The 72,089-nt window shown below is 40.9% G+C and overlaps 1 protein-coding gene across 1 annotated transcript; it reads right to left on the bottom strand.

Moving 5' to 3' along the window:
* Positions 1 to 12,033: 12,033 nt before the first annotated feature.
* On the bottom strand, positions 12,034 to 28,920 carry LOC126483774 (ejaculatory bulb-specific protein 3-like). Its single transcript, XM_050106929.1, has 2 exons — positions 28,681 to 28,920; positions 12,034 to 12,470 (listed from the first exon to the last, which is right to left on the bottom strand). The coding sequence occupies exons 1-2, from the start codon at positions 28,874 to 28,876 to the stop codon at positions 12,274 to 12,276; spliced, it is 393 nt and encodes a 130-aa protein (XP_049962886.1). The 5' UTR covers positions 28,877 to 28,920; the 3' UTR covers positions 12,034 to 12,273.
* Between the last annotated feature and the right edge of the window lie 43,169 nt (positions 28,921 to 72,089).

Here is a 72,089-nt window from a genome sequence, read left to right as displayed (position 1 = left end):
CCCACAAGTAGTAGAGCAATAGCTAGACAAGTCACTTGGAGCTTAAATTTATTCTTGAGAAGATTATCGACTGATGAGTAATGAATTTAATACCAACACACTGATAAGACTCATTAATTTCTGGTGTGCAGTATTTACTCATACACTCAGGATATTGTTTAAAAACCAGAAGAGATTCTGGAAAGAAGGTGTCATCAGAATCGTGAATCTTAATGATGTTATGATTCCTATGTATATCTCCTGGAAGATGCTGTATGAAATGGACCATGGCTCGTGTGAATGCAGAAATAGAGAATATGAGAACTGATTATGAGGAATTTTCTGTTTTATGATATCTCAAGGAGTATAACCATGACCACAGTGAACATGTTTAAGATTTTTGCTGGTATAGGTAAACACTGCTGAGAAAATGTTGCTTGATATGAGAAATGAGAACAGCGATTATAGTTGTCTAATGATGAAGAAGTCCTCGGTTTTATTTAAGCCATATTAGGAGTAAGAGGTTGTATGGTACTGTAAGTTTGGAAAGAATTAAATAGATGTCTATTTTAAAGAGCATGAGAAGCGACAATGTATTTGTCATGTACATACAGGGTGGACCATTGATCGTTACCGGGCCAAATATCTCACGAAATAAGCGTCAAACGACAAAACTACAAAAAACGAAACTTGTCTAGCTTGAAGGGGGAAAGCAGATGGCGCTATGGTTGGCCCGCTAGATGTCGCTGCCGTAGGTCAAACGGATATCAACTGTTGTCTTTTTTAATTGGAACCCCCAATTTTTATTACATATTCGTGTAGTACATAAAGAAATATGAATGTTTTAGTTGGACCACATTTTCGCTTTTGATAGATGGCACTGTAAAAGTCACACACATATGGCTCACAATTGTAGAAGAACAATTGGTAACAGGTAGGTTTTTTAAATTAAAATACAGAACGTAGGTATGTTTGGACATTTTATTTCGGGTTTTCCAATGTGATACATGTACCTTTGTGAACTTATCGTTTCTGAGGAAGCATCCTGTTACAGCGTATTTACCTGTAAACACCACATTAATGCAATAAATGCTCAAAATGATGTCCGTCAACCTCAATGCATTTGGCAATACGTGTAACGACATTCCTCTCAACAGCGAGTAGTTCGCCTTCCGTAATATTCGCACATGCACTGACAATGCACTGACGCATGTTGTGAGGCGTTGTCGGTGGATCACGATAGCAAATATTATTCAACTTTCCTCACAGAAAGAAATCCGGGGACGTCAGATCCGGTGAACTTGCGGGCCATGGTATGGTGCTTCGACGACCAATCCACCTGTCGTGAAACATACCGCTTCAACCGCACGCGAGCTGTGTGCCGGACATCATCATGTTGGAAGTACATCGCCATTCCGTCATGCAGTGAAACATCTTGTAATAACATCGGTAGAGCATTGTGTAGGAAATCAGCATACATTGCACCATTTAGATTGCCATCGATAAAATGGGAGCCAATTGTCCATCCTCCCATACTGCCGCACCACAGATTAACCCGCCAAGGTCGCTGATGTTCCACTTGTCGCAGCCATCTTGGATTTTCCGTTGCCCAATAATGCATATTATGCCGGATTACGTTACCGCTGTTGGTGAATGAAGCTTCGTCGCTAAATAGAACGCGTGCAACAAATCTGTTATCGTCCCGTAATTTCTCTTGTACCCAATGGCAGAACTGTACACGACGTTCTAAGTCGTCGCCATGCAATTACTGGTGCATAGAAATATGGTACGGGTGCAATCGATGTTGATGTAGCATTTCGATGTTGATGTAGCATTCTCAACACCGACATTTTTGAGATTCCCGATTCTCGCGCAATTTGTCTGCTACTGATGCGCGGATTAGCCGCGACAGCAGCTAAAACACCTACTTGGACATCATCATTTGTTGCAGGTCGTGGTTGAAGTTTCACATGTGGCTGAACACTTCTTGTTTCCTTAAATAACGTAACTATCCGGCGAACGGTCCGGACACTTGGATGATGTCGTCCAGGATACCGAGCAGCATACAAAGCACACGCCCGTTGGGCATTTTGATCACAATAGCCGTACATCAACACGATATCGACCTTTTCGGAATTGGTAAGCGGTATATTTTAACACGGCTAATGTATCACGAATCAAATACCGCCCGCACTGGCGGATAGTTAAGTGATACGATGTACTTATACGTTTGTGACAATTACAGCGCCATCTATCAAAAAGCGAAAAAAGTGGTCCAACTAAAACATTCATATTTCTTTACCTACTACACGAATATGTAATACAAATTGGGGGCTCCTATTTTTAAAAAAACGCAGTTGATATCCGTTTGACCTATGGTAGCTCCATCTAGCGGGCCAACCATAGCGCCATCTGTTTTCGCTCTTCAAGCTAGACGAGTTTTTTCGTTTGACGCATATTTCGTGACATATTTGGCCCGGTCATTACCAATGGACCACCCTGTACATGCAGAGAAACTTACGAAGAAATAAATTGTTACCACCAGAATATTTGCGAAACAAGAACTTGTTCTGAAAATAAATAGTAGTAGAAAAGTGGAAGCTGGAAATGAATATAATAATAAATAACAATATTTTTTGTTTGTTGCTTTCTTCCCAAATTGATGCTAGCCATCTCAAAGACAAAGACATGTGTAAGATTTGTTGGAGTTAAGATGGAAAACGCATCCATTAACATATTCTAAATTTACGTGTGTGGTCTGAGACAGTTGATGACGGAGGTCTTGAATGTTTTGAGTATTATTCAATTTCTCCTCCAAGTTACATATTTTTGTTTTGATGTAAACTATCTAGTTTATCGTCATCGGTGACAAATACTGGAACATCCACGTCAATGCGGCAACTTGCCGTCCATTGAATGGCGAGAAGTGGCCTTTCAAAAAAAAAAAAAAATGGTTCAAGTGGCTCTGAGCACTATGGGACTTAAAATCTGAGGTCATCTGTCTCCTAGAACTTAGAACTACTTAAATTTAACTAACCTAAGGACATCACACACATCCATGCCCGAGGCACGATTCGAGTGGTTTCGGACTGAAGCGACTAGAATCGCTCGTCCACCGCGGCCGGCTGGCCTTTTCAGATGAAACATATTATATGCTCCATTGGATAGAGAGATGTTTTCACGTCGTTCCCATGATGATTTCGTTGTTCTGGAAGGCACAATGGATTAACAAGAATATGAATCTACCCTTAGGGATCATTTTCACTACTACATACAGTTGGAGGCACTGCGACCATGCTGTCTCATCAACGACCGTCCAGTAAACGTTGCTGCGCCTGGTTCATCGGCGACGAAGCTAGGCGCCAGTACCGCAACTGGACGTCCACTGATCTGTTGATCAAGTTTCTTTCTTTCTGCTGCTCAATGAAAGTATTTACATGTTAGTGCTAGAAATAGTGATGCTTTGATGGTAATCTTTCTTCACTGGAGCTGTCCTGTGAGAATAGTAATGCAACCGTTGGAAATTTGTATATGCTTATGGTTTATTCATTTTGTTCCCAGGAGCATATTGTCTTAGACCCTGCAAGCTTTAAGAATGATCTAGACCAATTAGAGGCTCACGTATTGCGCGGACTTTTTGTGTAGTTTGTGTTCTCAATTAGCGTTAGTAACTAGGTTAGAGATGCACATGACGTTTCCAAACATGTCTGAAATGGCCATAAAAAAAATGCTGTCATGAATTCATAGAGAAATATTGCACTGTGATGATACCACATCAACCGTTCTATGAATCCAAGTATTTTTCTAAAGATATTGTCGTAGGTAATTGTCATAATCTCCCTCACCCTATGTACACTAAATTATTGTTTTATGTGAACAAATTATTTGTATTATTTTCTGCTATATGGTGTTGTAAACTCAGAATGTCTTGTCCGTAGGTTATACATGATCCAGTCACCTTATTGTGTCCTCCGCCTACGTTCGACGTCATCGTGCAATAATCGCTCATAGATAGGAGGCAACAGCATTAGAAGTGGAGGATATATCCAGTACATCTTATCGAGTAGAGCGGAAAACAGTGCAGTCGTTGTCGCAATGACGGAGCGACGATACTCGTTGTCGTAATGAAGGACCGATTTGTGTGATGACCAAAACGGCATGATCACTGAATTGCGGGTCGAGGATGGAAGCATTTGAGAAACAGATAAATTTGTAAACAGCTCGCGTGGTTTAAGTATACCATGGGTGGCAAAATGCTGCTATCCAAAACCGGCGCCGATGCAGCTGTGATGCCCCATAGGCCATCGATGAGAGGTGGTGGACGATGGCTGCCGAGATGTGTACGGCCGAATAGACGTGCAACTGTTGTGCAGCTGACGGCCACGATCAACGATGTGTTTCCGCAACGACCTCTCTCTGAACATTTCTGTTTGTGGGTCTCTGCAGCAGGCACCTGGTTCATTGACTCATGTTCATAGACTAGTTTAGTTATGTCATATTCTGTAGATCATTTTCACAACTATTTTATCGAGCTGATGTGGAAAAAGTCAGATTACAAGTATATACACAAATGAATAGTGCTAATCTTAAATTTTCTGAAATTTTTAGTTCCACACATGCAACTACATTTAGAGGTAAAATTTTTTTTTACCAGTTCTGAAACAGAAACTCGTCCATGGAATAGAAGGAGTTCTCCAAAAGCAATGATTTTAAGCTAGATTTAAAACTTGATCTGCTACCTGTCAGACACTTTATGTTGTTGCGCAAATGATCAAAGATTTATCTTGCTGAATAATGTACTCCTCTTTGAGCAACTGACAGCTCAATAACGGATAGAAAAGGTCATTTTTTCCTCTAGTGGTGTACGTATGAACATCACTGTTCTTCGCGAATTGACATATATTTTTTGTAACGAATTTCATTAGCGAATATATGTACACTTGTGGTGCAGTTAAAATACGTAACTCTTTGATTAATTGCCTGCATGACTTCCTTGGGTGAACACCACTAATTATTCTGACTGCTCTCTTTTGTGCAATCAACACTTTATGTCTAACTGGTGACTTACCCCAAAAAACTATTCCATAACAAATTATTGAGTGGATGTATGCAAAGTACGTTAGGAGACTCATCTCTTTATTACGAAGACTAGCGATTATACACTACTGGCCATTAATATTCCTACACCAAGAAGAAATGCAGATGATAAACGTGTATTCATTAAACAAATATATTATACTAGAACTGACCCCCGCCACGCTCCCCCACCCCCACCCCCCACCCCCCGCAGCGTCTCTCCAACTCCACGTTAACGTAATGAAGCTAAAACGTTCTATAGTAATTAGAATGACTAGAAATAGTAATACACTACTGGATATTAAAATTGCTACACCAAGACAAAATGCAGATGATAAACGGGTATTCATTCGACAAATCTGTTATACTAGAACTGACATGTGATTACATTTTCACGCAATTTGGGTGCATAGATCCTGAGAAATCAGTACCCAGAACAACCATCTCTGGCCGTAGTAACGGCCTTGATACGCCTGTGCATTGAGTCAAACAGAGCTTGGATGGCGTGTACAGGTACAGCTACCCATGCAGCTTCAACACAATACCACAATTTATCAAGAGTAGTGACTGGCGTATTGGGACGAGCCAGTTGATCGGCCACCATTGACCAGACGTTCCCAACTGGTGAGAGATCTGGAAAATGTGCTGGCCAGGGCAGCAGTCGAATATTTTCTGTATCCAGAAAGGCCCGTACAGGACCTGCAACGTGCGGTCGTGCATTATCCTGCTGAAATGTAGGGTTTTGCAGGGATCGAATGAAGGGTAGAGCCACGGGTGGTAAGTAGAGCCAAGGGTCGTAACACATCTGAAATATAACGTTCACTGTTCAAAGTGCTGTCAATGCAAACAAGTGGTGACCGAGACGTGTAACCAATTGCTTCCCATACCATCACGCCAGGTGAAACGCCAGTATGGCGATGACGAATAGACGCATCCAAAGTGCGTTCACTGCGATGTCGCCATACACGGATGCGACCATCATGATGCTGTAAACAGAACCTGGTTTCATCGAAAAAAAAGGACGTTTTGCCATTCGTGCACCCAGGTTCATCGTTGAGTACACCATCGCAGGCACTCCTGTCTGTGATGCAGCGTCAAGGGTAACCGCAGCCCTGGTCTCTGAGTGGTTAGTCCATGCTGCTGCAAACGTCGTCGAACTGTTCGTGCAGATGGTTGTTGTCTTGCAAACGTCCACATCTGTTGACTCAGGGATCGAGGCGTGGCTCCACGATCCGTTACAGCCATGCGGATAAGATGCCTGTCATCTTAACTGCTAGTGATACGAGGCCTTTGGGATCCGTCACAGCGTTCCGTATTACCCTCCTGAACCGACCGATTCCATATTCTGCTAACAGTCATTGGATCTCGACCAACGCGAGCAGCAATGTTGCGATACGATAAACCGCAATCGCGGTAGGCTACAATCCGACGTTTATCATAGTCGGAAACGTGATGGTACGCATTTCTCATCCTTACACGGGGCATCACAACAACGTTTCACCAGGCAACGCCGGTCAACTGCTGTTTGTGTATGAGAAATCGGTTGGAAACTTTCCTCATGTCGGCAGGTAGTAGATGTCGCCACCGGCGCCAACTTTGTGTGAATGTTCTGAAAAGCTAATCATTTGCATACCACAGCGTCTTTTTCCTGTCGGTTAAATTTCACGTCTGTAGCGCGTCATCTTCGTAGTGTAGCAATTTTAATCGCCTGTAATGTATCTTTTACTTCTGACTTTTTTGTTAACAGACATTGAGTTTGATAGACATACAGTCTTCCCGCGCTCTCGGTTGCCCTATTTCCATTTAACTACATTCGAAATTATTTTAATTTTAATATCAGAAGTGCTAATCTAAGACATAATGCACGTACTCTGGACTTTTTAATAACTTTTCTGAATACAGTGCAGTAGTTTTTACAATGTTTGACTGTTCCTGGACCATTACACCTTCCGTCTATAAGATATATTTCCCTTTTGTTTTTACAAGTTATTTTTATCTCTTTAGTAAGCTATAATTTTTTAGCTGATTTCTTACAATTATGTTCCATTGTCTTCTTATGGAAAATGTTTTCCAATACACTCAAAAAGGTATCATGAAATAGGTTAAATATTAGATCACAATCAGATTTCCTGTACACCTCATCTCAGTTTAAATGTTGCAAACTTTCCCTAAAATTTGCAATTGTTAAATTGTTAATTGAATGCACTATTTCGGAGCACAGTTTTGCATTGCTGTATGGAACTATGTCATATATTGTAATTGGCTATACATCATGACCAGACAAACCATTCTCAGTAGGAAAGGTTTTAATTTCATTAAATTTATCTTGATCTATAGAAACGTTATCTATCAGTGTGCTGCTTTCGTGTACTACCCAAGCAGGAAAACCAATAACTGATGACGAACTGAAGGAACAAAGTAATACTTCAAGGTCAAGCTTTCAGTCAGAATCTTTCAGAAAATCTACATTGGAATCCTCACAAACAATAATTTTCTTCCCTCTGTCTGACAGATGGCACGACAAAGAATCCAAGATTTTCAAAAATAGTAGAAAATATCCTAGTAAGGACCTATACACAACTACAGCTAAAAAAGTATCATTTATTCGAAGCTCATGTGCACATGATTCTGTATGTAGATCAACACAAAATTTTTTAGTTTCTGAATTTTTCACACTATGATCAATTTTAAAAGGTCTGGCAACTCCTCCTCTCTCCACAGTGTCGCTACTCACATGTTCTGAAAGCTTATATCCACCTATATTTACCTTTTCAATACCTGTGACTATATGATGTTCCACGTGGCATAGTAAATCTATTTCATCCTCAGTTTCTAAATATTCGAAAAAAAAGAAGCTTATTTACTTTTTTTGTAATCCCCTGATATTTTGATGCTGTATACTAACATTACTTTTCACTGTGCTTTTATGAGAACCTTGTGACATACTAATGATATTTTTCAATGTACTTTATGGTGATTTTGTGATACACCCTGTCTGTGTCTCTCTTTAAGCTTAATTTCATTCCATTTTGAATCATTGGACACTAACCTTAGCCTAAAGAAAAAGATATTCCCATGAGTTTCAGTGCCTCCCCTTATAGATTTTGCTGTCATTCTGGCCAATTTAACCTTCCATTTCCTACTGAGAGGCAGGCGATGCCTTGTGAAGTTCCACCTACCAATAACATCAAAAGCAACCACACCTATTCTTGACAAAAAGTATCTGTCTGAAGAAGCTGATCTGCTTCCTTACTGACCCTCCCGAGCTATTCAATTGGGTCCAGTCACACTTCCATAGCATCCACAAAGCCTACATTTATATGGTTCATTGCAGGTGCTATTTTGACTAGGCAGCATTCAGTATTGCAACCCAGATCCTTATCAATTTGACCTGCTCCCCCCATTACCCCAATATGAACCTGCTTTGTAAAATCTTTCATAATGATCTTACATCCTCTATCACTTGGCTAAGATATGCACTGGACTTTCTATACGTGATGTGTCAGAGTGTTGTCCAGACCCCTATACATCAACCCATCTAGGACCAGAGAACGAACTCAGTCACTTCTTCCAAAGTGAAGTTAATTTTGGGATGAATCTCATTTAAATACTGTGAAATCTATGAAGCGCTTCTAAACCGTGTGCCGATAGAACAAATATATACTATCCATACAGTGGAACCTAAATGAGGGCCTTCGTGGCATTTTACTTAGTGCCTGTTCTTTAAAATGTTCTATAGAAACGGCAGCTGCTTCTGACAGCAAAGGTCAATTCATAGCAACACCTTTGAATTCTTCATAAAATTCTCCATTGTGATTAAAATCGTTAGATCGTAAGCATAATTCGATCAGATCACACACATGTGGAACAGCTTTGTTCCCTATGAGCTCTACAGTATGTGCTATTGGGTTGTCCAGAAATGAAAATTTCACATCAAAGTTTACAACAACGTCAATCACGTGTGTAAAATTAAAAAAGTTTCTAATCTTTCACAAAACTAGATATCTCAGTTTCCCTGATAACTAACTTGCTAAAAAAGAAGTTCGAGTGCTAATGCTTTTCGCTATAAGACTCAGCAGGTACTAGTCCTTGTGTATCTCCAGTAGACTATATATTCTGCCTGAGACAGTTCTTCAGGGCAGTAGATTATTGGTAACAGAGCTATCGATTCTAGAGTCTGATAACAAATTTTTTACCTTTTGGTTTCCGTTAGTTAGTGTACGTTAAATATTTCTCTATTTAGTTACTTGTAGATAAAATATAGATACAAAATAGCTTTTGTTAGAAAATCTGTAAATAGTAAAGTATAGAAACGTTTTATGTATACCCTATTAACATATAATAGGTTTCTATATATGGTTGTTTAATACGCTTTTTCTTTTAAATCTATAAATAGCAGAATGTTGAATTATATTAGGTATCAAATATTTACAGAACAACCACTAATGATGATTTGTAAATACAAACGGAATGCCCCTGGCGCAGTACGATTAAGACATAATAAAAATAATGGTACCTAGCAGGTACTGTGGAAGACAATCATGAATACAATCATAGAATAAATAGTGTGACAAATCTTATAAAATTAGTAACTGTTTAAACAAATGAGATAGAAGGGTGCTTGACATGTCCTTGAGTAGGATCACAATATGCATATGCTAGGCTACATATTGTTGTTAGTAACGTCAAATGTCGCTAGTAGACGAAACTCATTTTCTCGTCTAGTCAAAAATTTTATTGAATAGTCAGATGAGGCAGCTACACTTATTAAGGTTACAGCATATACCAGCAAAGCTTCACTTTTTATGTATTTGATTTGTTGCCTTGATATTTCCATCTAAAGCATCTAAATCATCATTAATTAAAATTCTGTTTACGTTTTGAAAAATCTGCTTCGGAGAAAGTGACGGGGTATAGTTACATTATTCCTCTTAAGAAACGCGTGACAGTTTGTTATCAACACGTTTCTGTCACAATAATGTTAATTTGTAGTTATGATTTTGTTTAAAGTGGATAAACTATGTGACTTAACGTTGGTTGCGACATCAAATTAATCAGCACAAAAGCTTCAAAAGCTTGAAGCTTCTTGTTTAATGAAATTTTTGCTTCCATTAAGGACAGAAACTTTAAATTTGTAGCAGTGGAACTGTAAGCGTAACAACGCGTGTTTACGTAAAGTCTGTCCTGGGACTTGAATGGCTTTTAACGCCTGACCGGTGTCACTGGGCGTTACACTTGGCGCTAATTTCGTTTTGAATTTAAAGTCTCAAGTCTGTACTCGCGTCGACTTACGAAATTTTAAAAATTGGGGCACAGTTTACACAATCTTTCATTTCGCGAGTTCCCGCAGATTCACCAGTTTTTAAACTGATTCACCAAGAACTTGTAACATTCTCGGTGGTTGTGTACTAATCGAGATTTTAAATTTTTCCCGAGGCAGCCGTAATGATTACTTGGCAGTTTTCCCTTCACTATACGCCAGCTGATGTATCTGTCAACGGACCTGTAAATTCCTGTGAGTCACATTTGATCCAGAACTTCACAATTACGAGATGAGCAGGTGCAGAGTCAGAATAAAGCCCAGATCCACATTTAGCGACAAGTCACTGGATCGCGTGATGTTTCCTTGACTACAAATTAAGGTTTCTGTCAAATTGTGTACCTCGGCCACAGTGGTTTACAGTAAGAGGCCCATAGCCAATTTAGAACTTACTTATTTTGGCAAATATGAGGAATTGGGTGCAAATAATTGTATTCGCATTTCCAGTTTAAGCGATTTGTGTGGTAGAGTCTCGTCCACATAATTTTGAATTATAGAATCTTAGTTTCACTATATACGCTTTCGGTCTTATTAGCTTGTGATTTGTTTGTCGGGTCTGCAACCGGATCATAGATTAACTAAGATACAGTGAATCAGTTTCGGCGGGATTAGCAAACAGAGTCCTCGTCTGAAAATGGTGGCCATGTGGACCTTTTAAATACTGAGTTTAGGCGATTGTGTGATCCGGTTACGGACACGAAAAGAGATCATAGAACTTTATTTACATTACATTCGTTGCAGCTAAGCAAACTGCACCGCTCTTGTAAGTCGTTCAGGTGATTTGTTTCCCATCTTCACCTACTTTTACTACCAGAGTTACTTATTTCGAGATCTGCGCACAGCATTTATAGTTTTTTTAAATTTTCTTTTAATAAGATCTAACTGTTTCTCTTCGATAGTAGATACCACTTATTCTACATCTCATGAACACAGACAAGCCGGTCTTCTTCCACCATAATTTAAAACATTGGTAAGGCATGTCTTCCTCTACATTTTCTTACTGTCATAAGGTTTTCTACTTAAAATAGATATTAAACGGTACTGCAGCGTTTGGATAAGGATATGAAGCATTTCAGACCTCTAGGGATGAAGAACGGTAGTGCAGCAGTTGAGTAATGTTGTTGCTCTACAGTGAGAGTCCAAGAAGCATTGAATAAAGTCCCAATGGCTTTGTTTCCAATTCTGATCTGATGTTCACAGTCCTGAGAATACAAAAAAAAAAAAAAAAGGTGACGAATCTTTAACAGTCTGTACAAAAGCCATACGACAATTACTGCAAATAGTAATCAGTTAGCTGGAACATAAATTCTGAGAACATTTCACAATATAATTTTTATTTGTCACTGACGTTAGCAAAAAGATGCACAGTATATATCAACCTTGACATTAGCCAGCTTTAAATATAGAAAGCTATCACAGATCATTAAATTCTTTTTCTATAAATGAGAGTCGTAGATGCTGGATTAACATATGCAGCTATATCAGTCGTTTCTAAGGAAGGAAATACGCATGAAATAGTTGTGTGCAGAGGAAACGAAACGTAGAAAGTGTTAATATTTGTCAGTTTCTTCATTGGAAAAACCAAACATGTTACAGAATCAGTCGATGGGAGAAAATCGAGACTACCACGCACAGAAAATGTAATGTACAACAAAGTATTGGCACTTTACATGAATCCGTCATGGAGTATTTATTTTTGTACTCTGAGGATGTACAGTATGAACAGTATTAAGCTGATTTGTTAGATAGTATCTTCATCGGTCACTATCTTTTAGTCTACACGGCCTGTCTCGCGGCAGAGTGTGAGGTGCTGGAGATGTAGACGTGGGCTGAGTGTGGATGATGTACGTAATTTATCACAGACAGCGGCGGGAGCCCCTGGCAGGGCCCAGAGGCGCTCAGAAGTTGACGCCTCGCTGCTTCCAGGTGGCGCTGTGCTTCTTGGCGTACTCGCCCGCGGGGTCGAACTTGGCCTTCAGCTTGGCCCAGTCCTGCGGCCGCCTCTCCGTGACGTGCTTGAGCACCTTAACCGTCCTCTCCAGGTGGCGCGGCGAGCAGTCGTTACACCCGGACGCCACCAGGTTCGGGAGCAGTTCTGCACAAATGTGAAACAACAAAGTCACGAATGAAGTGGCTGAAAGAGGTTAGTGAGGGGATAATTCATCGCTAAGATAACGGCGAAAGCTAGATGGCGCGTTGGTGTCTGCTATTGGTGGAAATGTTCAAATCCTCCTACACCTAAGTTTTACGGAAACTGGCAATTCGTACTTCTTTTTAACTTTTACGATCGAGGACTCCTTCACATTAGCCAGAGGTGCAGGAATACTTTGAGGGGTATGATTCGTACTGGTTCCACTTGTAATTGACACCATTGTTGTATCGGTTGTAAATAATTCTCTGTTTTCTGTACGACTATGTCGGTGGTAACGGGCGGCATGTCACTTAAATAAGCAATACGAGAGATGATTTGAAAACGCGATAGCAGTTTTTTATCTACAGATAAGGTCGGCACGTAGTCTTGATGAAACAGTCGCTGTTTATCGTATCCATGGGTAGAGGAACAGTGCTTCCTTTCTATGACGAAACTAGTGCGTACGTGGTCGACACGCGACAGAGCTGATTTTCCAAAGAAGCCACAGACTTATGAGTCGGTTCACGAAACTATGAAGTTTCAATGACATGATCAGTCACGTGTATAGCAAGTTTTGGAATTGGTAGAAATACATAGTGACTAGGAATTTGATAATGACAGAATTATTATCCTCACGAACGCAGCATTCGTAAACTGGAACACGTACAAAACATGTAGATAGCATGTAAACGTTATAGTTACATGATTCTGCAACGTACTGTGAGTAGAGGAGAACAGGTGCAGTTACCGTTCTCGTTGTTGATGGGGAGTCTTGGATAGAAGAAATAACGATAGGGTTCATTTACTTTTGATACACGCACACTACAGGAAGGAAGTCGACAATGGAGTATGTCGAACCACTTATTGCTTTTGACAGTCGCTTCGTCTAAGCTTAACCAGATGCAATTACCGATACTGAGAATCTGCTGGCAAATATAAGATATAACTTAAACGTATTATATAAATGGGTAGCAGTGCTGCTCTAAGATGAGTAGATTGTTACAAGAGAAGAAATTGTAGTGAAATGCATTGCATCAGTGAGCAGGGAAAAAGGGGAAGAAACAGACACATATATCACACTTAGGTCCTGAAATTGCAGATTTCAAAAACTCTTATGGCGTACTCGAACTTTGCAGTTGAAGTTAAGCACATCTGAGGTGCAGATATGGAACTGATGCTTTGAAACTGAAGTATTTGAGGCCCTCCGTTCTAATTAAACAGCTTGTAACCTGAGAGATATTTGTTGAACACTTGCTGGTTACATAAATTACAGATGAGAAAACCTAATGCGCTACAGAACATTATTTTGAAAATGAATACTACGTTCCTATCTCAGCTTAATACAACTACGAGTGCCAAAATATTTCATTAATGAAACGTAGTGGAGTTACATGTTGTTAATTAATATCGTTTCTACACTAGAGAACAGATTTCTATAATCTCAAGCCAAAGTTATTGAGGCTAACGGACGAGACATAGTTGCCTCTAGCGAATAGATAAGGGTGTGTCCAACCAATACAGAACAATAAAAATATGAAATCTAATGTCGAATACAACTGAAACAGCAAAATGCTCGAAGTTTATGTAACACTGTGATGAAAACATTGTATATAACTGATAAATTATGGCCTCTTATGGTCAAAATCAATCACGATCCACAACACCACGGTAAAGAACATTATGTTTGTACTGCTTTTAATCTTATTGTTAGTTTCTGTGCTTCTCATGTGTTGCTTTTCAAGTCGTGTAAGTCAATCATTGTTTCAAAAAATACTTTCCCAGAATGAAATTTCACTCTGTAACAGAGTGTGCGCTGCCAGATCTCTTTATACGCTACATTACATCTGCTTCTCGCTTTATCTGATAATTAGGGAAGTATTGTAACTTCTCGACAAGTTAATGCTGTGGACCCGACCGGCACTCGAATCCAGAACCATTGCCTTTCGCGAGGTACTAATTCAGGTACCGAGCACGACTCAGGTCCCCTGCTCAAAGCTTTACCTCCGCCAGCATCATAGCAGAGATCCCGAGTTTGAGTCCCGCTCCGACGCACAGTTTCCGTGTGCCAGGAAATTTCAACATTTCCCCAATTTTCTAATGAACCTAACAGCAGATACAAAGTAGCATACAAAGAGATAAAATAATGAAGTTCCGGATGTGAAATTAGGGTGAACTGAAAATTCTTAAGCTTCAGAATGGATTGACTAAATAATAGAAAATTGCATTAAATCCATCCAAAATACGAACAGAGGGACCGTACTTAAATATTGATTATCATCTGTTATATCAGAAGACTGTTTATTAAATAAGAGAGTAATCTGGTGATCCGTTGGGAACATAAAACATTAGCGTTAAAAGTATGGGAGAAACCTATAAAACTAGGACATGTTACTGTAGTTTTCCTGATCTTTTGAGCTCTGCACTAACTTTTGGCTTGGCGTCACTTTGGTAAGAGTTGCGTCTCCCGACGTGGTAAAGCAGAGATCTACAAACAAGGATCATTGAGTCGTCCAATAAGTGGGGCAGTGTTGCTTGTGCTAGCATGGTTTCTGTGTCCAACTTGCTTCGTCCGTTATAATGTTTTTTTTTTTTTTCAGGGTAAAAGAATTCCTCACTTTCATCTACTTCTTGGTGACCTAGTTTTTATGTCAGATTTGTAGCTAATCGGATTCGTGTACTTCGTGGTCACCCATTCTAATGTTGAGTTTATCTTTATTCTAATATCTGCTTCTTCCCCTTAATTTCGTCAATGTTTGGTTTTATTGATTATTCATTGATCGATTATCTTCGTTGAATCAGTTCAACAAGCCTTGTAATAATTCTTCATGATTTTCACTGGAGTAATAAACGTCGTCAGCGAATCTTATCACTGATATTCTTACTCACTACATTTTAATCCTATACTTCAAACTTACTTTCATTTATGTCATTGATTCTCCGATTTATAGTCTGCCTTACAACCTTCTTAACCTGATTCCTTCGTTCGAGATCCTATATTCTCATAGTTGCGTGTGGATTCTGGTACGTACTCTATGTTACCCGTCTTTGCGTATAGCTTACTTTCATTTTTGTCGGAGCTGCGAACACTTTCCCCCATTCTATATTGTCGTACGCTTTTCTTAGGTTGACAAATCGTACTAAAAGTCTTGAAATCTGCTAGGTCTTGCTTTCATTATCAATCGCGAGTGCACAGCAGTATCTGCCGCCATGTTGTTGTTGTTGTCTTCAGTCCTGAGACTGGTTTGATGCAGCTCTCCATGCTACTCTATCCTGTGCAAGCCTCTTTATCCCCCAGTACCTACTGCAACCTACATCCTTCTGAATCTGCTTAGTGTATTCATCTCTTGGTCTCCCTCTACGATTTTTACCCTCCACACTGCCCTCCAATACTAAATTGGTGATCCCTCGATATCTCAGAACATGTCCTACCAACCGATCCCTTCTTCTAGTCAAGTTGTGCCACAAGCTCCTCTTCTCCCCAATTCTATTCATACCTCCTCATTAGTTACGTGATCTACCCATCTAATCTTCAGCAGTCTTCTTTAGCACCACATTCCGAAAGCTTCTATTCTCTTTTTGTCCAAACTATTTATCGTCCATGTTTCACTTCCATACATGGCTACACTCCATACAAACACTTTCAGAAACGACTTCCTGACACTTAAATCAATACTGGATGTTAACAAATATTTATTCTACAGAACGCTTTCCTTGCCATTGCCAGTCTACATTTTATATCCTCTCTACTTCGACCATCATCACTTATTTTGCTCCCCAAATAGCAAAACTCCTTTACTACTTTAAGTGTCTCATTTCGTAATCTAATTCCCTCAGCATCACCCGACTTAATTCGACTACGATCCATTATCCTCGTTTTGCTTTTGTTGATATTCATCTTATACCATCCTTTCAAGACACTGTCCATTCCGTTGAACAGCTCTTCCAAGTCCTTTGCTGCCTCTGACAGATTTACAATGTCATCGGCGAACCTCAAAGTTTTTATTTCTTCTCCATGGATTTTAATACCTACTCCAAACATTTCTTTTGTTTCCTTTAAAGCTTGCTCAATATACAGACTGAATAACATCGGAGATAGGCTACAACCCTGTCTCACTCCCTTCCCAACCACTGCTTCCCTTTCATACTCCTCGACTCTTATAACTGCCATCTGGTTTCTGTACAAATTGTAAACAGCCTTTCGCTCCCTGTATTTTACCCCTGCCCGCTTCAGAATTTGAAAGAGAGTATTCCAACCAACATTGTCAAAAGCTTTCTCTAAGTCTACAAATGCTAGAAACGTAGGTTTGCCTTTCCTTAATCTTTCTTCTAAGTCGTAGGTTCAGTATTGCCACACGTGTTCCAACATTTCTACGGAATCCAAATTGATCTTCCCCGAGGTCGGCTCTTATCAGTTTTTCCATTCGCCTGTAAATAATTCGCGTTAGTATTTTACAGCTGTGACTTATTAAACTGTTAGTTCGGTAATTTTCACATCTGTTAACACCTTTGGGATTGGAATTATTATATTCTTCTTGAAGTCTGAGGGTGTTTCGCCTTGCTCACCAGATGGTAGAATTTTGTCAGGACTAGCTCTCCCAAGGCTGTCAGTAGTTCCAATGGAATGTTGTCTACTCCCGGGGCCTTGTTTCGACTCAGGTCTTTCAGTGCTCTGTCAAATTCTTCACGCAGTATGGTGTCTCCCATTTCATCTTCATCTACATCCTCTTCCATTTCCATAATATTGTCCTCAAGTACATCGCCCTTGTATAGACCCTCTATATACTCCTTCCATCTTTCTGCTTTCCCTTCTTTGCTTAGAACTGGGTTTCCATCGAGTTCTTGATATTCATACAAGTGGCTCTCTTCTCTCCAAAGGTCTCTTTAACTTTACTGTGGGCGGTATCTATCTTACCCCTGGTGAGATAAGTCTCTACATTCTTCCATTTGTCCTCTAGCGATCCCTGCTTAGCAGTTTTGGACTTCCTGTCGATCTGAATTTTGAGACGTTTGTATTCCTTTTTGCCTGCTTCATTTACTGCATTTTTATATTTTCTCCTTTCATCAATTAAATTCAATATTTCTTCTGTTACCCAAGGATTTCTATTAGCCCTCGTCTTTTTACGTACTTGATCCTCTGCTGCCTTCACTACTTCATCCCTCAAAGCTACCCATTCTTCTTCTACTGTATTTCTTTCCCCCATTTCTGTCAATTGTTCCCTTATGCTCTCCCAAAAACTCTGTACAACCTCTGGTTCTTTCAGTTTATCCGTGTCTCATCTCCTTCATAACCAATAGATTGTGGTCAGAGTCCACATCTGCCCCTGGAAATGTCTTACAATTTAAAACCTGGTTCCTAAATCTCTGTCTTACCATTATATAATCTATCTGATACCTTTTAGTATCTCCAGGGTTCTTCCATGTATACAACCTTCTTTGATGATTCTTGAACCAAGTGTTAGCTATGATTAAGTTATGCTCTGCGCAAAATTCTACCAGGCAGCTTCCTCTTTCATTTCAATCCATATTCACCTACTATGTTTCCTTCTCTCCCTTTACCTACTCTCGAATTCCAGTCACCCATGACTATTAAATTTTCGTCTCCCTTCACTACCTGCATAATTTCTTTTATCTCGTCATATATTTCATCAATTTCTTCATCATCTGCAGAGCTAGTTGGCATATAAACTTGTACTATTGTAGTAGGCGTGGGCTTCGTGTCTATTTTGGCCACAATAATGCGTTCATTATGCTGTTTGTAGTAGCTTACCCGTAATCCTATTTTTTTAATTCATTATTAAACCTACTCCTGCATTACCCCTATTTTATTTTGTATTTATAACCCTGTATTCACCTGACCAAAAGTCTTGTTCCTCCTGCCACCGAACTTTACTAATTCCACTATATCTAACTTTAACCTATCCATTTCCGTTTTTAAATTTTCTAACCTACCTGCACGATTAAGGGATCTGACATTCTACTCTCCGATCCGTAGAACGCCAGTTTTCTTTCTCCTGATAACGACGTCCTCTTGAGTAGTCCCCGCCCGGAGATCCGAATGGGGGACTGTTTTACCTCCGGAATATTTTACCCAAGAGGACACCATCATCATTTAATCATACAGTAAAGCTGCATGCCCTCGGGAAAAGATACGGCTGTAGTTTCCCCTTGCTTTCAGCCGTTCGCAGTGCCAAAACAGCAAGGCCGTTTTGGTTAGTGTTAGAGGGCCAGATCAGTCAATCATCCAGACTGTTGCCCCGGCAACTACCGAAAAGGCTGCTGCCCCTCTTCAGGAACCACACGTTTGTCTGGCCTCTCAACTGATACCCCTCCGTTGTGGTTGCACCTACGGTACGGCTATCTGTATCGTTGAGGCACGCAAGCCTCCCCACCAACGGCAAGGTCCATGGTTCATGTGTGTGTGTGTGTGGGGGGGGGGGGGGGGGGGGTCTGTCGTCATACCTTTCCCAAAATCAAACTGATCGATATCGGTGAGATTCTAGATTTTCTTATCTATACCTAATATAATACCTTTGCTAGTAATTTGAGTACACGTGCGGCTAAGATGAGTGTGCTACAGTTCTCGCACTTATCCGATAATTTTCCGGGCTCTGTGGCTGATATTTATCCGGAAGCCTGATACATTCGAAGTCTCACAGATCCTACACTCTGACGCGAGTAGTCGTATGTTCACCATATCGTTCAAAGGTTTTGAATTACCGAAGGAAAGTTTACAATATCTTCTACCTTAGTTAATAGCAAGTATTCCAAAACTCTGTTAAATCCTAATGCCGGATCAACTTTGTCTTCCATATCGACTCCCATTGTTTCTTATACGACGTCATCAGATGGTTCCCTCTCTCCTAGAGGACTCAAATGTACTCATTCTACCTATCCCCTCTCTCGTCTATTTTTGACAGTGGATTGTCCATTATACTCTAAATGTTAGTATCCTTCATTTTAAGATCCTTTTTTGACTTTTTTATACGATGAATTAGTCCATCCGATGACGATTTCGTTTTGGCTACCCTACTCTTCCTGTTTGTTCCATTTCTAAGCGACTAAATGACCATATTCCAGTCATTCACATTTTTTTTTTACTTCCTTCTTTGCTCGATCAGCTGAAAAATTTCTAATGTTACCCAAGATTTCTTCGTGGTTACCTTCCTTGTACCTATATACTTCCTTCCAAATATTCTGCCATTTCTAGATACGTCCGTTCCTCTTCAGATTAACTGTTATTCATTATCGCATTATCTACGTGCTCAGAGAACTTCAGACGCACCTCATCATTCCACAGCACCCAAGTATCCCACTTCCTCCCATACCGATTAAACTTCGGTCTACTCTACTCCTAATTATTTAATTTCCATCCGAGTGCGTATTTGCTTCTGGTTGCGCCTTGCAAACCAGTATCTCGTATGGGAATGTCTCTCTGACCATGACGTAATCGAGCTGAAACCTTTCAGTGTCCTGGGTCTTTTTCCAATACGTGTCCTTTCCTTGTGATTTCCGATTAGTGTAGCGGTTGTTATTAGCTGAACTGGACTGTAAAAGTCATTTTAGTCTCTTTCTCCTCATTACTACTACCATAACATTTTCTCTTCTTTCATCTATTATTTCGTTCCGATCCCACATGGTCATTAGTTTATCGTCTACCTTTACACACTGAAATATCAATTCGCAAACTTCGTATACACCCTCAATCTCTTCACATTCTGCTTGTGACGCGTCTATATATGTATCGTAAATGTTATTTTTGTCGTTGTGTTGCTGTCGACTACGATGAGAATAAGCCTATCACAGACAGATAATTGAAATTGTCTGACGTGTACCTTCCTATTCATAAAGAGTTCTACTCCCGTTAAACAGTTTTCTGTTGCTGTTCATATTATCCTACGCTCTTTGGGTCATAAATTCTTATTTACTTTCCATTGTACTTCCCTAACACCCGCTACATCTAGACTGAGGCTTTGCATTTTTGTTTCCTGTTTTTCTAGCTTCCCTACCACGTGCGAACCTCTCAATTTCCACTCTCTCAGATGGAGAATCTTATCTTTTCGTTGGTAATTCGGTATTTTCCTCGAGGTTACCTCTCTCTGGGCAACCTCTTTCCAAAGATCCGAAAGCAGTTTAATTCCGGAAAATTATGCCAATTGAGAGATCATTACGACTCTTGCTTCAATCACAGGCCACTTGTCCTGCGGATGCACCATATGTCTTTAAGACAATGACTTTACTTACCTTCCGCATCCTCGTACTATTGGTCATTGCAGACTCTTCCGTCTTTGAGGAGCAACCTCCCATCCCGAGAGAGGGAGGGTACAGTGAACTTCTTTCTGCTCCCCGCATTCACTGACGAGAAGGCGGGTCACTCCTTATACCGGAAGTCTTCGGCGGCCATTGCTGACATTTTTTATCCAGAATTAATGCAATGACTGGAATCGAAGCTAGGACTCAATTTTGCTTACTAACGAAAGCCTAGACCATGGTTTCACCTCTAACAATGCTGCTTTCATTTTATACGCCTGTAAAAAGTCATTGGTTTATTTTCATTACCAATACATGAACAACGATCTCGTCTGAATTTGGCTCTGAAGGCAAGCACATTCGCTCCTGTGACACATTTGCTAATATTTACTACGGCCCAAATTGCTTGCTTCTATGTTTCTCATCCCGTGTTTTAAGACTTTATCACTCCTCGCAGCGCGTAACATGGTGTCTAACCTTGAGGCACGGAGGTACGCTAGATTCTCAGTGAATCTGCGCAGTGGCTTAACAACTGAGTGTGCTTTTTAAGTGGCTTTCCAAGCTCTCTGAGGCAAATATTGGGCTTTTCCACAATGTCCACCTCAGAAAATATGACGCACAGCATGTAAAATGTGACAAAGTACTGAATAAATTTTACACGATTCATTAACAGATGGCGCACGCGATTGATTGATGCGAAAAGAAAGGGATCTGGTTACAAAGTTAAAATAAATTTGCCAAATGATGAAAAACAGTGACCCCATGACGTGGGTTAAGATCTAGGAAAGGGATTCACGTTACAAATACTGATATCTTCAAATAGCTGCCAGAAGTAACCAAAAGTGAATAATGAAAACGCGTTATTGCCTTCGATTATTGTTCTCGAGAGGTTAGTACATCATTTCTGTGGCAGTTGGTTACGGAACCAATCCACAGTTTAGTAACAACATCGCAGAATATTGTCTAGAGCTAACATTCTTTTGCCCGCAACATCAGACCACAACTTCTGTTCCTGACAGGACTCACAGAGATAACATTGATCACGTCTCCTATATCGATACACAGTGTTGCAAGTACCCATCGGTACCTGTTCCTCTGCATTTTTGTTGATAAATATAGCTATCGTGACAATGACCCACTGGCTGCTGCACGCCCTTGGAACTGCGACCACTGCTTATTTGGAACGCGACCTTCTGTCTTCGACTTTATACACCCAGTAGTTTGCCTTCGCCTCGACGGCGCTCGCGGGAACTGGTCTACCTCGCTGTGGGTTAGATGGAGAACCGGGTGTCTGAAACGATTTTATTACCCTGACATTTCTCTTGGACTGGAACGAAAACGTAAGTCGTTGTCTTTCGGCAGTATGTTACTGTAATTGAGCAACCAAGGCACACATTTTGGTGCTCAACATGAATCTCTCTCAACTTTTAGTAATAACGTACCCTCTGCTACAATGAAAAAGCATCGTTACGGCGGCCAACCTTGATCAAATCCTCCTAGCTCTGCAAATCTAAGTTCCTGAAAAATCTGTTTTCCGATTCATCATTAACCAGTTCTGCAATTTTCTGCTCCGCTGCGCTTTCAAAACACATTCAAATGTGTGTGGAATTGGTTGGTTGGTTGTGTGAGGGAGGACACCAGACAGCGAGGTCATCGGTCTCATCGTATTAGGGAAGGACGGGGAAGGAAGTCGGCCGTGCCCTTTCAAAGGTACCATGCCGGTATTTGCCTGGAGTGATTTAGGGAAATCACGGAAAACCTAAATCAGGATGGCCGGACGCGGGATTGAACCGTCGTCCTCCCGAATGTGAGTCCAGTGTGCTAGCCACTGCGCCACCTCGCTGGGTCTGTGTGACATCTTATGGGACTTAACTGCTAAGGTCATCAGTCCCTAAGCTTACACACTACTGAACCTAAATTATCCTCTCTGCCTCGTGATGACTGGGTGTTGTGTGATGTTCTCAGGTTACTTAGGTTCAAGTAGTTCTAAGTTCTAGGGGACTGATGACCATAGATGTTAAATCCCATAGTGCTCAGAGCCATTTTTTGAAGCCCTAAATTATCCTAAGGACAAACACACACACCCATGACCGAGGGAGGACTCGAAACTCCTCCGGGATCAGCCGCACAGTCCATGACTGCAGCGCCCTAGACCGCTCGGCTAATCCCGCGCGGCGCTGCGCTTTCAGCTGGCTAGATAACCCTTACTGATGGTTTACCTCTTGTCCCATTCATTCGCCTAAAAATCCAGTAAGGATCCTCACGCCACCTATTTTTCCCACCGCTTTACACTTCTCAAATAATTTGACCTCTTAATTCTAATGTCCTGGAGCATCGTCACACTTCAGATTTTTTTCACAATCTTCTTTTCTAGTTTCCCCACGACGCGGCACATTACCATACAATAGTATGTTTCGGTACTGTCATACGAAACATCTCTGTTCCACATAAATATTTAACAGCGAACAGAGCTTTCATCCCTAAAGTATTGTTGGCGTGACTGTTTAACGGTGTCTTTCTGGCTGAAGTATTAGCCAAAAAAAAAGCTTTCTACACCTCCACCAGTACGCTTCACATTCCTAATTTGAGCGTCCGTAAGCGTAACCTTGTTCGAGCGCAGTAGAACGTCTTCACTTTTTTTGTGACACGTTTTCGCAAGCGACATTTTAAGCCAAAGATATTAAATTGCAGGATAGGGAAAACTTCCCCACAGAACAGTTTAGGACTATCAGATTTTTCTTTGAAAAACTGAACAACGGGTTCGTAAATGTGCATCCAGTAAGTATTTCCGTCCGTCAGTACGAGACAAACGGAACCTAGCAGCAGGTGAGCAAGTTCCACTCTACGTACAAACAAGCTCCTCGTCCAGACCGTGAAGGCCCAAGGGCTACTGTCCGCCTGCCGTCGCAGCCTGTGCCTCGCTGAGTCACGTGGATGCGGTATGGAGGGGTGTGTGCTCAGCACACTGCGCTGCCAGCTGTTTTGCCGACTTCTCAGACCTTGGAGCTGCTACTTCTCATTCAAGTAGCTCCTCACTTGACATCAAGAGACTGAGTGCGCCCTGTACCAGTCTCCCCACCAAGGAAAAATCCTTGGCAGTACCGGGAACCGAACGAAGGTCTTCCGTAAGGCAGCCATCTGTGGTCAGCATTCAGCTAAGGAGGCAGACTAGATCACGCTCTACCTCGCGAAAATTATGATTATATATTCCGTTGAAACAGTGTATTCAAATAGCAATTCTTGTAGGAAAACAAGCTGCACGAATTCGAATTCAAAAGAATTTTATACAAAGTAAGAGTTTTCATAACATTTGCGCGAGATACACTGTCCTCCGAACTCCATCATAGTCCTTACAACGAAGCAGAATTCAGTTTCCTAGATAATAAACCATATGGCCTTATATAACGGAAGAAATACCATAAATGTGGACGAAGTCAGGAAGCCTTTTTATTTCATTTCCATGAAATCCAGTGGTCAAAAGCTGGGAAGGTCCTTCCAGTCGTTGGATACTGCCTTTCTATACTCTGAATAACAGACCCACTAGGACAATCATTATCATCTTGAAAAATAGTTTTTCTTTTTAAAACTGTTCTCAGGACACCTAAGATGGCATTCTAGTATTCATGGGTCCATGTAGGAGCGAGTACAGGTCTCTCAAAAGATATTTGACATTGGCAATCAAGAGAAACATAATTCCAAGTAGATGCCGTTTCTTTCATTAACGTTCAATAAATAACGAAGAGTCCCAGTTGACACCAGATCATTTTACGTCGACGGCCATTGTTTAAAGAGTGGCAATCATTGCTGAAACGAGTTACGTAATTCAATTCCCATATAAACGGAGTGTCCATTGATTCTGTTTAAGCCTTACGATTTTGTGCGTCTAAAGGCAAGTGAGCTGCTTTCACGAACCCATTTGTGAAGCTTCCTGCAAGATTTACGTTATTCAAGTACTAGACACAAATGTATCCATTCATTTCACTAAGGGAAACTTCCGGTACCAATGGTCAATCCACAACAAAGTCTGTAATCAAAAGGTTACTGACTATGCTTCCTACAGATTTTTGTCAGATATTTGCGCCAAATGTATCACAAAAATTGCCGTTGTGTAGCTAATGAATTTCTCAGTAGGGAAACTTCTATCAGCTAATTCTGCACTTTATCAGAAATACCAGCGTGAAGGAAACCTATAAAGATAATTGTTAAAACATTAAGCCATTTAGAGACTGTATTTTGTAAATTCGAGTTCACTAGAACTGTAAGGGAACGTAGATGAAGATGAGATGGGATACTTAATAATGTGAGAAGAATTTCATAGAGCAGTAGAAGACCTAAGCCGAAACAGGGCCCCGAAAGTTACCGACATTGCATCAAACCACTGACAGCGTTGGGAAAGGCAGCCGCGACAAAATTCTTTCATCTGGTGTGCAAGATGTAGGGGACTGACGTAATACATCCGCACATAAAGAAGAATACAATAATTACAATTTCAAAGAAAGTAGGTGCTGACGGATGTATTACCAAACTGTCAGTTTAATAAGTCATGGTTGCAGAATACTAAGATGAATTCTTAACGCAAGAGCGGAAGAGCTGGTAGAAGCTGAGCTCGGAGAGATTAGTTTCAATTCTGGAGAAACGAGAGAACGCGTAAGGCGATGTAGACCCTACGACTTACCTTTGAAGATAGGTGAAGGACAGGTAGACTTAGGTAAAGCTTTTGACAATGTTGAATGGAGTATACTGTTTGAAATTATAAAGGTAGTAGGGGTAAAATACACGGAACGAAAGGCTATTTACAACTTGTGCATAAAACACACAGCAGTTTTAACAGCCAAGAGGCATGAAAGTGAAACAGTGGTTGAGAAGGGAGTGAGACATCGTTGTAGATAATCATCGTTGATTCAGTCTATACACTCACCAAGCAGTAAAGAAAACCAAAGAAAAACTAGAAGTAGGAATTACAATAAAATAAACTTTCAGGTTCTTCGATGACACTGTAATTCTGTCAGAGGCTGTAAAGAGCTCGAAAGAGTAGACGAACGGAATGAACAGTATCTCTAAAGCAGGATATAAGATTAAAATCAACAAAAGCAAATCCAGTACCATGGAATGTAGTCGAATTAAGCGATGCTGAGTAAATTAGATTCGCAACGAGACATTAATGGTAGTACATGAGTTATGCTGTTTGGGCAGCAAAATAACTAAAGATGGTCGCAGTAGAGAGGATATAAAACGCAGATTGGCAATGGCAAGAAAAGCATTTCTGAAGAGAAATTTGCTAACGTCGAGTATTGATATTTCTTCTCTGAAAGTATCTGTATTGAGTGTAGCCGTTTGCGGTAGTGAGTCATGGAAGAGTGTAGAAGCTTTTGAGATGTGGTGTTACAGAAGAATGCTGAAGATTAGATTGGTAGATCACATAATTAAGGACAGGTTACTGAATAGAATTGGGGAGAAAAATTTGTGGCACAACCTGACTGGAAGAAGGGTCCGGTTGGTCGGACACATTCTGAGACAGCAGAGGATAATCAGTTTAGTGTTTGATGGAAGTGTGGGAGATAAAGGGAAACCAAGATATGAACACAGCAAACAGATACAGAAGGATGTAGGTTGTAAGTACTTATTTGGAGATGAAGAGGCTAGCACAGGATAGAGTCGGATGGAAAGCTGAATCAGACTAGCCATCGGACTGATGACCGCAACAAAAGTTCACCTTAACTCCATGACAATGGCTTTTAAATATGCCTATTGCCGTCTCCGCTGTTCCAGATAATCTCAAGACGAGTTAACGACGCGAAACGCGTAGCTAATAATGAATCTCTTGCAACAGTGTCCGTTTTCTGTTTTCGGAACATTGAACCACTGTTGCTGCACCAAACCAAAATGGAGTGGAGTAGTGTATTGGATGGGTCATTAATTTACATTTTTCTTCTTTTACATCTACATCTACATACATACTCCGCAATCCACCATACGATGCGTGGCGGAGGGTACCTCGTACCACAACTAGCATCTTCTCTCCCTGTTCCACTCCCAAACAGAACGAGGGAAAAATAACTGTCTATATGCCTCTGTACGAGCCCTCATCTCTCTTATCTCATCTTTGTGGTCTTTCCGCGAAATATAAGTTGGCGGCGGTAAAATTGTACTGCAGTCAGATCAAATGCTGGTTCTCTAAATTTCCTCAGTAGCGATTCACGAAAAGAACACCTCCTTTCCTCCAGAGACTCCCACCCGAGTCCCTGAAGCATTTCCGTAACACTCGTGTGATGATCAAAGCTACCAGTAACAAAACTAGCAGCCCGCCTCTGAATTGCGTCTATGTCCTCCCTCAATCCGAAATGATAGGTATCCCAAACGCTCGAGCAGTACTCAAGAATAGGTCGTATTAGTGTTTTATAAGTGGTCTCCTTTACAGATGAACCACATCTCCCCAAAATTCTACCAATGAACCGAAGACGACTATCCGCCTTCCCCACAACTGCCGTTACATGCTTGTCCCACTTCATATCGCTCTGCAATGTTACGCTCAAATATTTAATCATGGTGACTGTGTCAAGCGCTACACTACTAATGGAGTATTCAAACATTACGGGATTCTTTTTCCTATTCATCTGAATTAATTTACATTTGTCTATATTTAGAGTTAGCTGCCATTCTTTACACCAATCACAAATCCTGTCCAAGTCATCTTGTATCCTCCTACAGTCACTCAACGACGACACCTTCCCGTACACCATAGCAACATCAGCAAACAGCCGCACATTGCTATCCACCCTATCCAAAAGATCATTTATGTAGATAGAAAACAACAGCGGACCTACCACACTTCCCTGGGGCACTCCAGATGACACCCTCACCTCCGATGAACACTCACCATCGAGGACACACCTGTTAGAAGTCTCGGTAGACATGAGTATGTAACACAAATGCGCCCGTAACACTGCTTCCCTTTGCGAGCAGCCAGCTCAAATTACAACCTGGTCTTCCTTACGAACGTTTTCTCAATTTTCATAAGACTGGGATTATAGGAAGGTTCCTTAAGCAACGATAACTGAATACCTCCTACTAGCCCTTAGTGTGCTGGAATTAGAATTAAAACACAAGAAAGATTTACACACGAAATTAAACTAGATAAAGGAATTATACAAGGGGATTCATTAAGCAAACTCGTGTTCAGCTTAATAACGGACAACATCACTGATGAAGTAACTTCATCAGTTTAATAAAACAGCTTATCAGTTATGGAAACCTTAACTAAAAAACTAAGAGTATGGTAACATCAAAAGAACCTGTGTGAAGTAAGTTAAATGCACATGGTGTGTCAATTGAACAGGTGATGAGCTTTTATTATCTAGGCACTGTTATGACTAGCTACAAAGACTTAACTGTGGAAGTGAAAAATCAAGTGGCAGAGGCAGTAAAGGTAGCCAGATGTATGGAGAAACAAATTTATGGATGCTGAGAGGAAAATAAAAATACGAGTATATAAAACAATGGGATGTCCTGTTTCGACATATCTGTCAGAAACTAGAGCAGAAACGAAAAAGATAAAACAAAAATTAATGGTAGTGAAAATGAAGATTCTAAGACGGTTCCAAGGAGTAAAGGTCGATAAGGGAACCGTGTGGAATACAAAATCGAAGTAAATGGATGAAGACAAAGGAAGGAAATTGGATCATGTGGAAAGGATAGACCCTTGAATACTAGCTAAAACATGGACGACCGTAAGGGAAACGGCTACCTGGACGACCTACCAAATTGGACAGCAGTTGGCCCCTTACTACCACTCGTCAGCAGACAAACAGGGGAATCCCTAGTCAGCAGAAGAAGGAGAAGAAGAGTTAGAGAGGAAGTTAAACCTATCAAATGGCCGACAGAGGTGGCAGAGAAAGGCGAGTGCGAGGTGCGAATCGGCGGTACTCACTCTTGAGCTCTTTGCCCTCTGGCGTGCACTTGCCGTCGCCGTCGTCCAGCAGGCACTGCACGTAGGCCCTGAAGAGGCGCTCGTTGCTCAGCACCTCGTCTATGTCGACTCTGTCGAGTCTGTCCTGCTGCGGCGCCGCGCGTGTGGCAACCGCGGCCAGCGAGAGCAGGCAGCAGGCGATCAGGATTGTGGCCATGTCCGCGGTCCGTGGTCGGTGGCAATGCAGTACCGTGCTGGCCGGCCGCCGCCTCTTATAGCCGCCACTGTGACGTCAGCGACTACACGTGACGCAGCAGCAACAAACGTGTGGGCCGTGGGGTGTCCCCTCCCGGGACCGGTCACTGGCACCTCTCAGAGCTGAGAGGCCCGATTGCACTTTTCCGTGCCGCCCGTGACCTCCACCAGAGGCCAAGAAGAGAGAGGTGTTCATTGGTATGCGTAAGCACGCCCACATCTTTCAGAAGTCTCGGTAGATATGTGACTGCCTTCCACACGCCGTATGTAACGCTGCCGCATAACACAACTTCCCTTCATGATAATACGAGAGCTGTTCCGAAAGTAACGCTAAAACTACTTATTGTCTTCCCTGAATGCTGCAGATACTTCCTGAATACAAAATTACCACTCCCTGTCATTCCTATTCGATACTAGAGGGGTTCGACAAAACTATGGAAACCTCACCACGCCTAATATGGTGAAAAAACGAGCTCGCATTCAAAACAGGTTCCAGTCGTATTGGACTTGACATATGCAGGTTCTGTGTGGTTATGAAGGAAATCTTATATCATTCTTCCTGCAAAACAGGATGCTGTTGGCGATTATGGAAGTGGAGAGCACATCCTTCTCTCCAAAGTAGACAAAAGGCTAGAAAATACTGAGATTTGGTAGACGTGGCGACTAGCATCGTCGTGCTCAAAAAATCAATCTTGGACGATGTGAGTTTGTGTTAACTGTCCTCTTGGAACACAGCATTACCATGTGGGAGCAAACATTGTACAAGAGGATAGTCCTCATCGGCCAAATCGGTCACATGATCCTTGACAGTAATGCTACCTTACAGAGTAAGCATGGGGCTCATGGAGTACCATGATATGGCTAGCCAAACCCACGTCAAGTTTCACTCTTGGGACGTAAACTCGGCCAGATGTTCGAGACAGTGTCAAACAATACTCATACGACCAGATGACTTTCTTCCATTGCTCCACTGCCTGATTCCGACACCACTTTCTCCTCTTAAGGACATTTTCATCGCTGATGAGTGGTCTTGGAATTCTAGCTGGCCCTGCATTTCCCTGCTTATGGAGTTCCTTCATGTTTTGGTTCTGATAGGATTGGCGAGTACGACATTTTAGTGATAGGGGTAAAATCACAAAGGCAATCCCAATCGGTTCAATTTTGGGTCCACTCCTATTCCTTATATATGTGAATGACCTTCCACTCAACAGTCAACATTAGAACATTTTACAGACCATACTATTGTTATAATAAATCCCATTACAGAGAAAGCAACGTAAGAGTTAGGAAATCATTTTTACAAAATATTGTTAACTTTTTCTCTGAATATGTACGCTCTCTAAATTTTGAAAAAGCACACTACATGTCGTTCATTGCAACAAATAGTGTCATTCCAACAATTGATGTAGTGCGTTACAGGGAATCAATAAGAAGCGTAGAATGTTCCAAATGTTTGGGTATAAATAAAGATGAGAACTTGAAATATGAGACGCCTACTAGTGAGTTTCTCAAGCAGTTAAGTTGACCACTTTTGCTCTTCGTATATTTGCGAAACCTTGCAAAGAAACAATGAACCTCCTGACATATTTTGCAGATTTCCACCCTATAATTAGGTATGGCATAATTTAATCAGTCACAGAAAGGATGAAAATATTGATTGGACTAAAGCTAACAGTAAGAATAATATGTTGTCCAATGTTTTTTATTCCAGTCTTTCATCACAATATCAATTCTTTAGACGATGACCGGTTTCAGTCCTGATCTACAACATACAAATATATACACCTAGTGAACAGAGAGTCTTTCAACATAATACATCAATACGTATCACAATATACTATCATGTAACCAGGGAATTGTACAGATAAAATACAGTAAAACGTACCTTTTTTACACCATGTCCTAAAGTGATAGGGCCATAATGGCATCGTCAAAACATATAAATATAATCAGCACAGCATCGTCACATAGATCTAAAATGAGGTGTAGAATAGGCCACATCGTCCACACAGTCATTTTTGCAACTGGCTACTGAAGCACGGTAGCTACCGGAAATCTGTTTGTCTACATCCCAACACCAGAACCATCATATTTATCAGACTCTTTACTCAAACTATGTTTTACACCGGGTTTACAAGATCGTTTGTAGTAGTTGTGACAAATTTGACATCGGTCAAACTGGCCGTTCTTTTACGATTTGATTCACGGAGCATTCGCAGCCACATAACAAAACTGCATTGGGAATACATTTGGCAGAAACCGGCAACACTGCAGGTAACATCGAAAGTTGTGTGCTTATTCTACACAGGGGAGAGAAGGGTTGCGCTCTCGACTTGTTGGAGCAGTTGGAGATTTACAAAGACAAAGAGCATGAACCCACTTGGGCCTATCACCTACTTTACTTTGTTTGATTACGTACTAGAATAACCAAAAAATGCATCGCGTATTTATACCTAGCCTTACTTGATGATTTATGTCGAGAACAGTAGGCATTTGCATTACTTCCATACATTAGTCGCTCTAATCCTATAACTGATTATGTCCTACATACTCATGGAATGTACAGCCACACTAAATAACTTTATTTATTGACTGTTGATATGTTGTTTAAACGTTTTCTGTTGGAGACATATCACGATGTATGTAAAGCCCTCTAGTGGTGAAGTTCTTACGATCGTTGCGCACCTACATAACATCCTGGCGGCAGACCCAACAGAGGGCGCTGATCGTTGATCTGTCTTTTTTCAGCTGTCATATAGGCATTTTATCTTTCATAGGCAATTTATAGGTTGCTACAGACAATGTATTATGTATATTAATTGTTGACTGTAAATTCACCATAAAAAGGGTCGGACCTATTCCACTCATATATCTCCTTTTAATACTTTTATATGGGTAACTGTAATTGTCTTTTAATGTAACACAATTGGTTTCTATGATAGTTATCAATTTTAAAAGTCTGCTGCATGTATTTTACATAATGTGTTTTTATCAGATTATGTTTTTGCGTAAACGATGACTACATCTAAGCCCACAGTAGCGACATCTAGGGAGGATGAAGGCATACAGATGTCTGGTTGCTACTGTACTTCAGTAGCTAGTTGCACTATTGACTGTGTGGACGGTGTGGCCCATTCTACACCTTATTTTAGACGGTGCAGTGCTGATCATATTTATATGTTTTGACGATGCCATTATGGCCCTATCACTTTAGGACATGGTGTAAAAAAGGTACGTTTTACTGTATTTAATCTGCACATTTCCCTGGTTGCATGATAGTGTATTGTCATACGTATTGGTGTATTATGTTGAAAGACACACTGCTCTCTAGGTGTATATATTTGTATACTGTAGATCTGAGGATGGTCATTACGGACTGAAACCGGTCATCGTCTAAAGAATTGATATTGAGATGAAAGACTGGAATAAAAAACATTTGACAGTATTGGATCACTGTTTGTATGCGCGACTATGTCGCAGTTGGTGGTAATATGTTGTGTTTACCCACGGACGTTACGTAGGTACCATTTCAAGGAGCTAGGCATTATAACTGTGCCATGACAATACATACTTGTGGTAAAGGAATGTGTGAAACACTAGAGGGAACTAGGACCTTTATTACCCATGGCTGAGAGAGGAGTTCAATATGCAGCAATAAAAGTTTTGGATCATTTGCCCAATAACATAAAATATCTGACGGGTAGCGAAAGAAGTTTCAAATCTAATTTAAATCATTTCTCTGGGACACCTCCTTCCATTCCATTGACGAATTTCTACTTAAAAACTGTTAACTTTTTAAGCGTAGTTGGATGAGTAGGAATAAAATGACAAAGTGTTCGTTAAAGTTAACAGTAACCATATACACATATCGTTTAAACCGGCTCATTCCAAATTATTTCGATAAAACTTAGCTGTTGATGTTTCCCCGATTTTCCTTTCTGCAGTATAAATCTTCGATAAAGTGCCTCTTGAAACACCAGGCACTTCGGCTATCTTGGTCACGGAAGCACCCACGATTGGAGCACCAACCATTCCACCACGTTCGGAGTCACTTAGCTCCGACATAATGCACTACACGGAACAGTCTTCTGGCCGCGAGTGACATTTGCAACGTACTGATGACAATACATAGGTGCCGTTCGTGTTCACATACATCGGTGCAACCTTCAGGGTAGGCTAGGATCTGCATTTATAACGAAGCGCATTTCTCTCATTGTTTCCATACTTTTGTCCAATCCCTGTATATAAAAATGGAAATATCTTATGGCTTTGTTGGCTAAGTTATTCTACGGCATGTGTTCAGCACATGTCAGAAATACTGTTATTCGTTCGCGCATATCGCTCCTCTCTCCTTGCGGAAATGTGGGAGTTAACTCTTATATGTATTTGTAGACTATTAAGAAAGTGACTAACGCATGTGTTACTGGTGGTCTGATGATGTATTTGGGTTGTATAATTATGAGAGAAGGGAGAGGGTGTAAGCCGGTGCTCGTCCATAGCCTACTCCTCTAGAAGACCATCAAGCTCAGTGCCCTCATCCGAAGAACGGATGTTACATGCACTCATTTCATTTGACGCTGCAGATGGGTTTGGAATTTAACACATGGCATTGTCGCCAAGACTACTGTTGGGGATGGTTATGTCTCCTCTTCTGGCCAAATTATGGCAGTGAAAAGTTTATCCACCACCAGGATCCGAAGCGTCATGCCTCCGAATTGGCCGTCACAGCACAGACTTGCATTAGCGACGCCGTCTACGGAGTGAGAGTTCAGTGCTATGTATTTAGATACTCTCTGAAGCTAACACTGTAACTGTACTTGTAACGAGTACGATGTGGAATTTAATACTGACTCCTTCGCAGCCCAATTCGCGTCGTCCGCGTCAGTAACTCGTTGTGAGTGAAAACTGCCCCTAATTGAACCGAACACTTGAAAGCAGATGGCAGTACGCCATGGTGTGGGTAAGGTTAATACATTCTGCCCATTTTCCCAAAGACTTGTTAACTGAAATGATAGGTTACTGATGTAATTGTATTTATCACCTCGAAATAATCAAACTGCGACAAGGAACCATGGTGCTGGCACTTCTCAACATAATAACGGTTCAATGACGCACATTTTTAACAGATCTCTATGACCTGGCGGTACTTTGTTGCTAGAAGTCTCCACTTTGATAATTGAGAAAACTTCCACCTGAAAAATCAAATCGTCGTCTTTCTGGAAATGTAATGTTATATCTATTTTCAGCATCTATACTTTTTCTGTTGAAATAATTAGCAACCATTTGCACAAAAGAAATTTTATTCCTTTACCGGTTTCATACACCTAATGTCCTGCTTCGAAATTTGCATTATTCGTGAGCGTCAAAATTAAGCTGATGTATGAAGCATTCGAACACATGTTATTTTTGACGGTGGCTAATAATGTGATAGTTATAAACTACTGAAGAAGGGCATTAGGTGCGTGAATCCGGCAAAGGAATAAAATTTCTATTGTTCGGTTGCCTGCTGATTATTTCAACGAATTCTGAAAATTCGTGCAACAATATGGTTTCTTCACCCGAGGTTCGAGGAAGAAGGCTCTGAAAGTCATTTCAGGAGAATACGGGGGGATGAGGCAAAACTCGATAGCTTAATGAAACTGTGTCCTTTGCAGAATAATCTGAGGCTACGTCTTTACAGCCTCCCGTGACGTCGTATAAATCGCGGTAAGATGGTCGTCTGGTGGTTTGTCTCTTATGAATCTGATCTAATAGCACCACACCATGGCATTCCCAAAACACAGTATGATCTTTTTTTATGATGGTCGGGTGTTTGACTTTTCCCACTGCCTGCTTGGCTCGTGTAATTCTAGGTCACTGTTATACACCTACGACTCGTCCATAATGATTAGGCACCTAAAGAAGCCATCGGGATTCGTCTACTACGGCTGCAACATTTTCGCTATGGTCATGCTATGGCGGTCTTATAAAATTGGTGCGGACAGTTCCGCAACCCATCGGGCTGCGATATTGTCTTGTTGAAAATTACGCGCAAAATGTTACAATGTAATCGAAGACTGTATCTCACTTATTCCACTGTGATGCTCTGGTCTTCGAGCACCAAGGCTTTCTCTTCTCCTGTGGTTCCCGGCTCCTCACAGACTGGTGATCCGCCACTCCGTTCTTCGTTACTCAAGCTTGTTTGAGCAGACCTGAAGCGCCTCCAACATGGACTGATTGTGTCACGTGGTGGAGCTTCGCAGCCGTACATTTCCACCAACTTAGCATGGATTGTTGCAGTGTTCTTCCCCTCCAAAAACAAAGAATTACTGCACCACGGTCCACTTGATCAATGGTTGCACCATTATGTCTTGCCTGTTCCAGCGGCGAGGACTTGAATTCATATCAGGGCCGCTGACATGTACCTACAAAGAAACGAAAAATTTATTGTGTTGCGTTTTTAAATCATAGCCCTTCTGCCATTTTAAAATTAAAATTCCTTACTTGTCAAGTCTTACATTGTTTCGGCCTTTAGCCTCATTTGAAATATTATTTAAGGATAAAACCTTGCGCTTTCTGCCTTTTGAAAATTTATTGTAATCATGGGCCTTCAGCCGTTTTAAAAATCATAGAGGTTGGGCCTTTAAGCCATAAGACGGTGTGACATATTCAGTCGATAGTTAAGCTCGGAAATTTGGACTGTAATATTTCGCCAACTAAATAATGTTATATGTGTTCGAGTGTAACTGTCACTACAATAAATTTTCAAAGGCAGACGTCCTAAAGCTTTATCCTTGAATGGTTTTTTAAGAAAAGGAGGCTGAAGGCCCAAACAATCTAATTCTTAACAAGTAAGGAATTTTAATTTTAAGACAGCTGAAAGCCTATGATTGAAAAACACAACTACAATAAATTTTCAAAAGGCAGAAGGCCCAAAGCTTTATCCAAAAAAAATTTTTTTAATGAGGCTGAAGGCCCAAACAATGCAATACTAGACAAGTAAGGAACTTACCCATTATTTAAAACCCAACCAAAAGGTTACAAATTAAAACCATCGGCTATGAGCCATTAAAATAAACAATTAAACACCAAAAAGAAAAGGCAGTACAGTCAGCGGCGCTCAGAAGTTTCCGGGGGTCGGTATGCACTCGAAATATTGACATTCGCTAAGGGGAGACAGGTAGTCGCCCCAACTATATCCGATCCGCCAGCAAGCCAACCAAGAGACAGTCAACGGACCCACCGACGAGGCGACTTGCTTTCCACTCGACCAGTACACAAGGAACTCCAAAGCCAAAACGTAAAAGGCGTAGCCGCCCACAACCAAGTATGCATAAGCTGTCAAAACTACACACACACAGCAACAACACGGTGAGGAAAACACACTGCCTAAATTTTACGTCAGCGGCCAGGGCAGGTAATCGGAACGCTGACGGCACCAAGGCAGAAAATTCCGCTGATGTACTTGGACTTCAAATAACCAAAATACAGTTAAACTCTACCGGATAGTGGTCATACTTTCGCCAGCTCGAACACTCGCTGTTGCTCACGGGAAGAGCCCCAACAGCCAACCATGAAAACCAGCAGCACAATGTGAACAGACTGGCTTCGGTAATTAAATCAGCACTCCTGGGTCGGTGAGCCACGAACCTAGTAGCAATCGGAACAGCTACCACACACTCCAACATTGAGTAGAGACCGCCAGTGGGCCCAGCCCACTGCGCCGCGCAGAGATTTACTGGCTAATCAACACCAACCGACCGACTGCCAGCACGGATACAACACTAAAGTAACTGAGCAGTCGACATCACAAGCTACACACAGTTTCACAAACACTACAACGAAGAATACAACTAATACTAAAAGAACTGACCGAGCAATGACACGGCCGAACCACGAGTTGAGACACACACCGTCAACCCATAAACGATCGTCGAGCAAATACATGTCGTTCGGTAAGACGAACAACCGACGATCAACCAAGGCCGTCCCCAGTTCGTCATGTGTGCCATCAACGGTCGGGCGAGTCATGGTTATCCAAGCCTCACTACTGCTCCAACCCTACCAACTTCCGCCGCGTCCCAACTCCACGACTGCCAGGTCCAAACTGCCCTTCAGGCGCGTTCCAACTCCCTGGCAGATCCGAACAACGTGACAACCAGGAACTAATAGCAGTTAGCAAAGATAAGACGATAGGGCTTATATCGATAAGCGCCGCTGCTGCCGCTCACGGCAAGGCAAGGTGGCAACTCAATGACACCATTAATTGATATTATCATAACGAGGTGGTAGAACAGTAAAAACAGGATGGCAAATGAGATATGGCACGAACATGAGCCACGCACGTCTCACCGACCCCGTCTGTAGACTGACACAGACCGCCGACAGTTGAAGTGGGTTGTAGTGTGTAATACCCATACATCTATCCAGACCATCACACACGAATTCGAAACTGCATCAGGATTCACTGTAAGCACTATGACAGTTAGAGGGGAGGTGAGAGAACTTGGATTTCATGTTCGAGCGACTGCTCATAAGCCACACATTATGCCGTTAAAGGAAAAACGACGCCTTGCTTGATGTAAAGAGCGTAAATATTCAATAACTGAACAGTGGAAAAGTATTGTGTGGAGTGACGAATCACGGGCCACAATGTGACGATACGATGGCAGGGTGTGGGTACGGCGAATGCCCGGTGAACGTCATCTGCCAGCGTGTGTAATGCCAACAGTAAAATTCGGAGCCGGTGGTGTGATGGTGTGGTCGGGTTTTTCATCGAGGGGGTTTGCACCCTTGTTGTTTTGCTTGCCACTATCACAGCACAGGACTACATTGATGTTTTTAGCACCTTCTTGCTTCCCACTGTTGAATAGCAATTCGGGGATGGCGATTGCATCTTTGAACATGATCGAGCACCTGTTCACAATGCACGGCGTGTGGCGGAGTGGTTACACGACATTAATAACCCTGTCATGGACTGGCCAGCACAGAGTCCTGACCTGATTCCTATAGAACACCTTTGGCATGTTTTGAAACGCCGATTTCGTACCAGGCCTCACCGACCGACATTGATTCCTCCCCTCAGTACAGCACTCCGTGAAGAATGGGCTGCCATTCCCCAAGAAACCTTCCAGCACGTGATTGAACGTATGCCTGCGAGAGTGGAAGCTGTCATCAAGGTTAAGGGTGGGCCAACACCATATTTAATTCCAGCATTACCGATGGAGGGGGCCACGAACTTGTAAGTTATTTTCAGAAAGGTGTCCGGATACTTTTGATCACATAGTGTATGCAATGTCTTGTTTCGGATGCCAGGGGACTACCGACTCTACGATGGAACCTTATTGGACAGTTCTAAATCAAAACATCAGTGGTGCGAGTGTACGGAATGCATAATACCCTTAGAAATAATGAAACAAGGCATTATCAGGGATGATATCTACAAGTTGCCGCTGGTCAGGCAGCCAGCGGCCTCGTTCCAACAGGCCACGTTTGACGTCAAATTTTAAATTTTCCCAGCAAATCAACTGTTCAAAGAGATTTAGTGCTTGCAGCCGGTCGTTGTAAACTTCATTGCACGATATTTTGGCTGGAAAACTGCCAGCCATCTTCAGGTGAGCCGAACGAGGACTGACGAAAACGTTCTCCCCTCCGTTCTATGTAGTGCGCTGATGGTACTGCCGCGCATGCGTTGAAGTCGTGGAGACAGAAGGACCACAACGCCCAGCGGCAGCGCCCTCGCTGGTGGAACTGCAAGACTCAGCTGCCGTCGGTACTGTCGCTGGCTGCAACAGTCGTAGTCTTCTGGCCTCTTCTTCTCTAGCAAATTTTGGGAATGGTGGGATTCCACGCGTTATTCAATTGGTAACCACTGTCACGGTTCATTAGATTTCCTGTGATGCGTATTTCAACGGATTCCTTGATAATGGAGTCCCAGAAAGTTCTTGCTGTGGCCAAAATCGAAGTTTTGTCATACTCCATTGAATGTCCGTTGGAAATACAATGTTCCGCAACTGCAGACTTACTGGTTTGCAGTAGGCGAGTGCCACGTTGATGTTGCGTACAGCACTCTTACACCGTACATGTTGTCTGTCCTGTATAGGCCGTACCACACAGGCAGGATATTTTGTAAATTCTCGTCTTCTGCATTAAGAAATCATGCTTTACTGATCCCAACAAATTCGAAATCTTAGAAGGTGGAGGAAAAACCTCTTTCACATGAAAATTATTAAGAATCCTCGCCATTTTGAAAGAGATATTTGCAACAAAGGAAAGGAAAGCTAGGGACTTGGCTGGGACGTTCTCCTCTTTATCCACATTCCGGGTCCTGGCTCTAGTTGAAAAGGCCATGTTGATTTGCCAGGTCAAGTATCCATTGTCTCTGAAAACCATCCTTAAATGCACAACGGTTTCAATTACACTCATGGTCTGGGATGGGTGATGGCAACTCGTACACAGGGCACATACGGCGTCGGATGCAGAGAATTTGCCTAAGGAACTTGCATATTTAAGGACGGTGTTCAGAGACAATGGATACTCGACCCCGCAAATTAACAGGGCCTTCGCAACTAGAGCCGGGAACCGGGAAGTGGATAAAGGGGAGAACGCGCCAGCCAAGTCCCTAGCTTTTCTTCCATTTGTTGGAAATATCTCTTTCAAAATAGCGAGGATGCTTAATAATTTTCAAGTGAAAGTGGTTTTTCATCCACCATCTAAGATTTAGGATTTATTGGGATCGGTGAAGGATGATTTGTTACTATGGAAGGCAGAAATTTACAAAATACCTGAGCCGCGCTCACTCCAAACTATGCATTTCCTCGAATTTGGATGTCTACACTACCGGCCATTAAAATTGCTACACCTCGAAGATGACATGCTACAGACTCGAAATTTAACCGACAGGAAGAAGATGCTGTAATATGAAACTGATTAGCTTTTCAGAGCATTCACACAAGGTTGGCGCCGGTGGCGACACCTACAACGTCCTGACATGAGGATAGTTTCCGACCGATTTCTCATACATAAACAGCAGTTGGCCAGCGTTGCCTGGTGAAACGTTGTTGTGATGCCTCGTGTAAGGAGGAGAAAAGCGTACCATCACGTTTCCGACTTTGATAAAGGCCCGATTGTAGCCTATCGTGATTGCAGTTTATTGTATCGCGACATTTCTGCTCGCGTTGGTCGAGATCTAATGACTGTTAGCAGAATATGGAATCGGTGGGTTCAGGAGGGTAATACGGAACGTTGTGCTGGATTCCAACGGCCTCGTATCACTAGCAGTCGAGATGACAGGCATCTTATCCCCATGGCTGTAACAGATCGTGCAGCCACGTCTCGATCCCTGAGTCAACAGATGGGGAAATTTTCAAGGCAACAACCATCTGCACGAGCAGTTCGACAACGTTTGCAGCAGCATGGATTATCGGCTCGAACACCATGGCTGCGGTTACCCTTCACCCTGCATCACAGACATGAGCCCTTGCGATGGTGTACTCAACGACGAACCTGGGTGCACGAATGGCAAAATGTCATTTTCTCGGATGAATCAAGGTTCTGTTTACAGCATCATGATGGCCGCATCCGTGGTTGGAGACATCGTGGTGAACGCACACTGGAAGCGTGTATTCGTCATCGCCATACTGGCGTATCATCCGGCGTGATGGTATGGGGTGCCATTGGTTACACGTCTCTATCAGCTCTTGTTCGCATTGACGGAACTTTGAACAGTGAACGTTACATTTCAGATGTGTTACGACCCGTGGCTCTACCCTTCATTCGATCCCTGCGAAACCATACTTTTCAGCAGGATATTGCACGACCGTATGCTGCAGATCCTGTACGGGCCTTTCTGGATACAGATAATGTTCGACTGCTGCCCTGGTCAACATATTCTCCAGATCGCTCACCAACTGAAAACGTCTGGTCAATGGTGGCCGAGCAACTGGGTCGTCACAATACGCCAGTTACTAATCTTGATGAATCGTGGTATCGTGTTCAAGCTGCATGGGCAGCTGTACCTGTACACGCCATCCAAGATCTGTTTGACTCAATGCCCAGGCGTATCAAGGCCGTTATTACGGCCAGAGGTGGTTGCTCTGGGTACTGATTTCTCAGGATCTATGTACCAAAATTTCGTGAAAATGTAATCACATGTCAGTTCTAGTATAATATATTTGTCCAATGAATACCCATTTATCATCTGCATTTCTTCTTGGTGAAGCAGTTTTAATGGCCAGTAGTGTAGATGCCAAGCTGTTGATGTGTTTCGAATGGTTCTTTTTAGTCGAGTCCATGCACCAGTGCGGAAAACATACTTTCTCCCTTGCCAAAGCTGACTGCCGTGTTTCTTGATTCTTCTAGCCGTCCAGTCAATTCGATACGCTGCCTTGACGAATTTCGGCACCACGCGTCCTTCACGTCACCTCACAAGCGATGTAAAGACATTCAGCAAACGGTTCTTCCAGTGGTTAAGCTTGTCAGGTCTTTTCTTGCTGCGGTACATCCCTGGGTAAAGACGTATGACGTGATTTTTTAACATCTCCCAGCATAAGCCATGACGTAATAGTTCGTGGGTGAAAGTGACCACATCATATTCGCAACTCGATATGTTTTGTAGGGCGTCTTAACAACTTTAAGCTTAGTGATTATTAAATTCTCGTGAGCCTCAACGTTATCTCTCTAGTCACCAGAGTATCTATAAAAGAATACTTGAAACTTATTCGTCAAAAATTTGACGTACAGGTGACTGACATTTTTGGGAGTATCTTGACGTGCCTGCCTACTACGAGAAAAAGTTACTACGAGAGAAAGTTGGATGAATCATCGGGAGTCGGCTTCTACAAGTTGTCGCCAATACGTGTATGAAACGACTCGAGGAGGAAACCCTGGAATCAGTCCAACGGAATCCTATATATCTTTTCCTTACGTCAACCACACCCGCGTCATATGGCCACATGCTGGAGACAAACAGAATGATAACATCTCACAATCTGAGTGCAATAGTGTATGGAATTGCTAGTGGCGGAATACTGCCTATCTTAATTACACGGAATGAATTATCGTCATATTAAGGGACTGTTGCACTCGTCTCTCTTCTGGAACTGTGTTATTGAAGAACCCATTGTGGTTCGATAAATGGAGCAGCTGATCAATCGTGACGGTGGCTGCATCCTTTGTAAGGCCTGGAAACACACACTTTGACTATTTAAGAAGAGGAAGGGGTAATGGGTTGTTTGGGGAAGGAAACCAGACAGCGAGGTCATCGGTCTCACCGCATTAGGTAAGGACGGGGAAAGAAATTGGCCGTGCCCTTTCAAAGGAACCATGCCGGCATTTGCCTGAAGCGATTTACGGAAATCACGGAAAACCTAAATGAGGATGGCCCGACGCTGGATTGAACCGTCGTCCTCCCGAATGCGAGTCCAGTGTGCTAGCCACTGCGCCACCGCGCTCGGTGAAACGATGGACAACACAACACTCAGTCCACGAGCGGAGAAAATCTCCAACCCGGCCGGGACTCCAGCCTGGGCACACTGCATGGGAGGCCAGCACGTTACCACCCAGCTAAGCAGGAGGACGAAGAGGAAGGAGATATCACACAACGGAGCAATAGCCGAAACACTACAAGCTTCTGTACTACAGTGCGGATCGGGGTCGGAGCGACGTGTCGACGGGAGGAGTGAAAATAAGATGCTGGACACGTGAACACAGGTGGGTGCGGACAACGACCATAGACTGAGATGCAGCGAGAGGGAGAGGTGATATGTAAGCCTTGTGTAAATCGAGATTCGTAGTGATATCAATTTCATTATTGACTTTGAATAAAATTTTCATTTCTGTTCGTCTCACTGAATATTCCTTCCAGCAACCTTCTGTACTACACCATCGCCGTTCTTTCTATGTGTGGTCTAACTTTCACAGAAATATGTTATTCTGCAGTGACATATCATACGAAAGTTATTTTCATCATTGAGTTTAGCACACTAGTGTAGTATACCAACAAGAATTGAGAAAATGAGTAGCAAAATATCTGAATAGATAAACAAGAGTCAGAGACGTCGATTGCCACCTACGAAGCAGGCATGAATTGACTGTGCCGTCGATCCACCCTGGGAAGTCAATGCATCGTGAATTGCAATGTGGCAAAATTTTTGCGATTTGAAAGCTTATTAAAGACAGCGCCAGATTTCGCAACTTCTCCATGTGGAAACCGTTATCTCTCTTAGAAAACTCTATGGCAAATGAATTTCAACTGGTTATTCTACCGTCGGGTCTGAAAAAGACGATGTCAACGCTAGAATTTTGATATTTTTGAACAGCATAGGGTGGTCGAAGTCAGCGCAGTGGTCTGTTAACGCTGATTTATTGGGCTGTAGGCGCCGCGTGTATCTACGGTGTTCATCGGACGTTTGATGGATTGTCTGCCCGACGTTCGAAGGGCCACACTCGCAAGATATCTTGCAAACCCCAGCTTTCCGGAGTATCAAACAATCGTTAACGGAATTCAAGAGTGCTGCTGCCTTCGGTGGAAGGCATAAAATCACTTGCACTTAGCGCTTGCTGGGGATCCCTCCAATTTCTGACGGTAGGCGTCCCTAGAATGGCAGGAAAATCGTGGACTTAAACCTTTGTATGCCTTTTCCTGCATTCCTTACGCCCAACTCAGGATTATGTCGTAGCGCCTTACCTATGTGCTGTGGAGAACACCCGCCGGCTTTGAAAATTCAGTTTATATGTAGAAACTCATCCTGCTGACTGACTTCGTCGACAATGAGGTTTTATGTGTGAACCAAAGTTCTGAGATCACTCATTGTCTAGTAAGAACGGTGACAGTTCTCTGCACGTAAATGTATTCCCCATCAACGACAGACGAAATCATCTAAAAATGACCTCCCTGAATTTCTGTTTCCATCGTAAACTGGATTTGTTGCTCAAATTTCAGACAGTTTAAAAATTTTTGCAATTTATTTTCACCATGCGGGCACACTACTAACGTGTCGTCAAGATATGTTGAAAATACAGTGGGCTTCAGGCTTTCAGGTTCCAGCGCCTTTTCCTCGAAGACATGCATAAAAAAATTCGCCAGCAAGGATGACCAACTATCCAACTATCCAGTCTGTTCAAAAAACTCCTTATTAAATAAACAGTAAGTTGATGTCACAACAAACCTGAACAAAGCTGAAACCTTTTTATCTAATCTTTTGCCAATAAGAGATGAAGACTCAGTTGGAAACATTTGTGAATAATGATAATATATAGAAGCTAACTAATAAATCACAATATTTGAGTTCCAGTGCCTTAAACTGCGAACAAACTCCGCAGAGTTACGTATGTGGTGAGTATAATTTCCCCACAAGACGTCTCAATAACAAGGCTAAGTTCAGAAAACTTCGGAAGAACAGTAGCCCTTTGTTCCAGTCTTCGCACAATTTATGGTGGGAAGGAGGAGGCGGTCATAAGCGAAGCTGTCCTCCGTACCAACCAGTCAGTCGGTCCTTTATCGACCTTCCGATACTTGCCTTAAGTCATTTAACAGTACACATAACCGCGTCGTCAAGAGACGTTACAACAAAGGCATAACCTTTATCAGGTGGAAGAACTACCGTTTGGGTATCCTGTCGAAGGTTCCGTAGTGCAGTCCTCTCTGTCGTGTATATGTTACTCCTTTGCGATGATCTTCCATAACAACTCGAGAAGATTCCTTTCTTATTTTTTGAAGTTTGTTTCCCTTGCTGAATCCATAGTGTGGTCGAACAACTTCTTCAGCGGCGCTGATGGACGAGGGTGTATTATACAGCATTTTCTGTGTATAACAAGAAGCACACACTGAATGTTGAGTTCTTTGTTTCTAACTCGATATACCACTGGAAATACGTCATACATAATTACAAAATTACTGAGACTTGTTAACATAACGCCTGTTGGTTCTGTCTCGGATTCTTCGGGCACCAAGTGTTTGAAAGTGTGTTAGATGATTTCTCTGGTGTTTCGCCAGCACAAGTGAGTGGCGTTACCAGAGCTTCATTCTCCATTGCAGGTGGTGAACTCGAGCCCGTGCTGGTAGATCATATGTACGAGGAATGTTCAATGTTCAAAAAATAATGCAAAACATTTTTTTTCTGAAAGCAGGTTGGTTTTATTCAGTATTTCAGTACATCATATTACTCCCAGCTACAGAAACCTACTTTTCAACGTAACCGCCATTCAATGCGACGGTCTTAAGCCACTTTACCGTGAGTGCTTGACTGTTCACATGCTACCATTCCACTGGTCGATATCGGAGCCAACCCCTTGCTGCATCAGTAACGTCTCCATATCCACGTACTGCTTTCTGCGGAGTGCGTCCTTTATTGGGTAAAGAAGCGACAAACGGATTCGAGTTGTAGGGTGAATGAGGAAGTACAATGAAGGCTTCCACGACCGGATGTTTCAGCTGCCGAGAATTCTTCCGGGTTGTATGGCCGTGGTTCGTGGAACTCTTCTGTCCGTGACGTTTCGTCCAAAGCTACGTTGGATATCTTCGGAGGTGCTCCTGGTTGTGCTGAGTCTTGCCGATTGACGAGTCGGACGTCGAAGAACGACCTAAATACCGTGGAAAGTGGGCGTGGTCTGGATTTCACGTGATAGCAGGATATTCTTGTCAGTTTTGACATAATGTCTTTATTTGCGGTGATTCCGCTTAACGAGTTTATGGTTTAGAAAGCGGATGTTTTCCCAGCAGGTTTGACTGCTCTTTTCAGACACTGTCTCACCTCTAGTCAGTTCGACTGGGAGGATGACTTTTATGAGCAGGCTGATGGTGTGGCCATTGGTAACCCATTGAGTCCTACGTTCGCCAATTTTTACATGTAAAAATTCGAACATTTAGCTCTGTAAAAAGCGAATAAGAATCCATGTCAGTGATATCGATACGTGGAAGATACATTTGTGGTTTGGACACATGGCAAAAAAGCTTTAGAGGAAATCTGTTGTGATTTAAATAGTATAAATCCTAAAATCCAGTTTACCATGGAAATGGAGAAAGACAATGCAATATCCTTCTTGGATGTTGTAACATCCACGAGATAAATTTTTGGCTACAGTGCGACGAGAGGAAATTATGCCTATAACGGTTATAAACATTATGTATTCGACGTATGAAAAAACACTGAAAACTTATAAATATTAATTATTTATATAATATTCTATTATGTAATTAGACATATCGATGTGCATCATACAAAGACAATGATAATTGTAAATTCCTTTTATGATCTGCGTTTGTCGTCCTTTGTTTTTACCTTTTGTTGGTTGGCTTTTGTAAGTTGCGGACGCATATCAAACTGAGGTCTGTTAAGAAATTGTAATTATTTGTTAATTATTACTTGAAAATAGAGTTCATTTTTATTATTATAAATATGAGTGATTAATTATTTGTAACTCTAATTCCTCTCTCAGTAAGCATTATCTGTGTTAATTATTTCCTTCCGCTGCAACGAGCGCAGCCATTGATAATAGCGATTTGTATCGCGTGTTTGTCTGTGTTTTCTTTAGAAACAAATCAAATGTTTGCTTGATGAAGTCTAAATAGTGCACAATACGAAAGTAGATTTTATAGCGTTTAATAACCATTTTAAATATTTACTTATTTGCTCTAACAATAGAAAGTCTCTAGCAATTGTCTGCCGCCATCTTAACAATTATCTCAGCGGCAAATTCAAATTTAAATTACGTAACTCTGCAGAATAAATGCCGAAGGTGATACAAATGTGTAAAAATAAATGTTCACCGGTGGTCCCAACTCATTTTAATGAAAATAATTCGAATCAGATTGGTTCTTAAAAACTTTTCTAGCTGATGTATGGAGCCGAAATTAATTACGCACGAGTTGCGAAGAATATTGTTTCAGGTAACATACGTCAGTGTTGTGCGCGGCTGATATTCGGTGGTTTTAATGATCATTTTGCTGAAGATAACTGCTTCCATCTTAATCAATAGTTGTAAGGAATCTGTTGTATGAATTGTTATTTAGTGACCCTTACACAACTTACAGGCAACACTTTAACACGACGTTAACTTGGAGTTCTTTAGCAACTTAATCAAATCTTTAGCCGGTAGAAAAATTATTTAGTAATTACTCAATGTAATAAAATAAGATTATCTTTTCTATTTACAAATTAGTTACATAACAAACCACTGAATAACCCAGCGAACGCCACACCGGCGCCCAACGTGGGGCCACCAATGCACATTTATTCATTTTAGTAATTGAAATTGTGATCTATTACAGATACGTAGTACCAAAACAAACTATTAATCATTATTTATTTACTTATTTCATGAACATTGACATCTGCCTACCTAACTACTGTACGAATGTGTATCGGCGCTGGTGCGAGACGCACGATTTTCTTCACATAAGCAGTGCAGCCCACAACATTCAACCAATTCATGTGGGAACAGATGTTCGTTCATGTACACATAATTTACAGTAGCTCACCAACAATAATCGCTGCGTGCCAACATTGACATCTGCCTACCGAACTACTGTACGAATGTGTATCGGCGCTGGTGCGAGACGCACGATTAACTTCACATAAGCAGTGCAGTAGAGTTGTGGCGATTCGTGAATGAGTCGTTCATTTGAACGACTCTAAATAAAGAATCGTAAGAATCGAATCGTGATACGGACGAATCGTCGTTCAAAAGAATCGTAAGAACGATTGCGTGTTTCCGAGTCGTGACGATTCCAAGTTCCAACGATTCATCGATTCTTAGTATGCTATGCTTCGAAGGCAACTTCCGAATCACGCCGAGTCGTGCCGAATGATTACGACCGCCAGATGGCAGTCAGATGGAGGATGCGTGTGAACAAAGGAAGCTCGAAACGAACAAACGAAGTAATACCGTCTTTAAACAAAAGCTTTTTAATTAAAAATTTCATGTTCGAGTTTTCGAATGTTATCGTGTTCAGATTCACATTAAATTTTACTGAAGTAATGTCGCTGTATACGATTGAATTCTACTGTTTAGAAGTACATCTTCTCACGCAAATAATAGTGACAGCGGCAAGTTCTCAGACAAATTAAAAGCAAAATACCTATGCTTTGTATTTAGAAGAAATGAAAGTTAAGCTAAATTTGCTGTGTGGGAGGGCTGTCAGCTGCGTTATGAATTACAAGGGTGATGTGGACTTGGAAAGACATCTTAGCACAGAAAAACATAGGATGATATGAGCCAAACCACGTCTGCCTCACTGCTAGATTTTGTTATTATAAAACAGACGTCTGTAGTTAAATACGTTCAAGCCACACAACGAAACTGGCATACCACGTAATTTTGCACCACCTTTCGCACAAATCGACTCCTCTGTCCTGGCATACTGAAATAAAACAATAGATGCAATCAAATCAAACGTGACCTTTCATCAATTAAGGCATTACACGTATAAATCGAGAATCACACTTGTAACGTCATATGCGTGTTTACTCATAAATAAACTATTTCTGGCATATCATGACACAGTTCGATTCTAACCCCATTGACAATTTCAGACATGTCCTGCCATCTGTGAGTAAGATGTAGAACTTTTTGCATTCCATAAGAATCGTGCCATCGCAGATTAGAATGAATCGTGAACGAATCGTAGGAATCGATTCGCAATGTGAGATTGAATCGTAGGAATCGAATCGGGAAAAAGAATCGTGTTGCCCAACTCTACAGTGCAGCCCACAACATTCAACCAATTCATGTGGGAACAGATGTTCGTTCATGTACACATAATTTACAGTAGCTCACCAACAATAATCGCTGCGTGGGCAATAACAGACGAAAATCAGTACCTCCAGCCATAAGTAGTAATAATTGAATATTCTAGCTGCGAGAATAATATTGTTTGAGTGTTATTTGTGTATATGTGTTAGTTATAAGATCATTTTGTGTCAATTGGTGCTTGTCAGTGATTTGTATATTTGTTGTGCTATATGGGTGATAGAATGGTTAAGCAAAAGAAAAATAAACCGAGTGAGCATACTGACGCAGAGATGACATCAAAGTCTCAGGTAGAACAATATACACATATTTCTGTCGAATTATTAGAAAATTATGTATGATAATTTAGCAACTGATGTCCCGAGTGATAGTAAAACCGAGGAGTTGCCAAAACAAACTGACAGTCCTGGATTCAACCAGTTAGGAATTAATGGCAATATTTCTTCTGGGCAAAGGGCAGAAGTCAGCAATGCTCAAGCTATGTCCGTACAGGATACGCTAACAGCATTATTTGAAAAGTTTACTATTAAAGAGCAGGAGCGTGAAAAACAACGCGAGCTTAAAGAGCAGGAGCGCGAAAGACAACGTCAGCAGGAAAAGGAAAAACGTAGACAGGAAAAGCTTATAGAAAAACAGCAACAGGAGCTCAGGGACCAAGAAAAGGGAAAGAAATTTATGGAAAATATAAACAATATTTTTCTGGAAAGAGATAAAGAAATTGTCCGTAGGATAAATCAAGTGTTTGTCGATCGTGATAATGCTATTACTACCCATTTTAAGCAGGAGATCGATGCAGTCAAAACCACTATTGAACCGTTAACAAACATTCCAGTTCAGGTCAATAGTCTTCAAACTGAAGTAGATAGACTAGAGAACCAATTCAAAGCCTTGGCTACCGCTGTGTAAACAATGCAGGACATTCCCTAGGAGAACCGAAAGCAAGTCCGAAAAGAAGTAGGCAGGGTGCTGAGCTCTGAAAATCAAAACTTTGAAAATCTGACAGTATGCAGTAATGACAACACTGGTACTGACAGGCAAAAGATCGTAGATAATCTGACGGCGAATATTAATGCACCACAAGGAAGACCAAATTTTGGTAATCAACCGATATTACCAGAGCAATATGTGACACCAAGGAACAATAATAGTCGAATAGAATGTACTTGTAATAAAGTAACCACACCACCTGCGAATGATAGCAATTCCATGCACTTAACTACTTTGATGCATGAAGAAAGCCTGATTAAGCATAGACAGTTCCAAATATTTAACGAAGAAAGTAAGAAAAACATACATCCAGTAGTTTTCATTCGAAACTTCAAAAGTGTTCTTCCAAAATCATGGTCGGAAGAACAGAAAATACAGTTTGTGGTTTCACATATTTCTGGTGATGCGTCGCTCTGGGCATTAAATGCAGCAGAAACTTGCAAGACTTTCCACGACTTTGAGAAGGCGTTCCTTGATCAATTCTGGTCAGCGTCTACTCAAGAGCGACTCCGTAAAATTGTTTACAATGCAGAAATGTACAATCCGAAGTCAGGTTCCTTAAGAAAGTACTTTGAAAAATATACTAACATGACCCGGTACTGGGATGAGCCAGTAACCACCAGAGACTTATTGCGAGTGTTAAAAGCTAGATTACCCATACAGATTAGAGAAAAATTATTTAATGTTGCAGACACCGATCTGAAAGAATTTCTGTCTGTAATTGATTCTCTGGATCTAGTGCAAGAAGACGCCAGAAAAAATTCTGACGTGATCAGCAATAATAATAGTCCTAATAGAAAAAATTCATGGAATGGAAATAATGGAAATAGGGGCGAAGGTAGTCCAAAGAAACATAAAAGTAAAGCTTATAGTAACGGAAAATACAATAATAATAATAGTAGTAGGAATCCCTACAACCAAAATTTTGGTTATCCTAATAATAATAACAATAATTATCAAAAGGCCGAAGAACACCAACAACCGAATGGTAATCAGAGACCGTACCACAATGAAAACCCAAACTGTAACAATAGCAACCGAAAGAGACGAAATGACAACAGGTCAGACAGCCCATATAAAGACAAGCCTAAAAATATGCGAGGTGACAGTGAATATTGGCGACAGCCAGGGCCAAGTCATTAGGGAGCCGCAGCAAAATTCTATCAATTTAGGTCAGCCAATAAATTATGTACAGGCTATACCTATAGCAAGCAATCAATATCCACCGTGGTGGGATCCAAGCAGGCCTCCTCCGACTGAAAACTCACAAAATGTTAGAATAGTGGAGGTACCTTCGGAAACAAAACAAAACACTCAGAAGCCCACAAACTAATTTCGGTCCCTGTAGGCCTTCGCCAGGTGACCGAGGCCAACAATGAAGGCAATAGGAACAAAAATTAAACATGATACGGTATCAGGATGGCAACAGGATCGAAGATGAGCTATATCAGGAACCTGCTGTCTCTGATGAGCCACAAAGGGAAAATATCCAAACTGGTGTCACCGGAGCCGTAAATGGTGTAACAACTATTATTCTGCTTGACACAGGTGCGAATGTATCAGTTATGGACACGCAGTTTTTCAAGAAGGTATCGGAGATAAGGAGATTGCCGATTTTGGCGGTTGCAAATTGTAAGGTTATAGGGGCACTGGGAAAAAAGGCACAGAGTATAAAATACCAGACACAGGTGGAAGTTTCCTTGGGAAATGATCAGTTATTATGCACGTTCCTACTAATGGATAACTTGTCAGTACCGGTGCTTCTGGGTCTTGAGTTCTTTCGGGAAAGGGAAGCTGTAATTGATCTTGCCCGTGGGACATGTGCACTTAAGTACCAACAGCGACCCATAACATTAATGCTGAATCGGGAGTTCGGTGCGAACCTTCCGCTGATGAGAAAAATGAATCTTTCTGTCAGCAAACAGAAGTTGTTAGTGTTAGATCATAAGCACCCACAGATGTGTCACAAAAATCGAAATAACGATGCACCCAGCAACGTGAGTCACAACACTATTATGCGGATACCTCGATGTTTGCACTGTACGCCCTGGAATCATAAAAGATTACCAGTATAATATGAAAGTATATCCGCACAAGACCTATTGCAGAGCATCTTACTCGGTCCCCTGGACGAAGAAAAACGAAGTGAATATACAAAGGACCAATCAGAAGTGCAAATGCACTACCCCATGACTGTAAATATAACGTTTACGGTAAAATAATTAGCAGTAATAATGTGATAATATTATGTATGTATTACTTTATAAGATTTTATGTCAAGTATTACACTATAATGTTCTTGAATTATTTGAACAAAGAGTAGAGAATCTCCATAATAAATGTATTTTTACTCTAAAAGGGATAAATAACTTGATAAACACTTGAGTGTTGTTGCATTAAATGTGAGGAATTTTCCCTTCCTATACGTAGGATAGAAATGAATAAAATGCTTAAGTAATATATTTGTTCGTGTGTAAGAATGGATATAACAAAAATATTTTCATAAGATCGAGTCATGTAGTCCCACACACGTAGTGAGTGTTGGTGGTGTGTGAGCTGTGTGACTGAGAAAAAAAAATAAATAAATAAATAATAAAATAAACTGCTTTCACCACTAGTGAAGCGAAATCTGAATGTGTACTGATTTACGTACGCGGTTTCATTACGAAGTCATTTAAAATGCTCTTATGAGCAATATTCCGGTTAGATAAACCGAACATGGACATCTGTCCTAAAAACAAGGTAAATAACAATCCGAATAAAAAATAAAAAATAAAAAAATAGAAATATATAAATATATGTATTTATAATAAAAATTGAAATGTACTGTTATCTGGACAGTTCAGTAATGATCTCATGGTCAAGATAATGTAGCAGATTCTGAAAGTTTTACATTGTATCATATTTATGTGACAGTGTAAAATTTTAAATTTTGTTATTCAGTCATGGTAATATGAACTTACGTGCAAGTGTACCAGACCTCATTACTTGCAAAGTGGCAATTGCATATAGATTGTCTGTTAAGTACTGTGGAAAACTACTGACAGCAATCAGAACAGTGAAACGTGTTTCGCAGGAACTAGCGGACGCGTGAAGAACTGTGATTTATGTTGTGAATAATGATGAACAGTGATAAAAACTGTGATCACGTAACCTAATGAACGCTCTTGGAGTGTCAGAGTTAGCAGCAACCCTATGAACGTTGAGTACTGTTGACTGTGTTAATAATTAATTTGAACTGATGGCCTTTAGTAGTTAGGTATGAAGCGTCTCCGCGTGCTAGATTTAATGTGACAGACTGTACAGCAAGCCGCGCAGCAAAACAATAATGCAACGTTGGCTACGCAGTGCGTCGCGAAAATATTTACATTCCGCTTAAGTGAACGAAGCACACTACGGACACATGTATGATTAACGGTGCAGTGTTCAAAATGTGCATATTGTGATAAACTTACATGTGAATCACTACATTGTGTTGAACAGTGTCAAAATACAGAACATACTCTAAAAACAGTCTAATTCCATCCGTGTGAATGCAAGTGAAATGGACACTAACAAACTTTTCCACAGGATTAGAATAGTAATTATCTTGTCACTGATGCCTGTATTTTGACATTTCATGTACCCGTCTTAAACTGAGGGACGTGGGAAAGGAGCAACAAGACCTGCTGCAGCGGGACTTCTAGCCAGCAGCAGATCCAAACCACGATGCAGCCGACGGCAACCGACGCCCCACCGGCTCGGCCGGGGGCGGTCCAGTAGCAGCTACTACCTGTCTGCGGTCCAACGGCTCGACACGGGGGCGATCTTACATTCATTATCTCAGATGCTTACAACAGAGTCATAAATTGGCATTTTCCAGCATATTTTATTACATTCATGTCAAGTCTGACTGTTAAAAGTAGGTGTCTGTATTTTCTTGAAGCCCCTTGGACGGTTTTATTCACGGTTTTCCGAGTCCAGTGAACCCAAATGGGGGGGAGATAAGTTAATCCGGGAAGTATCCGCAGCAATTTCCGAGATAATACAGTCACTGAAGTCATTTAAAGTACTCGATTCAAATATAATTTTATCATGTCTAAAACAACATTGAAACTAAACATTTGCATCTTGAGAGTAGCAAATCTACGTGGATTACGTGGACTGATAAAAAAAATATACAATAGATAAACTAATTTTTTTTCTCAGCCGAAGGGACATTGTAACATCCACGAGATAAATATTTGGCTACAGTGCGACGAGAGGAAATTATGCCTCTAACAGTTATAAACAATATTTATTCGACGTATGAAAAAACAGTGAAAACTTAAAAATATTAATTATTTATATAATATTCTATTATGTAATTAGACATATCGATGTGCATCATACAAAGACAATGATAATTGTAAATTCCTTTTATGATCTGCGTTTGTCGTCCTTTGTTTTTACCTTTTGTTGGTTGGCTTTTGTAAGTTGCGGACGCATATCAAACTGAGGTCTGTTAAGAAATTGTAATTATTTGTTAATTATTACTTGAAAATAGAGTTCATTTTTATTATTATAAATATGAGTGATTAATTATTTGTAACTCTAATTCCTCTCTCAGTAAGCATTATCTGTGTTAATTATTTCCTTCCGCTGCAACGAGCGCAGCCATTTATAATAGCGATTTGTATTGCGTGTTTGTCTGTGTTTTCCTTAGAAACAAATCAAATGTTTGCTTGATGAAGTCTAAATAGTGCACAATATGAAAGTAGATTTTATAGCGTTTAATAACCATTTTAAATATTTACTTATTTGCTCTAACAATAGAAAGTCTCTAGCAATTGTCTGCCGCCATCTTAACAATTATCTCAGCGGCAAATTCAAATTTAAATTACGTAACTCTGCAGAATAAATGCCGAAGGTGATACAAATGTGTAAAAATAAATGTTCACCGGTGGTCCCAACTCATTTTAATGAAAATAATTCGAATCAGATTGGTTCTTAAAAACTTTTCTATCTGATGTATGGAGCCGAAATTAATTACGCACGAGTTGCGAAGAATATTGTTTCAGGTAACATACGTCAGTGTTGTGCGCGGCTGATATTCGGTGGTTTTAATGATCATTTTGCTGAAGATAACTGCTTCCATCTTAATCAATAGTTGTAAGGAATCTGTTGTATGAACTGTGATTTAGTAACACTTACACAACTTACAGGCAAAACTTTAACACGACGTTAACTTGGAGTTCTTTAGCAACTTGATCAAATCTTTAGCCGGGAGAAAAATTACTTAGTAATTACTCAATGTAATAAAATAAGATTATCATTTCCATTTACAAATTAGTTAAATACCAAACCACTGAATAACCCAGCGAACGCCACAATGTCTTCGTTATGGGACAGACTGATGGCAGCTTGAAACATAAAGTCTTTCGGAAGGTTACACATACCGACAGATACTTGCATAAATACTCCAGTCATTATCCACAACAGAAATGAGGTAAATAAAAGTATAATGGACAGAGCTGAAAGAATTTGTGCGCGGGAATATCTGGACGCCGAGTTAAAACATCTAAGGCATGCTTTTGGGAAGAATGGGTACTCTAGTAAAGAAATAGAGCTTTGCGGCCGAATAACAGGAGGCCTACGGACAAGAATAGGGCACAGCGTTGGAAGAACACGGTTTCTCTACCCTTCATCAAAAAAGTAACCTTTCAGATTGGCAAGATTTTAAGGAAACATAATGTTCGACCGATTTGCAGACCAACTAAGAAAATAGGCCATGCACTTCGTTCCGTTAAGGATAAACGTCCCCCTCTTTCTGCAAGTGGTGTGTACAAGATTCTGTGTACATGTGGTAGGGTCTGCATTGTACCTAAAAAGAGAAGTGCGAATATGCGGTTAAAGGAACATAAAAGTCTTTGCCGACTAGGGAAAACAGACAAGTCAGCCGTGGCCGTGGCGTGATCACGTAATGAAATTTTCTGAAACTGTAGTTTTATGTACTATGACGAACTATTATCTGCGGCTATATAGAGAAGCCCTCGAAATATATAAACATGGGGATAATTTTAACAGAAAAGAAGAAGCTATGAAACTCAGCGATATGTGGACAGTGACGCTACAGAATCGATGAGAAGTTTTTATCTTTGGCGTACTATGACCGTTAGTTATATTTTATCTTTGACAAGGTTTATCTCTGCTATCCCGTGAAATCCCGACTACACCCACTTTCCGTGGTATTAAGGCCGTTCTTCGACGTCCGACTCGTCAGTCGGCAAGACTTAGCACAACCAGGAGCACCTCCGAATATGTCCAACGTAGCTTTGGACGAAACGTCAGGGATAGAAGAGTTCCATGGACCACGGCCATACAACCCGGAAGAATTCTCGGCAGCTGAATGAGGAAGAACAGTACGAAGAATTTCTGTGAAATTCTCTTGGGTGCACAGACTTGTATGAGGCCTTGCGTTACAGTGAAGAAGTACGAGTTTGTTTGCATCTCTGTGGCGACATCACATTGCAGCAGTCACAGCAATGTGCGGTCGTCCGGCGCGCCTGAGATCGGACAGATTTGCGCGACCTTGTTGCGATGATGGCAGGTGCCTCGCCCAACCACTCAACCGTCCTTCTGTTCACTGCCGGGTCTCTATCGACATTCTACAAGAACCTACGAATATCTGTGATGACCTGCTTTTCTGCCCAAAGAAATTCAGTGACAGCGCTCTGCTGGGAACGCACCTCTGTTACCGATGCCATTTTGATAGCGTCGCCACTTATCGGAACTTCATGAACAACAGAGGCTGAAGCGAAAATATTCCACGATGTCTCTCACAACAAATTCTACTAAAATCAGCCGAGAGAAAAAACTGTTTTTCATTACTTATTAAACGGTCCTCATAGTTCCGCAGTCGCCTCTGTAGCTGGTCGGTCAGCGCATCAGATTGATAAGCAAAGGGCCCGAATTCGATTCCCGGCCGGGTAAGAGATTTAGTCGTTTCCCACTTATCGTGACATGACACTAGTGACATAGCTTTTCCCTGGTCACTTCCGCTGTGGTTGTACCTTGCTAACTACGAAAGACCGAGCTACATCCAAGATAAATCTGCACGACATCTCCAGTGTGTGCTTAAAATGAAGAGACGTAACCCAACCAAATAATTTTCAGTAGTTCCTCCACAAACCGATTTATAGACTCAGACAACGGCTTTGCCGCATTTGTAACAGCGGTTCCCGTTAGATCACCGAAGTTAAGCGCAGTAGAGCTATGCTAGAGCTTGGGTGGGTCGCCGCCTGTGTCTGCCGAGCGCTGCTGGTAAGCTGGCTGCACCCAGCACTTGTGAGGCCAAATGGTTCAAATGGCTCTGAGCACTATGGGACTTAACTGCTGTGGTCATCAGTCCCCTAGAACTTAGAACTACTTAAACCTAACTAACCTAAGGTCATCACACACATCCATGCCCGAGGCAGGATTCGAACCTGCGACCGTAGCGATCGCGCGGTTCCAGACTGTAGCGCCTAGAACCGCACAGCCACGTCGGCCGGCTCTTGTGAGGCCATTTGAGGAACTACGTCATTGAGAAGTAGCGGCACCGGTCACGAGATCTGATAATGGCCACGAGAGTGGTGTGCTGACCACATGCCCCTCCGTAACCGCATCCAGTGACGCCTATGGGTTCAGGATGACATGAATGTCAGCCGGTACCGTTGAGCCTTAACAGGCCTGTTCGGACATAATATAGCTGAGATACTTCTGTCCAATTCTGCAATGTTGTTACTTCAGAAGAAATGCAAGGCTTTTATTTTGACTATTTGACTATCCATCTCGTAAAAAGCTACAGAAACGCGATATACTTCGTTACGTTAAACTGGTAACTGCCAACTAGTTTAATAGCTTTTATTATATTGTTCGTTATTATATCTCGAATGCTAGTGAAATTGTTGACTCTTATGACATCGCTTGTAGTGTTGCTGTTGTGTGCACAGGGTCACTGATACGATGTTACCGACCTCCCGGCAAAAACATGTTACTATGGTACAGCGTTCCACAGTACGGACACATCCGAGACCGCTCTTTGCCTTGCGGTAACAGCAGTATAGCTAGCCTTCCCTTAAGGTCATCAGTAGTTGTTCATCACAGACACGAGCGCAATAAACAGTGTGTTACATCACCACGGTGGCCGTCAAATGTTAATGTCTGCCCATAAACGTGTCAGTGATAGATGTTACGTGGTATGTAAGAAACGTTTCAGAAGAGCCTGAAGAAAGTTGTGCCACACGAGTTCACGTTATTCTTAAGTAGCTGCCAGCAACGAAGGACGTTCGCTAAGCAGGAAGTCAAGATCGACGTCAAGATTTTTCTGACCAGAAGCTCTGTTCGTCTCCTTTAGCAGTTTGCGTGCGGTCAACACGAAGTGGGCTGTATGTCCTATGCAACGGACACCTGTATTAGACTAGAATAATAGCGGAAATCTTCGGAAAAGAGAAATGCCATGGATGCAACAGCGTCCTTTAGCATATGCAACGAAGGAAATGGAATGTGGTGCAGAGGGATTGTGAAAAGAAGTTTTACGTCATTGGTCTGAATTCACCGTCACAGACTCGGCTCACCTGTAACTGAAGCCGAGAGAAATACCCATTCAAAAAACGTAGTGTTTCAGAGGCTAGGATCTCCTTTCGCCACTTTCCCCTGAAGTTGAAACAGGTATACAATCGTGCTCGAAGTCTTTCCACAATCATCACGGAACGAAAGGAGGTAGGCAAAAAATAATGAAACACAAAAAATACAACCTATTACCACACCTGACGTGGTGTTGGAAGATAATTAGAAACAGCTTCCAGTCATCTCAGGATTAATAAATGCAGGTCTTGGACGGTTTTTAAAGGAATCATATACCACTGTTGCTGCGTAATAGGCAAGTTCGGTTAACGGTGATTATAATGGATATCGCACCACTCTCACCAAAATACAACACAAAGGCTGTATAGTATTGGGATCAGGTGACTGTAGTCGCCAGGGGAGATGCGACGCAGGCCGTTGTGGCCGAGCGGTTCTAGGCACTTCAGTACGGAACCGCGCTGCTGCTACGGTCGCAGGCTCGAATCCTGCATCGGGCGTGGATGTGTGTGATGTCCTTAGGTTAGTTAGGTTTAAGTTGCTCTAAGTTCTAGGGGACTGATGACCTCAGATGTTAAATCCCAGCCGCTCGGGATTAGCGGAGCGGTCTAAGACGCTGCAGTCATGGACTGTGCGGTTGGTCCCGGCGGAGGTTGGAGTCCACCCTCGGGCATGGGTGTGTGTTTGTCCTTAGGATAATTTAGGTTAAGTAGTGTGTAAGCTAATGGACTGATGATCTTAGCAGTTAAGTCCCATTAGATTTCACATACATTACGACTTTTTTTTTTTTGTTAAGTACCATAGTGCTCAGAGCCAATTGAACCTCCCGTGACGTCTTATAAATTCCGGTAAGATGGTCCTCTGACGGCTTGTCCCTTAGACGTCTGATCTTGTAGCACTACACCATGGCATTCCCATAACACAGTGTGATCTTGTCTGATGATGGTCGGGCCGTTAACTTTATTTAAAAAAAAAGATGCGAGAGTTTGTCTTCGTGCTCATTGGACCAGTCCCGAATGATGCGAGCTGTCTTGGAATACAGCAACACGTTTGGAGGATAAACATTGTATTATGGGATGGACCTGATTAACCAAAGGACCACATAATACTTGGTAGTAATGCGACCCTGGGAAGTAACCATGGAGTCATAACACGGCAAGACTGCCAAAATTACCACCGAACCGTCACCATGTTGCATTCTTGGGGCGTTAACTTGGCCAGAAGTTGCAAACAGAGTGAAACAAGACTCATCCGACCAAATTAATTCCTTCCATTACCTTATAGTGCATGTTTTATGTCTTAGGTTCCACGATCTCCTGTTACGGCCATTTTCATCACTGATGAGTGGTTCTGGAAGTCCAACTCGCTCTGTAATTTCCTGCTTCTGGAGCTCCCTTCGAGTTTTTTTTGGTGCGACTGACAACTGCAACGTACTGAGGGCACTACGTAGATGCCGTTTCTTAGTGAAATAAAACAGTACAACCAGCAGTCTTGGCTAACAACTGCATATACTTCTGAGCTGCATTTCTCGTGGAGTTTCCATACTTTTGTCCAACCCCTGTATACGAATTCTGGTTGTCTCCAGTGAAGGATCCCTGCCTATTTTCTATGTAAATAACACGAACAATTGTCTCAAGTATGGCGTTTGATGGTCCCGGGGCGGATTGTTGTTACTTCTTTTTAGCCGTAGTGGGGACCTGCTGCTTGAATAGTTTTGCTTAGCGTTCGCACGCCAATTAGATTGCTGTATTACGAGTTTACACGACTGCAAGCGAGCAACCACGTGCCTGTAGCAGTCCTGTCACAACTGTGTCAGTGAAAACCTCAACGTGACCAACACAGAACCATGTATAATTAACGGCTGTGGTCGGAGACTGGCAACTCAATTGATGACATTCTATCCGATGACACCCATAGATATAAGATTTGAGTCTCATAAGACCACATATTACGGAAATAACTGTCACGTTCTATGCTGCGTGTAGGAACCAAAGACGTTACTCCTTCCTAAGAAAAGCAAACATTATCATTGCATGATCTGACATTTTTATTATCTCTTGTTGAATGTAATGTTAATGACTCAGATTTTGTTCTTGTTCTGATAACGTCGAAGGGAACGCATAATTGTGAATATTACGTATTACAACTCCACAGTTGAAGTTTTATATAAGGGACAAATAAACACGTGTTCATCTCTGATAAAATATTACGCGAGAACATGCAAATAAACAAGGTGACTTTCAACGGACTCATGAGCACGCTACAAGTAAACTGCCACTGCTCTTCACCAACATATTACCACACGAGAAAACACTCACGAGGCGAGTTAAGTTCAATGGACATTTCAATACACCATTTGAAAACCAAGAAAACATGATAATCTTGTGTGTAAAACCATAGATGGTTCCTTTGAAAGGGCGCGGCCGATTTCCTTCCCCATCCTTCCCTAACCGGAGCTTGCGCTCCGTCTCTAATGACCTCGTTGTCGACGGGACGTAAAACAACACTGACCTAACTGTAAAACCATAAAATTCAAAAAAGATAACATTACATTACACCATTTGAAAACCAAGAAAACATGATAATCTTGTGTGTAAAACCATGAAATTCAAGAAAGATAACATTAGAATATTTTTTTGTATTTACGATTGCTGGAGTAATTCAGAGAAGATATATGTACATGATAAAAAATTAAGATCGCAATAATTGTAACATCGGACGACAACGTGCTACGAAAACCAGATGTATATCTTCATTTATATTTTTGATGACTCTTCTAAATGGAGAAGAGGGAATTGTTAGTAATAGATAGGCACATTCTTTTTTTTAGGCTAGACGTAGTTAGTATTAATAATTATTTTGTGTCAACTATATGTGCGACGTTGTTGCTACAGGGTCCACATTACATTGTTTGTGAAGTGACTTTTCAAAGCACGTTATTGAACAGAACATTTATGACTGAGCTGTAACTGATTTACTCATTTTGAACGGATTACGAGAATCTGAGAAGGGGATTAAAATTTTTATCGCTAAAACAAGACAGAAGACTGGAATGACGCAGCAGAGGCAACAAAATATTCAGAAGGCTGTGAAGGTACAGAATGTTGCGGATCAGTACATAAATGTTGGCGCGTATTGAGCAGATATCAACCGGACTGAAAACCGAATTTGTGAACAGCCAGGCGGTATTGCAGACAGAAATACAGGCCACTAAGATAACGCTACAACATCAGGTCATAGGATCACAGACGGTACTTAATAGGTCCATTATACAGATTTCAAGTGCACACTAAAGTTAAGCTGACGAATTCGTACAGTTCCGTGATCAATACAAAAAATGTGAAGATAAAACAAAGTTGAGTTAACTAGAATTGTCGCCGAGAGCTGTCACAAGCAATAGGAGAAATTACTTGTGAACAGCATGATATTATCAATACCTAACTCAGCCAATAAGCAGAACATTTTACGGAAGTTTCTCACCAGTAGCTAGAAGACAAAGATTCCCAGACTGTTGAACAGAAGGTTCAGTCAGCGGTAAATAAAGTCCTGTCAGATAAAAATTTTGGCAATGAAAAGTTTTTCAGGGGTTTGCGGGATGCTCGAAATCAAATAAGCGAATAATTATGTGAATGGCGTCTAACTATAGATTACCAGATGGAAGATGTCAGTCAGCAAATCAACAATCTACGTCATACTTGGCAGCATAATTACTCACTCGTTGCTGATAATGAACACATGACAGAGAGAGCTAGTCCAGACCCTGCACAACAACTTTTAAACAACTTGAGCAAGTACAGACACCAGCATCACCTTATGCGAATGTAACGCCATATCATGTGAGTGATTATTCAGCATTACATATGGAAGAAAAAATGATTCAGTATAGACAATTTCCATCTTTTAATCCGGAGAAGAGGTGTACACACAATCGTTTTCGTCGGCCCATTTAAAGGTGTTTTACCTAGAACCTGGACTGAAAGTCAAAAGATAAGTTATATGAATGGACATACCTCGATTGATTGAGCGCCATGGCCAGTTCACGCTACAGAAGCATGCAATACATATATCTAATTCGAGAACGCATTTATTGCAAAGTATTGATCAGCTTCGATAGAAGAGAGAATTCATAAGTAGATTTACAATGCAGAACTGTAAAATTCACAGTTAGAAGCACTACGCAGATACTTTCAGTGGTACCGAAACAAGACGAAATATTTATAGGAACCAGTATCCGCCAAAGATGTTACTAGAATATTGAAAGCGAAGCCACCAATTGACATTATGAAATAAATATCAATTTTTACGAGTTTTTTTCTGCACTGGATGTAGTAGGCATGTTGATGGAAGTCGTAAAGGCCAGAGGTAGTAATGGCAATTGCTAAAAGTGTTCTAATACAAAGAATTATTCAAATAGGGATACAAATAACTTTCAGTACTATTCGAATGCTGATGAAGTTAACAAGGAGGTTCTCACAATACTACGTACATTAAAATGAGTAGCTCAAAAAATAGAAGTGGGAATAACAATCGCAGTAAATACAGGAAGAAAAGATATGATAGACGCTGCAGTCCCAGCTATCAAAAAAATCTAGCAACACCACATTCGAATGCGAATTCCAATAATCAACTGTATCATAATGTGACAAGTAATGATTGTAGAAGTCACTCCCCTCTTACTACTGACATTACTCATGAATAAACTATACTCATCAAACAACATCAGAAAAACTAAGTGCGTCGAACTGTAGCCCCGAAAGGCTGGTAGGAATAAGTGAATAGGGTTGTGACAGTAATATGAAGATGATACAGTATAACAATGTAGCTAACATTAGGAGCGAACTATTGTTTGGTGCGCAATCCTGTAATTTTAAACCAAAAAATATGCCATAAGTGACTATTAATGTTAGTATTGTGGGATTCAATGTTTTCGCAAATTTAGACATTGGTGTAAGTGTGCAAGGTGTCTCCACAGCTCTTATTAAGTGATTCCAGGAACGACCTAATTCGCCAACCTGGCCTTTGGCTACCTGCAAAATGCTTGATGCTTTAGGAGGATGCTCTCGCACTATTAAACTACGCACATCAATTAAAATGGGCTTTGATAATGGGACTGTTGATTGCAATTGGTACCTAATCTTGTTGTGGACTTGATTTTGTGGCATAAATTAGTGAGAGAAATGAATGCAACAATAGACTTCACCTCCAGTAAACACATGCTAACTAGAGATGGAGTTCTTTCAACAGTCAATTTGGTTCAGAAAAAAGAATTACCTGGACACTACTATCAAGGAATTGCAGTAAAAATAATTACTCGTGATACTGGCAGGAGGATCATCCCATTGAGCAATTCATCTAGTTTAAGAATATTTGAACAAACTAACCAAAAGATAACTGAATATAATGCCCTGATGCCACAGCAAAAGATAGAATTAAGACAGTTGCTACAAGAATATGCTGTGGTATTTTACGAGAAGCCAGAATTTTTATATCAATGTCATCTAAATGTGAACCTGCATAAAACATAGTGTCAGAAGTTTTAATAATTCCATGGGTGCTAAGAGCAGCCACTGACCAAGAAATGCTTAGCTGGGCCATTATAGAACGATCCAGTAGCAAATATTGTAGCCCATTACTCGTGGTGCCACAATCACATGAAAGTCTTTTTTAGTTCTGAACGCCAGAGCAATAAATAAAATAATTCTTCCAGTGAGGACACCACATTCAAGTACAGAAGAGGTAATTTAGTCGTTTCCTGGTATCAAGGTTTTCACAACAATAGATTTAAGCTCTTCATATTGACAAGTAGCACTAGACATGGAACTACGAAAGTATACAGCATTCCTTTACTTGTGATGCAGTTACCAATATACAATATTGCCATTCAGTCTTAATGTTAGCAGAGGTGTATTCATTTCAGCACTAGACACTGTGTTAGGACCTGAGTTATGTGGTTTAGTTAAACTGTTTTCTGATGATATGTTAACTGAAACACCAATTTGGGAGCAACACATTGAGATTATATGATGTGTCCTGGAAAATTTTCGACATCAGGGTGACTGCCGATCTAAAGAAGTTAAAGTTTCCTTGGACATTTAATTTCTTCATATGGAATTTTGCCTATGAGGAGAAAGGTTAGTGCAACAAAGAATGCACCACCACCAAACAATAAAACGTAGTTCAAGGCACTTTTAGAATTAGCCTCATTTTCCCAACGTCTTATGCCAAACCAAGTCCTAAATTTGCAGGCTTTGTTAAATTTATTAAAGAAGAATCTGCCGTGGCAATGGACTCATAAGTACCAGATAGCATTTGACAAAACAAAAAACCACTCGTCAATCCAGTAATGTTACAGGATCTTGATATGAAAATAGATTTTGAATTAATGATGGGCGCATCGTTCTGTGGATTAGGAGCATGCCTAATTTAGATTCTGTCAGGCGATGGATTACCTGCTTTTTGCCCCATAGCTTTTGCAAGTCGAACGCTTGGAACCTGAACAAGTATACACAACTACAAAACTGGAAACACTGGCGGTGACATATGCGTTTCGCAGATTTCATTATTACGTGGCTGGAGCAGATACGAAGATATATTGCGATAATCAAGCACAGAGCTTTTTGAATAACTTCAAATTTTTACATCCGCGATTAGCGCAATGGACGTCTGGACGTGTGCTCTACAGGAATATTACTGCAGATGCCTTGTCAACATTTCCACAAACATTAACAGATGCTACTTAGAGAAGAACAAACTATAGAGTTCAAAGTTTCGCTTACGAAGGATGTAGCAAACTGTCGAGCATATCTTAGATTGTGTAGAAACATGGCACATATTCTCATCCAATCAACTGATGTGTTTGCATTCCACTAGACTTTGTAGGAAAATCTAATATGGCTTGCACACATAGAATGGGGTCACTGTGGAGTTTACAGATGCTCAGGAAAGATTAAAAGATAGTTTCATGTTCTTGATCTAAGAAGAAGTGTCCAGCAAATAATATAGAAAAGTCAAGTGTGTCAAAAGGCTAAACCTTTAAACCACAGCACCCAAGGAATTTTTCATCCGATCATCATGGAACAACCACTACAGGTTGTGATTGTTGACGTAATGAGCCCTCCAACTAGTGGAAGAGGAAACTGTAGGATTTTATGACAGATTTACCAAATTTTAAAATTGTATCTTATCTAGTCGTGTACCAAGCTGACCATGAACAACAGATTCGCTAATTATTACATTCCGCACTTTGGCATGCCACGCTTATTATTCTGAGACGGTGTTGCCAACTTTGTGGGACATAGGTGGCGAATATTTTTACGAAACAACGGGATTAGGCAAATTCTGATCACCAGGTTCCATCTGGAAGCCAACCCAATAGCGAGGTTTTTTCATGAATTCAACAGGTTTATCATCACTTATTGGCCCCATAGTCAAACATTGTAAGTGGACTATCAACAGCCATTTGACGAAGTATACAACAATTGGTCTCTCTCAACAACTGGGGCTACGCCAACAGAACATCTGTAAAAATAAAATGGAAAACAAATTGTGCAACCAGTCGTTTACCAAAGATGATGGTTATAAAAGAATGTAGGGAGGCCAAGATTCGTCAAGCATTAGATATGATGAAGGCAAAGGTATAACAAAGGAACAAGTACTACGACCAACAGTTGAAGTGGATGCAACTGTACTCAGTGGGAACAAAGGTGTTACTAAAGAGTCACCAAAGGGAGTAATTATTTGAGAAAACAAAAAAAAAATAACTTTTGCGGACTCAGGAACATACCACATTATATCAGTACCGAATCTTAGTGCATATGTCTCCTGTTACCCCAACAGTAATAAGGTGAACAGGATGTACCCTCATCATGATCCAAAACCATAGTGTTGTAAAGACTGATGTAATCAGCGAGAGTAATATTTTTAATACCGTTTAGTGATAATTTTTGCGTTAGTCTTTGTTCTGAACTACATTCACATGTCACAGACAGATAAAGTTTTTATATGTATTTCATTTGCTGAGATATAATTTTCTCATTATATGTATTATGTGGTCTGTGTTCCATGCACATTAATATTAAGTGTATGTGACATTATTGCAACTATTGTATTAACCAATTTTGTTACATTTTCTTTGTGGTACATTATTAGTGATAGATTTTCACTACCACTGTAGAGAATTCAAGTGATCTGTTTCTGCAGGACATCCACAGTAAAAAAACAATTAACTAAGTCTCCACATACTTTAACCTTAGCTGTGTCTAACTATGACTAATACAAAGATCTGAGTGACCTCTGTTCGACTCCTTTGGGAACTTTTTGCCCTTAGTTTTTTTTTTTTTTTTTTTTTTTTTTGTGGTAGGGATACCAATCACCCTAAGATTAGTCGGGAAACATGGATATGAAAATGCACATATAAGGCACAGCAGCAATCCATGCTAGTATCCTTTGTAATTTTGCATACTTTAGCTCCCTTGTAATAAAGAGTGTAACGACGTGCATGTACAAAAAGTGACTGTCAGACTATCTGTATTTTAGAGACATTCGGGCACAGTGTTCTCATAGAACAATTTACTACTATGAGCTCCTGTGCAATGACTTTCAAAGACACATAATGATATGTATAAACTCTGTGCAGTGGTTAACACGAACTTCGTATTGAAACTGGTGTTACCCCAAGACCGTTAAATTTCTAATTTTGTGATAAGTTGTGCTACCACGTGATGTAATATGATCTGGCACGAATGCTAAATAAGTGTTATGTATTGTGATCAAGTCTCTTTGCACTACTATCTGCAATTGTCATGTCGTAATAGATCATAACATTTCCACGAGTGTTGTGCTACAATTATTAAATGATGCAATCACCAAACCATTTGGTATTCTCATGATAACTGAAAGAACAATGTGCTCTGAAGTTCCACTAATTTATGCGGACCAGAGGCTACACATTAGTTACTCATGATAATTGAAAGAACGATGTGCTCTGAAGTTCCGCTAATTTATGCAGACCAGAGGCTACACATTGGTTGTGTTAACAATTCCTACGATTCTCAGGGGCAAACCTGAATCCGAATCTGTAAGGACCGGAAATTCGTCATGAGAGAAAGGATTATATGTAAGATGTCATCCAATTCTAAGAAGCACAGTACACAGAAATTCTAATATGCTATTACGATGACTGTTCCATGTCTCATCATCGAGCTGTACCTGTACCCACCCAATGGAAAGTTACGGTCCAAGTCAAACGTCCATCCTGAAAACGTCTTCCTTCGATCAATATTTTGGCCGACTGCTCTGTCAACTTCATCATTTATCACCGTCACGTCTACAGAAGACAATATTATATTCAGAAGAATCTCAAGTTCAGTGGTTTTGATATCAGACATGTATCTGAGTAACTAGCCTAGGACTAGGACACTGAAAGGTTTATCGGACGTTATTCGGCAAATATAGTTAGTTAAATCAAAATACATTGATACATGTTGCAACTCTCAATGCTGAAGACCTCAGTACGGTATTTCCTAGTTTTCCCGTTCATCCAGTACCGGCCGTTGTGGCCGAGCGATTCTAGGCGCTTCAGTCCGGAACCGTACTACTGCTACGGTCGCAGGTTCGAATCCTGCCTCGGGCATGGATGTGTGTGATGTCATTAGGTTAGTTAGGTTTAAGTATTTCCACGTTCTAGGGGACTGATGACCTCAGATTTTAAGTCCCATAGTGCACAGAGCCATTTTTGAACCCATTCATCCATGCTCGAGTGAGGAGGCACGTTATAATCCAGTACATATTTTTCCAGTGTTGGGAACTGTAATGAAACATAGTGAACATCACACAACTCTCAAACCTACATCACAACATGCGAGTACAAAAGCAGATTAATACGTAATTTTCATGAAATACATGAACAACATTTAATTGAACATTGGTGTGTAAACTATCAAACACGCTACCAATGATGGGGTGTGAAAACGTATGAAGAATATTGCATTCAGTAATTGAAACGTGAGCTCAGAACTGTCTGATGCAGGTGTTCAGCATCGATTCGTAACTCAGTCTGCTGTACTCCTGGGGACGCCATTGTAATATGACACTTTATTACGGGAATAATTGTGACCGATGGTGTGCTGTACGTAGGAACCAGAGACTCTTTACAAATGAAAAGCGAATATTGTCATTGCACTATCTCTAATTTTTATTGCCTCTATTATTGAATATAATGTTAATGATTACGATTTTGTTCTTGCTCTGATAAAGACGAAGGAAATGTATAATTGTGAATATTACGTATTACAACTCTACAGTAAATAAAGGTTGTATTTAAGGAAGAAATAAGCGCGTACTTATCTCTGATAAATAATTCGGTGAGACTCGAACGTAAATGTTACCCTTTCTGGTCCTTCTAATTTCTCTATAGTGTTTCAGGCATGTTATGTCGAAGTGGAGTTGGAGAGGCGCTAAGGAGATTGGTGAACTAACCTGCAAATAAGCATGGCGACTTTCAACAGACTCAAGAGCACACAATAAGATACCTGCCACAGTCTTTTACCAACATATTACAATACGGCAAAACACACACACATAGCGAGCTTAGTTTCAATGAACATTTGAGTACATCATTTGGAAACCCAAACATGTTAATCTTGTCTATAAAACCACAATATAATATAAAATTAACGGTATAATATATATCAATTCACGCTTCTGGTTTCGACACTCGGTTTCTTTCACATCAATACTGGCGGATGTTGTCGCAGACCACTACGAGACATCAGGTTTTATCCATCAAGGTAGCAGTTTATAAATCTGAAGCAAAACTCGTTTCCAGATCCCGTAAATTTCCGAAGGATGGCAAATACCTCTACCAACCAGGAAGTATGTACTGATATTCCTTGACGATTGCTACATAAGATCCATGTTACATTGTGTACAGTACAATGTTATCTGGGATATTATTCCAATACAGGGATTCACTTATTTTTGCGATGCGGCGTCAGTATATTCTTGTCTCTAATTTTCGTGTTGTGGAATGGGATATCCGTTCATTTATATTTTCTAGGGACCAATTCTTATATGATTAATGATTTCGTTTACAGAGTCGCATCCAACAATATTTTCTCTATATTTTATTCAAAACTGAAATTAGAATACATTAATTTGTTTTGTAACTACGAATATGTGAAGTAATTGCACTAAAGTGCAAGACGTGTCAATTTTCGGCTACTACATTTACACTGTCGACGCAGCGTAACTGCCGCATCAGGCTTGTCGTTTCAAGTTATTACTTCTTTAGTCACAAACTATTTTGTATTCCGCAGCTGTTGAAAGGCATGATGTTAGGGAAAACTCCGCTCACAGCTGGTAAAATTGTTGTTTATTAAAACTCGACCGGTTGCGCGACTTTAAGCCGCTTTAATTATTTTAAATTCTGGGATGATTTTTATTCACACCACGAAGACTTAGCCATGGGCTCTCCACTTGCTTATAACATAGCAAATTTTTTTATGACCAACTGTCAGGAAGAATTTATGACAAAATTTCCTCATAATGCTAGAAGATAATTTATGGAATAGATATGTTGAAGATTTTTTCATATTATATGACGATAATCATGTTGAAAGTGACCAGTTTCTTCGGGATATAAACAGTTCGAACCAAAAGAAACAGTTCACTGGGCAGTGCGCTGAGAATGACAGCTTACCGTTTTTGGACCTCCAAGTGACCGTAAAAAATGGAAATACAGGCTTCGATATTTACCGAAAGCCAACCACGACAGATCTTGTTATACACAGGCAGTCATGTCATCCATTGAAATATACATCCGCAACATTTCGAGTCATGCTCAACCATATGCATGAAGTGCCTCTTACCAGAGAAGCTCTAGTGGCTGAATATGAAGTTACACAGTATACAGCATATCAAAACGGTCACGACCCAGAAATTGTTAACGCAGTTGATAGAAGTATACCGATAAAGACAAATCTTCCTTCCCATAGCGCATTAGAGATAGATTTTATAACGCCTACACAAAGGAAGGCTCTGTTTTTGGTAGAATACCATATCTGGGTGCGGTATCCGAAAAAAATTTGGAGACTTACGAGATCCAAAAACATTATTCCAGCGTATATTACATTTTCAGATCCAGGCAGCAAGCTCAGGCACAAGAAAAAATCTGTGGTGAGTGAAGATAATGAAGAGTGTGTATATTGCATTATATGCAATGATTGCCCTAAAAATATATAGGGTAAACCGGCAGATAATTTCGAATAAGATTTCAGGAACACCTTAATTTATATAGTCCCCGCTTTGCGTTAACAGCGCAATTACCCGAAGAAGGGCACAGCATCACAAGCACTTCAGAAAATTAAAAAATACTGCACAAAAAAGAAAAATGCCACATTTCGAATGTATTGGAGGAAGTGGAAATTTTTAGACATAAAAAAGAAAATGCACAGTTCACGTTGAATAACCAGTTGGAGTTAAAGCACTATAGCATTCTGTCTAATTTTGGTTGTTTGTATGGTTAGGTGCTAGTAGGTAATAAAATTCTGTACTATTTCTCGCCTGTAAACGTAACAACCCAGCGCACCTATTCATAAGTATGCAACTTCGCGCTGTCCACATGGATGGCTTCCGTTCCGCGAGCCAGCTAGTCTCAATCGGTCGTGCGGGCTGCTTTTGCCTTTCCCTGCACTGAGCTGTCTTGTTCTCATGCTGGTAAGACATTGGCACCTGATACTTTCCACATCTAATTTGCGTGTGCCACGACTAATCATATAAGCAATGACAATTGTTTATCGCCAATCCGCCTCCTTTTTTAAAAAAAATTTATCGTCCGCTCACTCTTAAGTATTTTCTTTTCTCTTTTTAAATGCAGGTAAATTTTAAAGAATGGGGCATTTCTTCTTTACCTTTCGCTCGCCATAATATTTACAATATTCTCTGAACAGTAACTTTTGACTAGGAGCGATGGGTATGCCTATGATCTTTTAATACTGTGTGTATATTTTAGAAATTTTTTATGAACTTTAATATCCGAAAAAGTAGTGAAACTACTTTGTTTTTTACCACGTAGGTTCACCTGATGATGCGGCTTAAAGCCATCAAACCGGTCGTGTTTTAATAGACAATAATTGTACCAGCTGTGAGCGGAGTTCTTCCAAACATCATACTTCTTTAGTACTAACTCAGTTCACAAAACATTTTGCAGGCAGTTCCAACATCTAACGCCACTGAATTTAAGTGAAAAATTATATCTTTGTATGACACATGGTTAAAGAGATGTGACTAACACAGTGATGCGAGGGAAACTAGGTTTTCTTAAGACTTAGCGCAAGATACCCGCACTGTACTCATCGTTGTTTTAAATCTTTACTAAACTTTTTCTCGTTTACTTGCTGAACGTCGAGTATTTAATATATTAACTCATTTCCAAAGTAATCAGAAGTCTGAAGCTGTTTTATACGGGGGAGCCGGATCCATTAAGGGAATACGAGGTTTACTGGTCATATCCTACCTGTGAAGAAGCGCTGTGCAAATTAGAACCACATACATCCCATAGGAATGGGAATGAAACGGGTGTGCCACTGAAGCATAACTCAGGAACACTTGGATAATGTCATCCGAGTTCGTCAGCTACATGATCTATTATTTCCATGAAAACACTGTGGGAATAAGACTACGCACTAGCACTTTAAGACGGAGTGTGGATGAGAAGGGATGAGGAAAAATACACGTAAATAACTGTAGTATTTATTTCCTGTATTTAATTATATGTGAGACATGGTTGAAGCCTATCCCCGATGTTATTCAACTGTATATTGAGCAAGCAGTAAAGTAAACAAAAGAAAAAGTCGGAGTAGGAATTAAAATTCATGGAG

The sequence above is a fragment of the Schistocerca serialis genome, chromosome 6, assembly GCF_023864345.2.
Source record: "Schistocerca serialis cubense isolate TAMUIC-IGC-003099 chromosome 6, iqSchSeri2.2, whole genome shotgun sequence".
Classification (NCBI taxonomy): Eukaryota; Metazoa; Arthropoda; class Insecta; order Orthoptera; family Acrididae; genus Schistocerca; species Schistocerca serialis.
This window is presented reverse-complemented; position numbering and strand designations above follow the sequence as displayed.

Coding starts and splice junctions, on each gene's coding strand:
- LOC126483774 (XM_050106929.1), bottom strand. CDS start 28,876: ATGGCCACAATCCTGATCGCCTGCTGCCTGCTCTCGCTGGCCGCGGTT. Junction 12,471..28,680: donor AGAGGGCAAAGAGCTCAAGA/GTGAGTACCGCC, acceptor ACATTTGTGCAG/AACTGCTCCCGAACCTGGTG.